The sequence below is a fragment of the Pan troglodytes genome, chromosome 1 (assembly GCF_028858775.2).
Source record: "Pan troglodytes isolate AG18354 chromosome 1, NHGRI_mPanTro3-v2.0_pri, whole genome shotgun sequence".
In the NCBI taxonomy this organism is placed as follows: Eukaryota; Metazoa; Chordata; class Mammalia; order Primates; family Hominidae; genus Pan; species Pan troglodytes.
Genome location: NC_072398.2, coordinates 107,272,055 through 107,326,567, shown reverse-complemented (window position 1 = coordinate 107,326,567; position 54,513 = coordinate 107,272,055). Strand labels below are relative to the sequence as shown.

The following is a 54,513-nucleotide window of genomic DNA, read 5'->3' as shown; positions in this document are numbered from 1 at the left end:
TCTCAGAGGAGTACCCAGCCGTGTGAGGTGTCAGTCTGCCCCTACTGGGGGGTGCCTCCCAGTTAGGCTGCTCGGGGGTCAGGGACCCACTTGAGGAGGCAGTCTGCCCATTCTCAGATCTCCAGCTGTGTGCTGGGAGAACCACTACTCTCTTCAAAGCTGTCAGACAGGGACATTTAAGTCTGCAGAAGTTACTGCTGTCTTTTTGTTTGTCTGTGCCCCGCCCCCAGAGGTGGAGCCTACAGAGGCAGGCAGGCCTCCTTGAGCTGTGTTGGGCTCCATCCAGTTCAAGCTTCCCAGTTGCTTTGTTTACCTAATCAAGCCTGGGCAATGGCAGGTGCCCCTCCCCCAGCCTCATTGCTGCATTGCAGTTTGATCTCAGACTGCTGTGCTAGCAATCAGTGAGACTCTGTGGGTGTAGGACCCTCCGAGCCAGGTGCAGGATACAATCTCCTGGTGTGCCATTTTTTAAGCCCATTGGAAAAGCTCAGTATTATGGTGGGAGTGACCCGATTTTCCAGGTGCCATCTGTCACCCCTTTCTTTGACTAGGAAAGGGATCTCCCTGACCCCTTGCACTTCCCAAATGAGGCAGTGCCTCGCCCTGCTTCGGTTCGTGCACAGTGTGCTGCACCCACTGTCCTACACCCACGGTCTGGCACTCCCTAGTGAGATGAACCCAATACCTCAGATGGAAATGCAGAAATCACCCATCTTCTGCCACGCTCACGCTGGGAGCTGTAAACCAGAGCTGTTCCTATTTGGCTATCTTGGCTCCAGCCTCCGGGAAGCCTATTTTAAGATAGTCCCTATCTCAAACTTGTTTTAAGACTAGTATGCTGATTGAGAAGAGGTAGCCTCATTGTAAAAATTTAACTAGAGCTAGCGTGAACCGAGGTGGTGGAGCTTGCAGTGAGCCTAGATCACACCACTGTACTCCAGCCTGGATGACAGAGTGAGACTCCGTCTCAAAAAAAAAAAAAAAAAATTTAACTAGAGCTGTGGGTGACAGTTGTGAGTTTCAGTACGGGTCTGGGCCCAGGTTTCCCTTGAGCACCAAATGAATATGCTCCTTTGCAGGGATCTTCAAGGTGCTCATTATTTCTATCTCATAGCCTCAAAAAAAGTGATCAGCTAACAGAATTTGTGTACTATCCTGAAGAGAAGTTAGTCTAGAAATAGAGAAGATAAAGAATTTATAAAATAGATTCTACAGTTGTTTAAGACGTAGAAAGCTGCAAGAGACAGTTGTTCCACTCTAATGACAAGAGAAAGCTGTATGGTCTGCAAAATCATATTTGTTTTGATCCCACCAGAGAGGTGAAGTTTGAAGGCCACTAGATCAACTGAAGTCCAAAGCATGAGAACCCCCACCAAAGAAGGACAAACAAATGAAGCAGTTTCCTTCCAGATAATGGAAGAAAAAGATGGCAGCCATAAATGTTGATTGGAGAAAATCACTGAAGTTTTCATCATTTCTTAAAGGTCAAGTGTGAACTATTGTGACAGAATCTATGTGAGTCCCAGATATGTAGCATGTTTTTGCCCATTTGCCAAGTTTTTTCCTCCCACATTTCCTGAGTGCTAACAAGAAACATGTGGCAGGGAAAGAGAATTTCTTTTTTTGTTTTGTTTTGTTTTTTGAAGATAATCTTTTTTTTTTTTTTTTTTTTTGTAAATGGAGAAGAATGGAAAGAGGGAGGGAGAGAAGAACGAAGGAAGGAAGGAAGGGAAAGGAGGAGAGAAGGTAATTGAGAGGGTTTTTAGTTGTCATGTCTTTTTATTTATTTTATTTATTTATTTTCATTATAGAGATACATCCTTTTATTTCTTATTTTAATCAAGCCCCTGTTAAGGATATGTTCATTCTTTCTTTTTTTTCTTTAATTTTTTTAGTATTTATTGATCATTCTTGGGTGTTTCTCAGAGAGGGGGATTTGGCAGGGTCATAGGACAATAGTGGAGGGAAGGTCAGCAGATAAACATGTGAACAAAGGTCTCTGGTTTTCCTAGGCAGAGGGCCCTGCCGCCTTCTGCAGTGTTTGTGTCCCTGGGTACTTGAGATTAGGGAGTGGTGGTGACTCTTAAAGAGTATGCTGCCTTCAAGCATCTGTTTAATAAAGCACATCTTGCACCTCCCTTAATCCATTTACCCCTTAGTGGACACAGCACATGTTTCAGAGAGCATGGGGTTGGGGGTAAGGTTATAGATTAACAGCATCCCAAGGCAGAAGAATTTTTCTTAGTACAGAACAAAATGGAGTCTCCTATGTCTACTTCTTTCTACACAGACACAGTGACAATCTGATCTCTCTTTCTTTTCCCCACATTTCCCCCTTTTCTATTCGACAAAACCGCCATCGTCATCATGGCCCTTTCTCAATGAGCTATTGGGTACACCTCCCAGATGGGGTGGCGGTGGGGCAGAGGGGCTCCTCACTTCCCAGATGGGGCGGCTGGGCAGTGGTGCCCCCCACCTCCCAGACGCCGCAGCTGGCCGGGCGGGGCCTGCCCCCCACCTCCCGGACGGGGCGGCTGGCCGGGTGGGGGCTGCCCCCCACCTCCCGGATGGGGCGGCTGGCAGGGCGGAGACACTCCTCACTTCCCAGATGGGGCAGCTGCCAGGTGGAGGGGCTCCTCACTTCTCAGATGGGGTGGCTGCCGGGCGGAGGGGCTCCTCACTTCTCAGATGGGGCGGCCGGTCAGAGACGCTCCTCACCTCCCAGACGGGGTGGCTGCAGGGCAGAGACACTCCTCAGTTCCCAGATGGGGTTGTGGCCAGGCAGAGGCACTCTTCACATCTCAGACGGGGCGGCAGGGCAGAGGCGCTCCCCACGTCCCAGACGATGGGCGGCCGGGCAGAGACGCTCCTCACTTCCAAGAGGGGATGACAGCTGGGAAGAGGCGCTCCTCACTTCCCAGAGTGGGCAGCCGGGCAGAGGGGCTCCTCACATCCCAGATGATGGGCGGCCAGGCAGAGACGCTCCTGACTTCCTAGACGGGATGGCGGCCGGGCAGAGGCTGCAATCTCGGCACTTTGGGAGGCCAAGGCAGGCGGCTGGGAGGTGGAGGTTGTAGCGAGCCGAGATCACGCCACTGCACTCCAGCCTGGGCACCATTGAGCACTGAGTGAGCGAGACTCCGTCTGCAATCCCGGCAACTCGGGAGGCTGAGGCTGGCAGATCACTCGCGGTCAGGAGCTGGAGACCAGCCCGGCCAACACGGCTAAACCCCGTCTCCACCAAAAAATACAAAAACCAGTCAGGCGTGGCGGTGCGCACCTGCAATCCCAGGCACTCGGCAGGCTGAGGCAGGAGAATCAGGCAGGGAGGTTGCAGTGAGTCGAGATGGCGGCAGTAGTCCAGCCTCAGCTCAGCATCAGAGGGAGACTGTGCAAAGAGGGAGAGGGAGAGGGAGAGAGAGAGAGAGAGGAGAGAGAGAGAGAGAGAGAGAGAGGCAAAAGAGAATTTCTTGAGCTTCCCTCAGTGGTATAGGCATATAGGTCATGATTGGCCACCACCAGAGTACAGGCACAAAACCTGGTTGCTTCTCTCACATGAAACAAAAGGCATCTGCCACTGATGTTGGAGGAAGGAACCCTTCTTACCCTTGGTCCCAGGTATAGGTCACCTGCTGAGTAGAGTTTGACACAAAAGCTACCTATACTAGACAAGGAGAGGAGAGTTGCTCTTTCCCAAGACTTCCCATCATTGAAAGGTAGAGTTCCACCACCCCAAGGGGATGTCACAGGAACACTAGGACTCAGGCACCCATGGCCTGAGGTTTGGTACACATTCAATGCAATCAGTAACTTCAGTTGGTTTGGATCAATCATTTGAATTGGTTGCAGACCCTTTCCTTTAATGAAGAAAAGCTCTGATATGGGTACAAAGTTTCCATGTTCGGGACAGATTGGCCTTGTCCTTTAGGAAATTATATGAATTGGGATTTCTCTCAACCTAGTTGTGTTTACCATTATTAAAATTAAGCAACATTCACTTGGATTAAGTAGTAATAAAAAAAATGATGTGAGACTTTCTAGTGATTTTTGAACCCAAGCCTTGTATCACTGTTAGGCCTTCATGTGTGTACTTGAAAACAAAACATGTACAAATATTGCACTGGTTTGAAGATTTTAGTGGTGAAAGTGACCTAATCCATAATCAGTAGAAACCAATCTTGGAAATATGTGGTTATGCTCTTTTAAAATAGCTGAAAAGAGGGCCTGGTGTGGTGGCTCATGCCTGTAATCTCAGCATTTTGGGAGGCCAAGGTGGGTAGATCACCTGAGGCCAGGAGTTTGAGACCAGCCTGGCCAACACTACCAAACGATGTCTCTACTAAAAATACAAAAATTAGCTGGGGTTGGTGGTGCACGCCTGTAATCCCAGCTACTTGGGAGGCTGAAGCATGAGAATCACTTGAACCTGGTAGGTGGGGGTAGAAGTTGCAGTGAGCCAAGATCCTGCTACTGCACTCCAACCCAGACAACAGAGGGAGACTTTGTCTCAAAATAAATAAATAAATAACATAGCTGAAAAAATTACTGTGTGTTTATTCTCACTTTGTCCTTGTTTTGTTGTATGGTGTTTAAAGAAAAGGAGATTATTTATCCCCATAGTAAATTTCCAAAACTGTTCTTTGCATTTACCATTTTGTTAAATGATAGAGAGAAATGTCAATTGTCTTACTTTGATAAGTTTGGCATAGGCCCTGTCACATTTTTGATGCTTTTGGTCATGGTTCTGTGATTAGAATGCTAGCAATTAGATACATGCAAGGAGTATCCTAACCGCTTTAATACAATGGTTTGAAGTGCTTCAGGCAGTAACTACTGGACACCAAATCACAGTGTTTTCATTTGTGACATGTTAGAGAGAAATAGGACTTCCTGCAGTACCAATGTCCTATTAACTGATCCCTGTGCTTTTAGCTTACAGAGCTTTGACTCCTGGGTCTGAAAAAAGGCACCTACTCTTGCTAAATCTTGAACATTGATGCCAATCAATGCCTCGTCTTCAGAACCTGGAGAAGATGACAACGAAAATGAACTGCTTTCATGAGACACAAAAGCAGAAATTGAAACCATTCAATCCATCTAGGCCCAACAATCCCACATGCACCTCTCTTCTGCCTCATGCCCCCCTCTTCCTCTAGGCAGAAGAGATGGGCACATAAGATTTGTAAGGTCAGAGTTTGAGGAATAAGTTTAGTTCAGAGATTTTCTCTTCTTTAATTTTCTTTTCTTTCTTTCTCTTTCTTTCTTTCTTCTTTCTTTCTTTCTTTCTCTCTCTCTTTCTTTTTGTCTTTTTGGTAGAGACAGGGTTTCACTACACAGCAAAGATGTAAAAGCCAGCCAGGCTCACAATAGTATCAAGAAATATCAACTACATAGAAAACATGTGAAAGCCAGCCAGGCTCAGCTTCACATACCAACACTTTGGAAGGCTGTGGCAGGAGAGTCGCTTGAGCTCAGATGCTTGAAACTAGCCTAGGCAACATAGTGAGCCCTCATCTCTACTGAAAATCAGAAAAATTATCCGGGTGTGGTGGTGTGAGTCTGTAGTCCCAGGAACTCAGTGGATGAGGCTCTAGGATGTCATAGGCCTGAGAATTCCATGCTGCAGTGAGCTGTGATCATGCCACTGTACTCCAGGCTGGGTGAAAGAGTGAGATCCTGCCTAGAAACAAAAGAAAAAAAATGTGTAAGCCTGTATATTGAAGACTACCAAGTATTGCTGAGAGCAGTTAAAGACCTTTGGAATAGAGAATGTTCCTCCTTGCATTTCAAGATTGCTTTTGTTTTGGGGGGACACACTATTTTTTAGGAATATGAAGTTCTTCTTAGCCATTCTTGTAAAAAAGGCCACTTTTTGATAGGATTGTATTGAATCTGTGGATGGCTTTGAGTTGTATTTTTATCTTAACCATGTTACAACTTCCAACCCATGGACACAAGATGTCTTTCCATTTATTTAGGTCCTTCTTAATCTCCATGAGCAATGTTCTGTAGTTGTCTGTGTACAAGTACTGCACCTTCTTGAACAAATTTATTCCCAGGCATATTATTCTTACCAGTGCTATTATAAATGTAATCGTTGTGTCAATTTTCTTCTCAGATTGTTCATTGCTAACACAAGTGATTGTTTGCTGAAAGTTTGCTGAATTAGCTTACTAACTCTAGCAGAGTGTGTGTGTGTGTGTGTGTCTGGTATCTATGTGCATGTATGTGTGTTTGCATTTGTATTATTTGGGATTTTCTATATATAGGATCACATCATCTGCAAATTGAGATAATTTTGTTTTCTTTTCAAAAATATTTTTTCTCATGTTTATTTTTGAAAGATAATTTGGCCAGGTGTAGAATTGTAGGCAACAGTTTTTCTTTTTTTCTTTTTTTTTTTTTTTTGACCATGAAAGTAAATTTTATTAACAGATACTTTTAAAAGATATTAATTTATATGTTTAGAATAAATGACACATTTGTAATAGAATGATGACTACCAGTATGAAAAGGCGTAATATATTCATCATGCACAGTGAACAAAGAAAAGGTTAAAATTGTCATTAGGAATTTCTTTTTGGCAAGGGCTTTATGCTTTCACTCACAACATATACTTTTAGAATGCTATGGGGAACTCGTCAATTTATTCCTAACATTTTAGAATAAAATATTTTAGTGTATTTACAATCTTATTGATGTCTAGTTAAGATGACTCAACAGAGGGATATACTGGGGGCTACTAGGATAAGAAAAGCTAACATTTTACAATTAAACTGAGGGATTCATGGGAAGATCTCTAAATTTTTTAAGAAGCAAATTTTGAAGTAGGAGATTTCAAGATACGATTGTGAAAAGGGTCAATGACAAGATCTCTAGGTAGACACTATCCCCATACAAATATCATAATATTGAAGAGGGGAAGTGAAGAGGAGGAAGAGGAACTATGGCCTCAGAGTCAAGAAGGACTAAAGAGCTAATTTAGTGAAATTATGGACTGGGACAGTAACATTTTTCCTGGAGTTCCAGTTGCTAGCCTGAAAATTGTTTTCTTCAGTCGTTATCAGTCATATCAATTACATAATTCAGATTAGTCAAAACTGCATAGGACTCATATTCTTGCCTCTGTAAAATTATTTTAAGAAATCACCTAATAGAGTGGAACTTGAAATAAAAAGTTTTTCTTTTTTTAATTACTTTAAAACTATTGCAAACTTCTTGTTTGTCAAGTTTCCTATGAGAAATCTTATGCCATCCTTATATTTAGTCCTCCATATGTAACATGTTCTTTCCCCTTTTATTACTTTTAAAACTTCCTCTTTATCACTGGTTTTGATGGATTTGATTAAGATATTCCTTGGTTAAGTTTTCTTCATGTTTCTTGTTCTTAGCATAATCATATTTCTGTAATATTTGAAGTTTATGGTTTCCATGAAGCTCTTTAATCTTTCATCCGGTATGTTTTAAATATTTTTGTCTCTCTTCTCCACTACACACCCTTCAGGGATTCCATTTAGCCCTATACTAGGGTGTTTAAAGTTTTTATGCTGATAGTCCTTTTATGTTTTCCAGTCATTTGTTACTGTGGGTTTCATTTATGTTAGTTTCAACTTCTATTCCTTCTAGCTCAATAATCTTCTCTTCTGCAATGTTTAATCCAGTGCCTTCTTCCATTTCAGACTGTAAATCATAGTTTTTATCTACAGAATCTTATATTTAAAAAATCTTCAACTTCTCCATTTAATTAAAATACAGTTATAACTGCTCTAATGTCCTTTTCTGCTATTTCCAACATGTGTGTCAATTTCAACTAGATTATTAGATTCTTCATTATGTATCATGTTTCCTTGCTTCTTTGGCTGCTTGATATTCTTTTATTTTATTTTATTTTTTGGGATGGAGTTTCGCTCTTGTTGCCCAGGCTGGAGTGCAATGGTGTGATCTCAGCTCACTGCAACCTCCGCCTCCCAGGTACAAGTGATTCTCCAGGTACAAGTGATTCTGTGCCTGGGCAAGTAATTGACTTTCACTGGGATTTTTTTCCCCCACATCTAGAAGCTTAAGTTGGCAATTAACTTTCTCAAAGAAGTTATGTGAGAATTAATGAGACCTAAAAATTGCATCTTTAATATGATAGCTAACCTTTATTAGTTATAGTGTTCATGCTGGGTCAGGTACTGTTTTAAGATCTTAATGGATATTAACTCATTGAATCCCCACAAGTTCATGGGCACATTCTATTATCCCTGTTTTATAGAGGAGGAAACAGATGTCTAAAGCTAAGTAACTTGCCCAAGCTAACATAGCTAATAAGTAGCAGATCCAGTATCAACCTAGGCAGTATAGCTCCTCCGTTTCCTCCACCGTGTGCCGTCGGTTAGTACAGAAATAGAAACCATCACTATGATAGCAAACATAGTGTTTAGTATTCCTTTCAGCTTATCATTTTATGCTTACCCTTATAAAGTTACACTGGGGAGAAAACAAATAAATGAACTGAGTGTCCATTTATCCTCACCTAACATTAATTGTTACATGCCCTGAACAAATAGGAAAAAGACTTATTTCAGAAAACAATATGTATGTAAGTGGCCACTAAAGACAGTTTTCTGTATTGTTTGTATTCATTCCTGGGACATGTATTTAGAGACTTCTGTGTTCCAGGCTTGTGCTAGATCTGGTAAAACAAAAATGAGTAAAACATGATACTTATTCTCAAGTATCTCACACTCCTTCTTCTATGATAGATTCTTATAAGCCCTTTGATATTTAGTAGAGGCAGTTCTTTCCTCCAGAAATTTACAGTGTCCTTTCTGCATTAGGATCTTAGTGCAACATTGCTCTGCAAACTTGAACCAGGGCAGAGTGAGATAGCAGAGGAGCTGTGCCAGCGTCTACAGCGAAAGGAAAGGATGCTGCAGGACCTTCTAAGTGATCAAAACAAAGAAGTGGTAGAAGATGAAATGGAGATTCAAGGCCTGCTTTGGTCTATGCACACCAGGGAGCAGGAAAGCCAAGTAAGGATTAATGCACAGATCAGAAAAGTATCACATAGTGCATTTATAGTCTGCAAATAGGAAGCATTTGCAGACTATAGATGCATGTATATTTATATATTTTACAGTCAACTCTGTTAGTTTCTTTCCTTCTATTTGTTACCTAGACCACAGTTTTATTTATTTATTTATTTAGAGGTGGGGGTCTCGCTGTGTTGCGCAGGCTGGTCTCGAACTCCTGGGCTCAAGCAATCATCCTGCCTTGGCTTCCCAAAGTGCTGGGATTATAGGTGTGAGCTGTTGCACCTGGCCTTAGACCACAGTTTTACATTAATCATCAAAGTATGAAACATTTCTTGAAAACCTTGCATTTGGAAGGGTGCCTATACAATACATGTATCCATTAACTTCATTACATACATTTTCTTTTCCTTAATAATCTGATCATTTTGAGAGAAAGGAGTAGGGGTTGTGAGTGTTTTGGTTTTGATTCTAAATTATTAAGACTTGAGTGAGATTTTGCATTTCCAGTCAAGGTATGGGAAAACTTACACTCAACATGTTTACTCTTAGTTTTTGTAAAATCTGAGTTATCTTAAGAGGGAAAAAATATTGCATTTTTCAGAGGTCATGGTGAGAGTAAACAATCTCATAATAGTATGGGGTATATTAATTTCACAATATTTAAGAAGTAAATTCTTTTTTTTTTTTCGAGAAGAGAGAATATGGTGCAAGCCTTAATGGAAAGAAATTCAGAATTACAGGCCCTGCACCAATATTTAGGAGGGAGAGGCTCCCTAATGTCCCAAGCACCCATCTCTAACCAGCAAGCTGAAGTTACCTCCATTGGCCCCCACTCTTGGAGAACAGACTGATCAAGTAAGAACTATGGACTTAGATAATTCATGCAGATTCCATTTTCTTTTTACATTTGAGGTGTAAGTTTGATAATTTTAATACCAAATTCTGAGAATATTCTCAGTAGTGTCATTGTGGTCATAGTTCCTGCATCTTCCTAAGTCCCCCGACTTTTCCAATTTTTTAGGGTTCAATGCAGATACCTTCCAGAGATGATAGCACTTCATCGACTGCCAAAGAGGATGCCAGCATACCCAGATCCACATTAGATAAGTATCAAATTTCATTTCATTAAGGGACTTTGTTTTTCTCTTGTTTTTCCTTCTAGTAATCTCCGTATTAATAGGTTTGGCCAAGACTCTTTTCTCTTCCTACCTTAATGGAACAAACAAGTTTGGAATTCCTCTGAAAGGCTGAAGAACTGTCCTTACCTTACGTTGAGTTGAGGTTATTGCTCTGGGTTCACAATTTGGCCAGAGAAACTCTATCATTATTCTCCTTTTCAGATAGCTTTCCAGGGATTCAGAAATGCAGGAGGTTCCAATCCTGCACAGCAGAGCCATGAGCTGACACCTTTTTCCGGGTATCTTTCAAGTCTGGGGCCACTCACTGTAACTTGACGTCACCTACATTAAACCGTTAGGAAGGGTAGGCAATGTACATTGAGTTATTTGCCAAGCCTAGCCCCATTCAGGGAACGGTTTAGAAAAGCCTTACAAGTAGTCATTCTCTAGCAAGAAAGCTTTACACTAATCAAAGAGTAAAAGAATGTTGAATTTGTTTTATTTATTCTTTATTTGCCTTTTTAAAAAAGTATACTTTTCCCTAAAGTTTTTGATTTTGGAAATTTCAAACCTACAGGAAAGTGGCAAAAATAGTATAGTGAATACTCATATACATTTTTATTCAGACTTACCAGTTATTAACATTCTGCCACATTTGCCTTTTTTCTTTCTGTTACACACACATATGTAGTTGTAATGTATTTTCTGAACCACTGGGGAATTTCTTACAGAAATCATGACATTTTATTCCTGAATACTTGAGTAAGTATTGCCTAAGAAGAAGGGCATTCTCCTACATAGCTACAATATAATTATCACACTCAGAAAATTTAACCTTGATATAGGCTTCGTATCTAATATACAGTCCACATTCAGAGTTCCTGTTGTCCCCATAATGTTCTGTATAGCTACTTTGGTTTCCCCCAACCCAGGGGTTATGCATTGTGCTTAGTTGTCATGTCTCTTAGTCTCTAATCTAGAACAATTGTCTAGCTTTTTTTTTCTTTAGTGAGATTTGCATTTTTTTTCTTGTTAGCTGGATATATTTCTTTTCTTTCTTTTTTTTTTTTGTCACAGAACACTGTTTGCAGTAGAGGAAACTGGCATTGCAGTCTGGTGGTATAATGGCTTATTCACATAAAACAGTACATGTTCATCCTTTAGCACAAAAAGTCCTAATGGCGCATACCCTATTAAAATTCAGGACATCTCCAATATTATCTCTGTCTGTTTTTCTTTGTCATCTTTTTTTTTTTTAAATAAACATTTTCAAGGTTTGTCCAAAAGAAGGCCATATAGGTTCTTGGCTAGCAGAAGACAATTCAGAACAGCTGTTGCACACTTGGACTGTCACCTTCTCCAGGCTGGCAGTTGACATCTTATTTTTTTTCCAACTAATTTTTATTTAAAAAAAATTAAAAATGCTCCAACTATCAGTTTTACAAAATCTCTAAGGGAAACACAAGAGCAAGGTGCTGAGGTAAAAAACACCTGAGGCAGCTTTTTCTGTGTGTTTTTCCCATTAAAAAAATCTGTAAATTTAATGCCCTGGGCCAGCAACCTTGGTAAATTTCTACTTTCCTCCACATTTTTTTTAAAGAAAGAAATCATTTTGCTGAATATTGATGGCTTATACACCCAAATGCAAAAAAGACAAAACACCTTCTTTCATTGTGGAATTTTTTCTTTGTTTGGTTGATTGGTTGGTTTGATGGGTTCCTGTTTTCCTCTTCCAAAACGCTAGGACATGTACCATTGACTCTTGTTCTTTTGAGTAACCAAGTGTAAATTGAGGTTGGTTTGTGTGTTTCACTTTTGTTCCTTTCGTGTGATGCGATACTCAGAGCACTGCTTTCCCTGTGAGGGAGTGAGGTGCATAGATACGGGATTGAGATGGAGGGATGAGGGAATTCAAAAGAATGGAGATGAAGAAGAAGGGGAGGGGAGGGAGGGGAGAGATAAACAGAGAGAGATGGAGAATTATATAGCAGTATGCAAAAATCCAGTTTAAAACCTGTGAAGCAAAGAGAAATGGATGTAAGAGCTAGACAGGCATGAGGAGTGACAGAGTTTCTTCTTCAAGGAGATGGTATCCCTTCTGTTGACATGCACAGGTGATCCAGAATTGCTGTGAGTGTCCTTCCTTTGAGATTTCCCTCTGGGTGAATTTTGTGTGGGTGGCCTCAAAGCTCCTGTCTATACTGTGAGACCTCCCAAAGAAAGACTATTCTTTTAAAGTCTAGAAAAGCCTGCTTTCTCTTTAAAAAGAAAAAAAATTAATGATTGATTAAAAATTGTAGATGAGTTATTTGATATATTATTTCTAAAATATATTACTGCTGCAGGCACCCTGTGTAACCCACAGGCCACATATCTTAACATCTTTCCCTTCTAATATGTATACACATGCACAGAGATGACTTGTCACAAAAAAAGGGTGTGCATTTTGCTTGGCTTTGAACGCATCACTATGCTAGTTCAACTAAAAGGGATAGCGTCGTGGGAGTTAAGGAGAGATCCGCATGGATGGTGAAGTGGATGGCTGAAGCCTGCAGAAGCCCTGATGGGGGTGAGAAGCGGGCCCAGTGGTTCTGGCAAACCTGGCTGACCTTCCCCAACCCTCCTCGGCCCCTGGAATTCTCAGGGCCTCTTCAGAGTCCGTGGCAGCCTCCGCAGACTTCTCATTCCTCAGATGGTCTTTGGTTTGCTCCCGATCTGGCTGGCTGTGTTTGGTCTCATTCTGTCAGGTGTTGGAAGGGCTCCATTCATCTGTTGTTTTGCTGGTGCCTGTGGGAGCCTCACTTGCTACGCTGTGAGGCGACTCCCTGAGGGTATTTCTGCTCTTGCTGCTTCACCTGTTGTACAGTTTCCCTGATCTTGTGCTGTGCAGTTGGGGTAGCAAAGAAGTGTCCAATAATTCTGACGATCATTTCCTCATTTTCATCTGGCGTTTGGTCACGAGGCACGATGACTTCTGCACTGGTTAAGTTCTGCAGTTCATTCACGGTCTTGACACCTTTGCCAATCACCCGGCCAGCTGTGGAAGAGGGCACTCTGATACGGGCTTCCAGCTTCACTTCTTCTTTGGGGTTAAAGAAGTTTTCTTCTTTCAGTTTCCCAAAGATCCGTCCATGGGCCTTGAACTGGGCTTCCGGTGGCTGGGTGATGATGACCATCCTTTCGTTGACGTCTGGGCCTTCCGCAAGGGCGATCTTGATGGAGGCTGTGGCGAATCTCACCAGCTGTTTGATGTGTGCTCCCTTCTTCCCGATAATGGCGCCCACAGCCTGGGTTGGGATGAAGAGATTCACAACCTCCTGCTCTGGATAAGAGTGATGATGCGGGAACTGGCCAACCTGGTGATGGGGGTACAAGCTGGAGAAGTATCCGGAGTGCGTATTAACAGCCAACATATAATTTTCAAAGGTCTCACGCAGCTTCTTCATAATCTCTATCTCAGCACTGGCACAGGCCTCAAACTGTGCCCTTCACAGTGATGATTCTTTCCTGGTTATTTATGCTCAAATCCTGCAAAGATGAGATTGCTATCTTGGTCCCTGTTTCATGTTCAATTTTCTTCAAATTTCTGCCTTCTTTTCCAACCAAGCCATTGTGGGCCAAGATTTTCAGAGGAATCTCTTTGGCTAGTTTGGTCTCATATGCCTCTTTCTGCATGATTTCAAGAATCATGAGGCATGCTTCAGAAGTCCCCCCTGGGGTGGCATGGATGGTGACAGGCTTCTCTGCAGCTCCAGAGTTCTGTTTTCTATGGATATCTATCCGGGACTGGGTCTGCTTAGTGATGTTCTTTATGGTCAAGCCCTTCTTTCTGATGATGGCACCAACAAACTGCAAACTGTAGGGGACCAGGACCTGCAGCAGGAAATCAATCTGTCTGGCCTAAGAAGTGCCCCCAGGTCGTGGCCTTGCTCCCCAGGAAGAGTGGTCCCCACGCTGGGCTCGCTGAGGGGGCGAAGGGGAGCTCACCTCTTCATCCGGGATGTAGGAAATCTTGAAGGACTAGTTCTCAAACTGATGCCCGCTTAGCCTCTCCATGTCTATTTTCTTCTCTTGTTGCATATGTGACGTTGACAACAGTGGTTTCTGTGTCTGTGTTGACTTGTTGTTCCACATTCTCCACTGTTCCATATTGAGCCAAAAGTCCATCCAACACCTCCCACTGGAGGTGAGGAGGGATGTTTCGAATCTGAATTTTTCTCCTCCTTAGCTTTTTAGAGACTGAGTAATCAACTTCCATGATTTTCCCATGCAATTCCACTTTACCCGAGAGGGTCTCGATGGCGCGGATGGCCCAGTTCTTGTAGGGGTAGTCCACGAAGGCGTAGCCGGACTTGAGCAGGACCTGTCCGGTGGGGGGCAGCTTCCTGTCCCCAAAGAGCTGCCAGAGGTCGTCGGCGGTGACCGCAGGGCTCAGGTTCCCGATGTAAAGCTTGTTCATCATCCGTCTCTTCCCCGGGAGCCCGCGCCTCCCCCGGCCTGGTACCCGGCGCTCCTCGCCTCCTCCGCTGCCCTCCTCTCCTCCACTGCCCTCCCCGCCCACCGCCCGCCGGCCACCCACCCCCACCCTCAGCCTGGCTCCCCCGACCACTGCCGCCCGGCCCGCCCGGGGGCAGAGGCTGAGATTGGCATTTTGAAGAATCCAGGCCAGATAATATTCCTCAATTTAGCTGTGATTGTTTCCTCATGGTTAGATTCGAGTTAAACATTTTTGGCAGGAATACCATATGGGTGGGTGACTTCCTTCCTTCCTTCCTTCCTTCCTTCCTTCCTTCCTTCCTTCCTCCCTCCCTTCCTTCCTTCCTCCCTCCCTTCCTTCCTTCCTTCCGTCCTGCCTGGCTGCCTGCCTGCCTCTCGGTTTCAAGCAATCTTCCCACCTCAGCCTCCCAAGTAGCTGGGACTACAGGCATTCGCCACCATGCCTGGCTAGTTTTTTTGTATTTTTTCTTAGAGACAGGGTTTTGCCATGTTGGCCAGGCTGGTCTGGAACTCCTAGCCTCAAGTGATCCACCTACCTCAGCCTTCTAAAGTGCTGGCATTACAAGAGTGAGCCACCGCGCATGGCCTGGATGACATCTTTTTTGGTGCCACACGTCATTGCATGATAATCAGTTTGTGTCATCCTTGGTGATATTAAATTTAGTCATTTAGTTAAGGTTGTAGCTGCCAAATCTCTCCATTGTAAAAGGTTTATTTCCCCTTTAGTATATAAGTGATCTGCTGGCTGAATTTAAACTACGTTGGTAGTTTAAAAATAGTGATTTTCAGGGTTGGGCGCGGTGGCTCATGCCTATATCCCAGCACTTTGGGAGGCTGAGGCGGGTAGATCACTTGAGCTCAGGAGTTTGAGACCAGCCTGGCCAACATGGTGAAACCCTGTCTCTACTATAAAATACAAAAATTAGTCGGGCTTGATGGTGCATGCCTGTAATCCCAGCTACTCAGGAGGCTGAGGCAGGAGAATCGCTTGAACCTGGAAAGAGGAGAGATTGCCCCACTGCACTCCAGCCTGGAGGACAGAGCAAGACTCAGTCTCAAAAAAAAAAAAAAAAAAAAAAAAAGAAATTATGATTTTCTGTTTGTAAAATTTCTTCTTTGTTTATTTGTGGGTATTATTTATAAAGAAGAGCTGTCCTTTCCTTATCTCTATACCCCATTTGTTTTTATCAATATGGAGTTTTAAAAATCATTATATTATTGATTTTGGTCATTATTTCCTTTAATGCTCAAATTAACCCATATTTGGTCAGTGGGAGCCTCATCAAGCTGTTTCTCTGAGCCTTTGCCATATCCCCATCAGTTTTTTTTTTTTAGCATAGTTTGATAGTTTCTGGCACAATAAGATGTTCTGTGATTACCTTTTACTTTACCTGCCTCAGTCCCAGAATCAGCCATTATCCTGAAGAGCTCCCTGGTTCCTTTTGGTGGGTAATGGCATTCAGAAACTATGATCTGGACACAAGATGTGTCCATTGCTACATGAATGCCTTTTGCTTCTAGGACCTTTTAAGAGAACAGAGCTAGCAATGAATATTTTTAAGTATGTTTGTGCGTATTTGTATACATAATGAAGACTTGATACTGATTTCTGTAATTCCAATTTAACAATATAGGTTCTTTTTTCCCTCATTTCATATTTGTATCTCCTTGAGAGCCCTGGTTACTTATAGCATCAATATGTTTCAAAATATTTACACATTTGCAGAATACTATAGTATGCAAAGGTAGTTTCAGAATTGCTACATAAATACCACCATCAACAATAAATGTATTAAGTAATATTTAAGATTTTTTTGTAATTCTTTTTATCCTTAGGATATTTTGCACTGACAGTGTTCAGTTAGAGTAGTGAGTTCAAAAATTATTTGGATTAATTTTTTTATTATCTTCTGGGTAGTTTCATTATCTATTTGCTATATAGCTTTATTTATTTATATTAGTATTCAATTCTAGACATTTTCTCTCCCATTCATTGTCAAGCTGACTTACACTTAAAAATTAAACATTTACACAGTTCAAAACTCCAGTATATAAAACAATATACTCAGATGTCCCATATTTCCCTATCCCTTCTCTCCTGTTTCCACTCATCTCCTTCAGGTAATCAGTTTCATTTCTGGGTTATTCTTCCTGTATATCTTTTTGCAAAAATAAGCAAATGAATCATCTGTGTATATGTGATGTATATATATATATTCTTATTTCCCCTTTTTCCTAATATAAAACCTACTACCTTAGATGTATTCTTAAGCACATAGCTTGTTTTACTTAACATATTCTTAGAATCTCAAAATCAGTCCACAAAAGTTCATAAAGATCATCCTTATTCTTTTTTTACAGCAGTATATAGTGCCATCTGTGAATATACTATAGTTTATTCAATCTTTTCTTTATAGCATCTAGGATGATTGCAGTATTTTGCTATGATAAATAATGCTACAAAGAACAATCTGTGTATGTTTTCTTTTTTCTTATTATTGGAATGTGTCCTCTATAAATTACTCAAAGGAGGCAGCAAATATCACATTATGTTAATAGCAATGAAAACTAGTGCTATATTTTCATTTTAGGAGACTTGGACACAGTTGTAGGGCTGGAAAAAGAACTGAGTAATGCCAAAGTGGAACTTGAACTCATGGCTAACAAAGAAAGAGAAAGTCAGGTGAGTTTTCTAGTCAAGTCTTAATTTCTAAATCCCTATTATTTTTTCTTTCAAAATAGTTTATATTTAAAAGCATATAATTCTCCAAGTATAATATCTGAGTCCAAATGCCAGGTATGACTTTTTTCTTTTTGGAGATAAGTTATTTTATATATACATTATCTCAAAAAGATGCTCCCGTTTTTAGATTGGGACCATTAAAACTTATTAAGTGCTGGAAAAACGTAACCCTCTCTCCCCATTGCTAACTGGAATAAAATAATTGTAAAGGCCGGGTGCAGTGGCTCATGCCTGTAATCACAGCACTTTGGGAGGCCGAGGTGGGCGGATCACTTGAGGTCAGGAGTTCAAGACCAGCCTGGCCAATATGACGAAACCCCGTCTCTACTAAAAATACAAAAATTAGCCAGGTGTAGTGGCGGGTACCTGTAATCCCAGCTACTTGGGAGCCTCAGGCAGGAGAATCGCTTGAACCTGGGAGGTGGAGGTTGCAGTGAGCTGAGATCGTGCCATCACACTCCAGCCTGGGCAACAAGAGCAAAACTCCGCCTCCAAGATAATAATAATAACAGTAATTGTAAAGCACTAGTGAAAAAAGGAAGTGTTGTGTGATTGCTGCTTAGAGTTATGACATTAGACCCATGAAATCAGTTTTAGAAACATTAAACAAGAGAAATTTGAGTATAATCAATGTTTATTGAGTACTCATGTGCAATGTACTGTGCTAGGTATTTAAATTAGCACTAATGCTCACAACTCTACACAAAGTAAGTGGTGTCGGCCCAATTATTATAGACGAAGAAGCTGAAACACTGATTTCTCTTTTAAAATGGGAGTGGAAAATAGTCATGTAACTAATAAATGCCAGAGTTATGATTCAAACTCAAGCCTTTTGTGACTTCACATACTTCCTAAGAAGATTCATTTCCTAGAGCACATTTTTCCCACCTTATGCTTTAACTCTCTCTAGCATAGAGTTCTCTTCAATTTTTTTAGAAGAGACCTTTAAACCTTAGAGATTCCCTTCCCCCTGCCTTTCCTCCACAGCTAGTTGCATATTCAACTATGATGTTGAAGAAATACTAGGACCACAGCGCAGAGTTACAGACTGAAACTAAAAGCTTGTTTGTTACTATGTTGGCATCTCTTTTAGAAGATCAGTCAGTGTCATGGCTTCCTAAACTCAGTTTAGCTAGCTAGTCCAAATAGCTCTTAGTTTTTTTTTTTACCTTTTGCCATAGCTAGATCTGTAATATAAAACCTGTGTTTCTATTTGTGATGGAATTATCATATTTTATCTTTTGATTTCATTACCATATTTCTGCTTACTAACAGACTCATGTTTTTCAACTCAATTAGTTTTCAGGATATGAGAATGTGTGGCATTTAAGAAATACCAGTTTTAAAAATCCCCTAGTCTCCCTTCCTTTTTGTGGTTCTACCTTAGCCGTTATCTGAGTATTCATATCAGATATTTTAGTTTCTACATCCTCTTCCTGTTTTTGTCGCATTTATCAAATCCAGAGTAATGTTACTTTTTGATTCTGTCCTGTTTTCAGGATCATGAAATTGTAATGCCTATGAATAGATATTTTGAGTGAGTGATATTTAGCTATGGCTAAATTCCTTTAAAGGGTTTATTTAAAATAATTTGTCCTTACCGTAAAGATTGTATGGATATGTGGTATCTACAGGAAAGACATTATAACCTAGTGGCTCTGAGTCAGCTTCCCTGAGTTCACATTCTGGATTTACCACTTACTAGCCAGCCCTGTGATTTTTGAACAAGCTCCTTAATTTCCCTCAGACTCAATCACCTTGTCTGTAAATTGAAGAGTAGAAGAAATCACCTTATGTATAAATCAAAGAGTAGTTATCTCATAGGATTTTTGTGAGGATTCACTCATTCATTCATTAGCTATATGGGGACCTTCTCTAAGCTTGGGCTAGTGCTGGGGATGAGGTAGTGAATGAAATCAGTAAGGTCTCTGGCTGTATGTAGTTAATTTCTCCTGGGGAGATACAGACAATAAATAAACATTATAATTATAGAGTATAGTAAGTGATATGAGGGAAATGGTAGAAAGCAACATGGATGGAGACCATCTTAAATAGGGTGGCCAAAGAAGGCTTCTCTGAGCAGACGACATGTAAGCTGGGACCTGAGGATGAAAAGGAGGCAGCCCTGGGAAAGATATTTCAGGCAAAGGGAGTAGTAGTTGTAAAGGCCGAGTCAAGAGAAAGTCTGGTGTTCCTGGAACAGAAAAAGTCTAGTGTGCCTACAGAGTCATGAGTGAGCAGTAAAATGGCAGATATCAAAGTAGGAAAAGTAGGCAGGAGCCAGATCACTAGGTTTGTTAAAAGGATTAAATATACACAAAACATTTATTAGAGCACCCGGGGCATAGTAAATGTTAGCAGCTATGGTTATTATCAAGATTTTTTTTTTTTTTTTTTTTGAGACGGAGTCTTGCTCTGTTGCCAGGCTGGAGTGCAGTGGCGTGATCTTGGCTCACTGCAACCTCCGCCTCCCGGGTTCAAGTGATTCTCTTGCCTCAGCCTCCTGAGTAGCTAGGATTACAGACACACACCAACACACCTGGCTAATTTTTGTATTTTTAGTAGAGATGGGTTTCGCCATGTTGGTCAGGCTGGTCTCGAACTCCTGACCTCGTGATCTGCCCACCTCAGTCTCCCAAAGTGCTGGCATTACAGGCATGAGCCACCGCGCCCTGCCTATTATCATGATTTTTAATGAACTTTGTCATAACCAAGTACTTGTCATTTTCTGGTGAGAACACTGAAAGTTTAGGGCATGTAGTGCCAGCTTTTGGCAATATTTCTTCATAGGTGGTGGCGTGTTCTTCCATCAGGAGGCATGTAATGTTTGGTGATCTCTCATGATGTTAGCAGCTGTTGCTGTTTGATGCCTTATCCATTAATTCATTAAGAGTTGCAAAATGGAGATATCCTAATGCTATCATTGTTTTCATTTGTTAGGTGAAATACATAAAAACTTCATCTCTTCTTGCTTCTGCTAATGGTGACCATTCTTTTTCAGTATCATAATAAGCTTGTTAAATGAATTTGATGTGTTTTACAGTGCCAGCTAAAGTGGAAGACATCATTAAGAACGACTATGACATCTTCCCATAAAACATCCTTTGTTACCATACTGCATGGATTATTGATTTGATGCTGTAGAGCCCTATTCATGTTCTCGTTTTCTTTTCCATTACTGGCTGATAGTGATAGATATGCAAAAGCATTTGCCTCAGTGTTAAAATGTAAACATGGCAGACATTGTTTCCTCTTTTCACAGATGGAACTTTCTGCTCTACAGTCCATGATGGCTGTGCAGGAGGAAGAGCCACAGGTGCAGGCTGCTGATATGGAAAGATCTCATAAAGGTCTTTCAAAACTTTTTAAAGACCACTGGAAATGTTCACAGCTCAGAATACTTGTAGGGCCTCTTCAGACAATATTTGCACACATCGAATCCCTTGGCCAGTGATTATCAATATCCCACTTGAAAGTATAGGCAGAATATTTCAAGAACATTTGTTCCCATGCTCCCCTCTGCTGAATAATCCTTTTATTACTATTTTCACATCCACACTTATTTTTTGACTTCTAGGACCTGCAAATGCAACTGGTTGATCCTGAAGACATAAGAGCTATGAAACGCCTGACCCAGGAAGTCTTACTTCTTTGGGAAAAAGTTGCTTCAGTAGAATCCCAGGGTCAAGAAATTTCAGGAAACCAAAGACAACAGGTAAGTTATTGGAATATAAACCTTATTTATTTATTTACTTTTTTTGTATTCTTTTTTTTTTTTAGTAGAGATGGAGTTTCACCATGTTGATCAGGCTAGTCTTGAACTCCTGACTGCAAGTGAGCTGTCCTCCTCAGCCCCTCAAAGTGCTGGAATTACATACAGGCATGAGTCACCACATTGAGACACGGTCTCACTGTGTCACCCAGGCTGGAGTGCAGTGGTACGATCATAGCTTACTGCAGCCTCAAACTCTGGGGCTCAAGGAATCTTTCTGCCTCAGCCTCCTGAGTAGCTGGAGCTGCAGGTGCACACCACCATGCCTGGCTCAAACTAAATTTTTCTACTGTGAAATAAACCATGGTAAAGCTGTCAATCTCAGCTATTTGTGGAGGGTTAGTTGATGGTATTTCATAGAGAAACTGTGCTCTGACGTTTCTTACTTTGGTCGGTAGCAGCTATAGATGCCCCTTTCTGACATTTGTAGTTCTGAAAAGAGCAGCAGTTCTTTTGGACACATACCAATAGTTATCCCTCACACTCATACCTAAGTCACCTCCCTCTCAACTGAATCTTTCTCTTTTATCTGCATTTAACCATGTTCAAATCTCTCCCAGTCAAAAAAAAAAGAAAGAGAAAGAAACCCCTACATTTGCCCCAAATTTCTTTGTAGCTACAGCCCCGTTTAACTTTTCTTCAATGCCAGACTTTTCCAAAAGACTCATCTCTCTCACTAACTACTCACCCCACTCCATTCTGGCTTTTAACTCTACCTTAAACAACTCTGGTTATACATTATCATAGCTCATTATCTTTATAGCACTTATTACACTCACAATGACACGCATCTATGATTAATGAATGTCTTTTTCCTCCCCTAGATAGTAAGCTTCCCCCTAGAACCTAGAACAGGGTCTGTCCCATAGAAGGTGCTCAGTAAATATTAATTGAATGAATGAAGAATACTAGTAAGTCCTATTATATACATTTCCCTCTTGCCTGTCCTGTTTCCCTCTTACTCTTTTCTCTTGGCTGCTTTCCTGTGCTTCTAGCTTCTCTCCTTTTTCTTCTTTTTGCTCCCATGTTTGAATTCCACCTTACAGGTTTTAAAGATTAAAAAAAAGATAATATGACACTGATTCGAAAACCATAAAATAGTATCAAAAGCTTAAGTACTAAGATAGTGGGCTTTTTAAGTCATAGTACATGCTAATGCATTTTCTTGTTTCTCAGGATTAACTGTGGTTTCATGTCTCACTGTGCCATTTGCGTATTGCTTCCTCTCTCTTCTTTTCTCAGTTGCTGCTGATGCTAGAAGGACTAGTAGATGAACGGAGTCAGCTCAATGAGGCCTTACAAGCAGAGAGACAGCTCTATAGCAGTCTGGTGAAGTTCCATGCCCATCCAGAGAGGTAAGAGAGTGGCTGTTTTTCTTTTATTCTTTATTGAAATTTTTATTTCTTTTACTATTGTATTCTTTTTATGCCTTTTATTCTTCATTAAGTGCAGATGCTTATGATACTGAAGAGGGGAGAAAAAACAGGGACAATTACCAGGGCCACCCACTTTGTCATTTGTTTTATGGATTGCTCTGAGCCTCAGTGTCAAAATCTTAAGTCGGGAATAGCGCCTGTTTCATACAGCTATTGCAGAGATTAAATAAGAAGACATCTTTGGTGTCTAAAACAATGCCTTGTATATACTAAGCACTCAATGTATGTTCATTTCTTTTCTGTGATCCATGTCCTGTTAAAGGCTGTTCTATTACAAACATAAGGCTATACCCTGTCTCTACTAAAAATAGAAAAATTAGCTGGGTGAGGTAGTGCACACCTGTAGTCCCAGCTACTCGGGAGGCTGAGGCAGGAGACTCACTTGAACCTGGGAGGCAGAGGTTGCAGTGAGCCGAGATCGCACCACTGCACTCCATTCTGGGTGACAGAGAAAGACTCTGTCTCAAAAAAAAAAAAAAAAAAAAAAAAGTAAGGCTATAATGGGCTCTGATATTCATTTAATATCATCAAAGAAAATATATTAATTGGGATGGCTAATATCATCCTGGGACCACCGATAACTATCATGATGAATACATTTTCTTCTACCTCTTGATTTGTGGTCACATATATGATACCTCTCTGGATCATTTTCTATACTCTTCATTTTTTTTTTCTCATTTTGCCTCCCCTACTAGCCCCTTTTCCTCTTTTTCAATTATTATTATTATTATTATTTGCTATTCAGTTTCTTGTAATTTATTGTTGGGCTTTAAAAATGTTTTCTTTCTACCAGGAAAATGAAGGCAGAGGAAAGGTATGATAGGACCAGTTGATTGTGTTACTTTTTAAAGAACCTCTGGAGCTTTAGTTTTTATGAACCAGATTCCTTTTCAGCACACCATCCCACCGTCAAGTTTGGTAACAAATGAGAAAACAAATATCTTCAGTAGTGGTTCTACTTGGCTCAGTCTTGCTCCAGTTTATATTTAGTTTGTCCTGGGTTTTAGTTTTTCAGAAACAAAAGCTTTTAGTCAAATAATGAAATTTCTCTTGTTTGGGCTATAGGGGTGTGAAATAAGTCTTAGGAGCTAAAATTTTATGTGAAATTGGCCCAGAATCTAGCATAAGGGGTAAGCTTTTAAAAAAAGCAATGGTCCTTACTAATCTATCAACAGTGAACACAAATGCCACACAAAGACTACATTCATTTATTGTGTCCTGGAGAACAATTACTTTACAAAGTCGTGTGGCTCAAAGTGGTATTGATGGTTCTTTGGAAACAAATGTGGACTCACTACAGTTGATAGCTAATCCATTTTCCTTCCATGTGGCATGTTTAATCAGCTCTGAGAGAGACCGCACTCTGCAGGTGGAACTGGAAGGGCTCAGGTGTTACGCAGTCGGCTAGAAGAAGTTCTTGGAAGAAGCTTGGAGCGCTTAAACAGGCTGGAGACCCTGGCCGCCATTGGAGGTGGGGAACTGGAAAGTGTTTGAATTCATCACAAGCTTGCCTACTGAGCACTGGCGGGTCAGACTGCAGCCCAGGATGGAAAACCTTGTTTGCACTAACCAGAAAGATCCTTGTCTGACTTTGGCAGAATTAAATGGTGACTTACTAATGATAGAACTGGTACAAGTAGCATCAACTACAAAGTGAAACTCACTTTAGCCTACATGGATCTCATTGTACATATATATCAATTCCTAAATTGAATGGTGGAGGTTGCAAAGTGTATTTGCACATTTTAAATCATTCTGTTTTAGTTTTTCCATTTTCATTCATTCTTATCCCTAGCTCTTCTCATTCCCTCATCCCTTCTGTGGGCCAATAAAGTTTATTCTTCCCCCACTTTCACAATCCATTTCATGTGTCCCATATCATATCATAAATGCATGTGTGTGTAGTATTTTTGCCATTCAGTCAACTTCTCTTTGAGTGAGAGCATTTTTTAAATCAAAGGAATACAAGTTTTAAGATGAGAGAGTGGGAAAGAGATTGAGTCTATAAGAATGACTTCGCAAAAGTGATATAATCCTTATCAGAAGGTAATCAAAACCAGGAGAGTAGTCTTGTAATAGTAGACTGCAAGTATTGGGAAGGCCAAGTTAAAGAACAGAGGCAAGAACTATGAAAGTGATCATAGTCAACTTTTATCTCCAATACTGTCTCAGAGTTGACTGTTGTACACAAGTGAAATTAGATTAGGTACAGGTTAAATTCTACTTAAAATTTGTTCTTTACTGATTCCTTTACGTTTCTTTAAGCCAAGGTCATGCTATTTAGTCAGAACATGACTTCTAGAATGGCCTTCCAGAGTCAGAATTCTCTGTTTACAAAGATAATTTCAAATGTAGTATCTCTCTTTACATTCAGTGTTTCACCAAATAACTCATTACAGCCAGAAGAGGGTATTGCTTCTTCCATTTGTGGCACTAGATAGGATCCTATGTTTTTCACTATTTAGTATGCATACATTTCTCCATATAAAAATAAGTAATAGGCTTCAGGCTTTGAAGTGCTTGAATAGTTTAAAAAGAAATGTTACAGATGTATGTTTATAGTTTTAATCGTCTCAATGCTTTCTTGTGGCAACATGACAGGTATAAGGAGAGGGGCACTGGAGATTGTATTTCTGATGTCTCGAATGTCAGGAGTGTGAAAAGTAACCAAGATTGCTTTGCAGCTTTGTGGGTTCAACATCATGAATTTGTTTTTATTTCCTCTGGTTTTAAGTTTCCTAGGTTAGAAGCTGAGGTTTCAGTTACTTTAAACATGGAATTTGGGAACAGGGATTGAGGATTTCTAGCACAATAAATGTGACTGAATACCCTTTTTAAACTAAGTGGGGCACAATGATTTTTTTCCTTCCTTTTTTTTTTACATGACGCTTTATTTCTTTCACATGTTGACATGGCTTGTATTACACTCTAAATTTCATCTGTTTCTGTAACTTTAGCTGTGTCTATAACAGATAGAGCATCAGTCAAACTAGAGTGGACAGGGAGAAAATGTTCTACTGGGGAAGCACTCTGGAATCTTCTGATTAAGTCATTTGCAAAAGATTGATAGCCATAAGCCTTACTCTTAATGGATCTGCCATTTCAGTTTCAATGGCTTTTGAGGAAAAAGGAGTCATTTAAGGAAGGAGATAGGAAGTGTAGGCTGATCCATCCACTTTTCTTAGTCTTCTAATTTTAAGAGACCCTTTCTTGCACAAAATTTTTTGTAACTTTCCAGAAGTAAAGAGGAAGGTAATGGAGCTATAGAAATGTCAACCCATCAAAGACTAGTTTGTTGTGTCATTACAACAAGGCATTTAGGGAACATCTTTCCTTAATTTTACTAACAGACCAGAGAAGCCTTCTGAGTCCGCTAGTAAGATTCAGCTCCGGGTGATTCTTGGTTTCTAATGGCTCATAGTGATTACAGTTTATGTTAATAATCACTCCTACTTCTGTCAACCTGCAGCAAGAGTAGATTGATAGCAGGATAAATTAAAAGTCTGATCTTAATGTCATAAATGTGACTAAAATATGGTACTAACTTTCTGGTCTAGATAGCTGGAATGAGGCTTGCAAACAGTGTTGTCTGGAGAGAGCTTGCTGGTCTAACAACTTTGTGTGATAATTTGGCATCTGACTAGAGAGCATGAGTCTGATAAATTTTATAATCCACACATAGATCATGCTGTGGTTGGACACATCATTTAATAATATTTAGCGTGATATAATATTACATTTTCTCTTCAGGAGCACAGACTCTTTCTCATACTGGATTATTCTACCTTTCACAGTCATTTTTCAACATGACAGTAATTTTAGATAAAGCATCCTGTGCTTATAGAACCTTGTGCTTGAGTAAAAATAATCTTCAAATAAAAATAATGAAGTAAATTTTTACTTAGGCCGTGCTTAATTGGAAGCATAGAACTTAAATTCAGAAAAAAATCCATATGATAAATTTTGTTTTTCTCATGTTTCCTTTTTGAATAATAGCAAATAATGCAGAGTAATGGTTGTAAGAGTTCAGGGTAGATGAAATCTGTAGGTTTTAGAACTATAGAGTTGAAAAGAACCTCCAAGAGGACTTATTTAATGAGTGAAATAAATGTCCTTAGGTAGATATTTTCCCAAACTCTTTTCTATTGAAAGTTTATAGTATGGAAAATTTGATGACTATTAGTACCTAGTATAAATCAACATTCATCTGATGTTCTCTTTTTAGATAACCAAGTTATAACTTTTTTGAAAAGACATTATTGGACTAAGTTAGTAGGTCAGCCTTTTTCTTTGGTAGTGTGTACTCTTATCTGCCACCGAATCTTCTCCACACCCTCTTCTCTTCATTCAGCTGTGGACAGCAGTAATATTTTCAGGACCTTTGCTTCTTAGAGGAAATACATTTTTCCTTATTTATATTTTTAAAAGATGTTTCTATTACATTATATATAGCAAGAGATCTATTAAGGATCCAGAAAATCTTAACCTGTAGAGGATATGAGTTCCTAACCATAAGAATTAGTTTCCTTGAGGGTTCTTTAGTATATTCTTTTTACACGGTTTATGCATAAGTAAACTCTGTGGCCAATGTACATAAAAAACCTATCACTTTTATGCTCATTCATCCTCCTAATTCCGTGTCTGGGTCATGAGATGTTTGGCTCATAGCTTCAAAAACAGTTCAGGAAAACTGATTTCAGTTCTCTCTATGTTGATCTTCCAGTTGGATCTGGAGTCTTCTGATTGTGGAAAGGAGTAGCAGATCACATTATACTGAAAATTGTCCTTTTCATTGAGAAATAAAGGTTGACTGAGCTACCTAAAGTCACTTTCCTTTGGACTGTAAGCCTTAGAGAGAACAATAATACCTTTGCTTTTCTTGAGGTAGTATTAGAAAACTCTAGTTCCCATTGATAGGATAAACTTGTTTTCTCATTTCATGGTCTTTTTATATAAAACAGTCACAAAATCTTGACATTTGGCATCCCTGAAAAGCTCAAGTGGCCTTTTCAAATAGGGTATTATGTAGTATTCTGCAGGTTTACAGTCAGTATCCTGCAAGGAAACATGACAAACTTCCTGTGAGGTTAGGAAGAAATATTAGTAACACACACACTTAAAGTCCATTTTCCATTTTACTGTGTAGAAATTGTACTAGAGATAGAACAAATGAAATTAGATTTCTTTTCCAGATATATCCTGTGAGATACCAGCACAGAGTATTTTCTCTCAGTTCTCTCAGGGTTAAAGCTCAGTTAGCTTTTCTTTTCTCTTTGGTAGTGTGGAACCATTTGTACCATAGAAAGAATAGCTGGAAATATGGAACTCCAATGTGGCAATACAGTAATAAACAGAAGGAATGAGTCAGTAGGATAATATATTGGAGTGATTTCTGTAGGGTAATGATTTCAGTTATAATGTGTTTTAGAATGTGGATTTAAGCCACCTTCTCACCCTTTGCACCAGTAGCTTTGTTAAAACATTTTATTATGATCAAATAACAAGCCTGTTGCTTTTAAGTAGTCTAAGTGTTAACAGAAGGTAAGTCTTCAACTTCTCCATGTTCTCATCTGGGCCAAGATGAATTTTCTAAATAAAAAATAGCATCGTAATTTGCCTCCAACAAAGAATGGGAAACGGAAATAAACACAAAACTGTGGTCCTGACAATACTAATTCTACCAGGTTTCAAATAAGAATAATTAAACTTATAAAGTGACATACTGATTATTTTTGTGTTACTCTCCCTTTTTGTTGTTTAAAATCAAATTCCAGAAGTAAAAATCTTTATCATATTGTTTTGCTCTTACTTAAACTGGAAGGGTAAAATAGAAAGTTCAGCAACATCAGAAAATGTTGTATTTAAAATAATATGGAGAATAGGGGTTTTAAGTACATAAACCAAATTGGCTTCCTTGCAGGTTTACTTTTAGTGTATAACATGAATATGTAGTGTTTCTTTTTACAATAATCAAAGTCATAGCTCCAAGATAGTGACCTCACTCTCAATCTATAACCTTTGGAGGCATGTGCATATATCAGCACATTTTATAAATTATGAGTTTCTATCTTTGTCCATGAAGTCTTGTTAGTTTTCACTTAAAATTTTGTAGGTTGTTGAGAAGAATTAAAGTGATTCATAACTTCATGCTTGAACCTGGGAGGTGGAGGTTGCAGTGAGCCGAGATCATGCCATTGCACTGCAGCCTAGGCAACAAGAGTGAAACTCCGTCTTAAATAAATAAATAAATAAAGTGGTTCATAACATCAGATGAAGAAGGAGGTGAGTGATATATTAAATGATCAGAAACTTGGCATTACATTATTTCCAGGACCATTTCCCCACCAAAATAAGCTGTATATTTTTCATTTCTTCATGGCACTGTGCTGTTAATTTGTGTTAACATTTGTGCTAAAATGGAGTGTAATTTTTACATATAAGTGTTAGAATTTTAGCTATCTTAGTTGAGACACAAAAAATTGTTACTGATCCAATAAGCTTATCAAAGGCCAATAGAAACTATTTGGTTTTATTCTTAAAATATTTATTAAAAAAAGAAGTAGAGAAAGCTTGTATCTTTTTTTTCCTTATAGGAGAATCAATCTATTGATTATTTACTAAATTCCAAGTCAAAGCAAGGCTTGTAGAATGAGTATTTATTTAACTAAAGGAAGGAAGAAGAAACCCAAATTTTTCTCCTCTTGAAGAAATGAAAAGTGTAACACTAAAGAAACAGTGTTACACTTTCCCCAGAAATGGGACATAGGCTAATTTACCTTAAAAACCCTTCCTTGCTTTCTTTGCTGTAGGAGAATAGCAGAAAGCACGACAGACGTTTGAGGAGCCAACTGTGGTGGGTAGTGCTGTCTCTAAACATTCCTAGAAAAGCCTGTTTCTCGTGTTCTTTGAAGAAAAAAAGAGACCATTGCTTCCACCCACCATCAGTGAAGATGTAACTAGCATGTTACAAGAGTGAATAATCTGGACTTCAGAGATTAAGTCACCAATAGTGATCCCACAAGCACTCACTGGAACTCCTATAATGTCTCCACTTTGTCCATGCCATTTAGCCATCTCATCTCCTAGATGGACTGTGCCTATGTTTCTTAAGGAGAAAGTGAATCATTGGTAGATATCCCACACAAGCAGCTGGACTTTCCAGTGATAGCTTTCTTGGGGCTATTAGGAAAACTAAACAAGAAATGAGGCTTTCTGGGTCTGCCTGTATGTCTTCTGCATAAGAAAAAGAAGAGACATCAAATCAACCAATAAGAAAAGCCCAAGTAAGCGTCCTCAAATCTTTTGGGATTTGGCACTTGGGGACATGAGTAGTTGTCTGGGATACGTCATGTTCTCAACAGTTTCTTTATAGTAGTAGGATCACCTTCTTATAATAGGATCACCTTCTTGTTGCTATAGCTGTATCCGACCTTCCCTTCTCCCTTGAGTGCTTGCATGAGCTCCACTTTTCCTTTTGCTTGAACAGCTTCTCCTGAGTCCTCCTTACTGATGGTTGTGACTTTATATACATCTCTCTCCCTCCAGAGAGATCCCTCTGTCCTCACTCTCTGATTTCATTGAGGATCTTGGGTGAGAGAGAGGGACCTGCAGGATGAAAAAATGTCTACTCTAAGACAGCTAGATTGGCAGGTTGGCTGGTCACTGATGGTTATAATGACTGCGGGACAAGATTAACTTCAGAATAAATGAACAGGAGACACAGATATGAAGACAGTCAGATTCTGATTGATATGTTCTGAAGTACTCCAGGTACTGCAAGTCATTTGCTCTAATTCTGAACTGTAGGCAAACTGCTTTGTAAAGTTGCTTCTTCTTCAGCCTTCTTTCCTGTAGCCTAGCATGGAGAATCTGACCAGACCCCATTTTGAGGAGGTCAGCCCACCCTGGAATGTACTTTTTACATTAGGGCATTAGTATTTCCATCACAATACTTGCCATATTACTTGGCATAGGAGAGATGCTTAGTGTAATTGTGAGTTAACAAGCCTTTGGATCAGGGCTTGACTCATGATAGACAAAGTATATGCCTGCTGGATGGAAGAATCTCTTGGGTAAGCATCATTTTTCTTTCTATCACCTTTCCTTGAAAATACATCTTCAGCTTTGGGTAGGAGGAATCTTGGTGTATGAAATCATTGCAAATTTACTTCATCTTTTCTGGAGTTTGAGGTTGTGACTCTCCTGCTACCAACTAAATAAAGCTTACTTTACCATAACTGTTTTGTGTCCAGATTCTCAAAATTTGTTTGCTTGTTTCCAGGGAAGTGGTCCCTTAAGATAGATTTTGAGCTTCTCCTTGTTATGTCCTTGGAAGGTAAACTTTTGCTTGACACAAAGCTCCCTTCCTACTCCAAGCATTCATACACTTTCACTAACAGACACATCCAACCTTGTCTTTCTTCCAAGGTGAGAATCACCTTTTGGCCAATGCAACTTGCTTCCTCCTTATTTTTTGGACTCAGCCACCTCAGGAAGCCTCAAGTCTGGCATGATAGTAATTTTCCCTAGATTTTCTCCCACAAAATTCTATTCTCAAGCAGATGTAAGATCTATAATAAATACCTATGAAATTGCTGTGAAAGAAACTAATCAACCATTGCATTTTTTAATGTGAACTTTTGTAATGGAGAAAAAGTTAATTAAGAATAAAGATTCAAGCCCAGGTAGTGTGCATCTATAGTTGCAGCTACTCAGGAGGCTGAGGCAAGAGAATCTCTTGAGCCCAGGAGTTCAGGGCCAGCCTGGGCAACATAATGAGACCCCCACCTCTTGAAGAAAAAAAATCAAGATTCAAATACAAAGAACAGACATTAGTAGTCAAAGTGTGATAAACTTCAAAAAGGCTATTTAAAAAATTAGTTATTTTTGATTGACAAATCATAATTATATACATTTATAGGGTATGATATGATTATATGTATACACACACACATATATATACAAACAAACAATATGGAACGATTAAACCAAGCCAATTACATATTCATCAACTTGCCTACCTATCATTTTTGGTGGTGAGACACTGGAAATTTACTCTTATTTTGAAATATACATTATTATTGGCTATAGTCACCCTGCTATGCAATATACCTTAAGACCTATTCTTTTTGTCGATACCTTCGATCAACAATTCTCCCTCCTCTCCCTCCCCACTCCACCAGCCTCTAGTAACCACCATTCTACTCTCTGCTTCTATGAGTTCAACTTTATTAGATTCCACATATAGGTGAGATTATGTGGTAGGTGTCTCTCTGTGCCTGGCTTTTTTCACTAAGCATAATGACCTTCAGATTCATTCATGTTGTCACAAATGACAGGACCTATCCCCCAACATTTTAAGGTTAAATAGTATTCCATTGTGTATTATCTGCAACATTTTCTTTACCCATTTATCTACTGATGGACCTAGGTTTGTCCTACATCTTGACTATTATGAATAATGCTGTAATGAACACAAGAGTGCAGATATACATTTAACATATTCATTTCAGTTCCCTTGGATATATATCCAGAAATGGGATTACTGGATCATAGGGTAGATTCTATTTTCAGTTTTTTGAGGAAACTCCATACTGTTTTCCACACCAGCTGTACTAATTTACATACCTATTCACAATGTGTGTTCCATTTTCTCTGCATTATCTCTAACACATCATTCACCTTTTTGATAAATGCCACTCTAACAGGTGTGAGATGATATTCATTATGGTCTTAATTTGCATTTCCCTAATGATTAGTGATGCTGAGCATTTGAGAAAAGCTAATTTTTAATGCCTTAATGTTGAGAACTGACTTAACATTGTGACAGATATGAAGCAATAGGGTAAAAACAAAACAATGTCATTCAAACAGGACATCAGATTTGCACAGAGGCCCAAAATGAACAATAACAAAGTCTAAAAGTTAACAAATTCCCATTTGAGGAAAAGCCATAAGATCTGCTTTAATTAAAACTTTGATGAGTAACTTCAAGGGTGTCTTTGAGAAATAGGTGCTGGGCAATTGTTCCTGCCTCTGTTTCTTCCATATGCTGAGATTTGTAGAGAGAGTTTGTCTGGCAGCATAAGCACAAGGATAATTACCAAAAAGTGAGGTTGGCTGCTTGGCAGGGTGGCTTCACCTCCACCTTCCAGTAGCTGCAGAGTTGGCTGCTTGGCAGGGTTTCTGTAGAGGCCACTCCCTCTCCTCTCAGCTCCTGCTCATAAGTTCTTGAATCATAGAATATCAATTTTAATCATCTCTGGTGCTTTAGTAATTTTACAGAAATCACAGATAGCTCATTCATTGGTTAGATTGGCCACTCTGTCTTTGATGGCTTTTTGTCAAAAGATACTTGGAGAACATGCTGATACTGTAGGGCTGATCCATTTATTCATTCACTCCCAGGACTATCATCATCACTGCCTGTTTAAAGTTCAGCTGTACAACTTCTAAATCATGCCCTGTTGTTTCCCTGCATATTACATACCACTTAAACTTCCCTGAATAATGTTAGCACTTTAAAAAGGGCCTACACATCTAGCCTCATGTCCTTGTTTCATAGCTGAGGAAACTCAGGCCTAGAAAGTTTCAAGTGACTTTCTCAAGGTTGCATAATAGTCTGTGGCTCCCAATTTCTAACATCTAAACCTTGCTTCTATACTACATACTTTGTCAAACAATTTTTTAAAAATTCTTGTGATTGTTCTAAGTGCTGATTCTTTTGCCCTGAATTATCATAATAAATTTTTCCTTAAGTTCTACTTAAAGCATATTATTTTACTTAAATTTTTGCATATGTAAACGTAATTGAGTTGTCATGGGTAAGAACAGTACATCTCTTTTGATTCTATTGTTGAACCTACAATCAAACCCTCTGTAGATATCCCTGTGGATTATTTTCCTTTGTCCTCAGAGTTACTAACCAGAAACTCTGATTTGTTCAACCCTCCACCCAACCTACAGAATCACTGATACTGTAGAAGGTAGAATCTAATGCATTGTTCTTCCTTTCAAGAAAGTTTTGTTGAATTTTTCTTTTATTTGTTTGTATTTAGAAACATCAGTTTTTTTTAAACATAAAGTTAGAACATAATATTAAATATCCTTTTCCATATACACATGTGCCCTCTTTATCCCCCATTCACATCCCAGTTTTGGTAAAATGCCTATCCCCTTTTTCTTTATTGAGAAACTATCTCATAGATTGTCTGTCTGTATGCTATGTCCTATTTTCCTCCCGGAAACACACCAGACAAGCTCTGCTCTAGGTTCCAAGACTCCTGGATTCTGAGAAATCCAATCTATGTGCATAGGCCACTACTGATCCTTCAAGTTGTGAATTACCCATTTCCTGTGCATCCTCTAGCTCAGGGGTTCTCAGTTTAGCATGCTTAAGAATCACCCGTGGGCCGGGCGTTGTGGCTCATGCCTGTAATCCCAACACTTCGGGACGCCAAGGCGGGCGGATCACCTGAGGTCAGGAGTTTGAGACCAGCCTGGCCAACATGGTGAAAGCCCATCTCTACTAAAAATACAAAAATTAGCTGGGCATGGTGGTGCGTGCCTGTAGTCCCAGCTACTCGGGAGGCTGAGGCAGCAGAATTGCTTGAACCCAGGAGCTGGAGGTTGCAGTGAGCCGAGATCTTGCCACTGCACTCGAGCCTGGCAACAGAGTGAGACTCTGTCTCAAAAAAGAAAAAAAAAGAATCACCTGTGGAACTTAAGTAAAATGTGGATTCATAGGCCTTAGCTCTACAGCTTTTTTAACAAGCACCTTATGGGATTCTGCTGTTGGTATTTCTCAGGTCTGCAGCTAGTACAGCAGGCATTGAATGACTTCCCTGTTAGACCCTGAGCTAGCCATACCATATATGCAATTTCATTTAAGCATCTGCTAACTCCACTAGGTAAGTGTTATCATCCTTATTTTATATAAAAGGAAACTGAGGCTCAAAGAAGTTAAGTGAATAGACTTGTTACAGCCATGTTTGCTTCCACTCAACCCCAGTATGAGTTTGTTGTTGTGGAAAGAATTTATCTGGAATGTCTTGGTGAAAATTAGTCCTCAGTGGTGACGGCTAGGTGTGCATGTGCTTCACATGCAGGGTGTTCCAGGGCTCCTGAAAACTGTGGTTGCCTTTACTCCCTAGATTCAGCTGTGTCCCCTCCAGTCCGGGATGTTGGTATGAATTCCCAAGCTCTGGTCCTCCCCAGCTCTGCTTCCGGCTCAGAAACAGCCATAATCAACAGAACAAATGGTAAATATGGCAATTACAGGGCCCAGGGACTGATGATGGAAAGAGATTAATGCAAACAACCTTTGGTTGTCTCTAAACATATTATCTGTATTTAGAGAGTTTTCTCTGCATGCTCCAAGTCCTTTAGCCCTACTCCCTGCACCTTCTGTGGCTGCCTTTCTTGCCATTGTTCATCCTCCTGTAGTTTTCCTACTGCTGTTTTTGCTTCATTGCACCGTAATCTCTCCATTCTTGAAAATGCTCTCTGTATCCAGCTTGATTTAATTGTCTGTGTCTTCTCTACCCAGAAACTTATTATTTATTGTGATTTGTCCTATTTCATTATCCAATAATGAAAAAGTTGTCTCCTGGCAAATTTATCATTAAGAGATAATGTAAGAAAGATTATAAAAATATAGAAGCCAGAAGATCTCTATGGACTTTGCCCCACCCTTGTACATTCCCAGGCTTCCTTTCTTGTTCCCAGCCTCGTCCTTTTCTTGTTTCCTACCTCTTTTGAGTTGGAGCAAACTGAGGATATCATTATGAATAACAGAAGATTCTGTTGTGCTGTCATTTTCTTTTTTAGGCTTGGGTTTTGATACTTCTCCAGTAATGAAGACCCCTCCCAAGCTGGAGGGTGATGCTACTGATGGCTCCTTTGCCAGTAAGCATGGCCGCCATGTCATTGGCCACATTGATGACTACAGTGCCCTAAGACAGCAGATTGCAGAGGGTAAGCTGCTGGTCAAAAAGATAGTGTCTCTTGTGAGATCAGCGCGCAGCTTCCCTGGCCTTGAAGCCCAAGGCACAGGGGTAATCACATCTGTAGCTTTAGGTGCACTCTTTCCTTGTGCCCTTTCTTCCTTTGATGTTAACTCCTTCTCCCACCATTTTTGTTTTTTTCATGCTTTGCATCTCTCCAGAGCTGAGGCTTCCTCTTCCATGTATAGCAGCCAGGCCCTTTCTTCTCTATCTCCTATTTTCACTGTGAGTTCTGCTCTGTTCCATATGTAGCTGACTGGATATTTCCCCTCAAACCCACAGAAACATGTGGCATTGCCTAGCAGCCTTTGGTAGCTTATTATCTACCACAGTCATGCAGGCACATGAACCATCTGTGGGCAGAGTAGACTCAATGGGATGGACAGAAACCGAAGGATTTGCAGGTGTATGACCCCCACGTGTGGAAGGGGTGAGAAGCCTGGCAGCCAAGGCATTTCCTTGTGCAGACTGCATAGAGGGAGGGAAGGCAGTCAGCAAACCTTCTCAGAGCATCTTGCCAGTGAGAGAGACCAGGAACCTGTGGCTGTGCTGTCTGAGCTGCTGGAGACCTATGGGTGCGTAGGGACAGCCCTGCCTCCATGGAGCCCCCACACTGGAATGCAAGACACACACTCAAGTAGATAAGCACAGTAAGGGGCTACAGGCACAGTATGAGAAGTCATCCTCTGTGCTGTGAGAGCACCAATGCAAATGTGGTCATTTATCTCAGGCAAGGAAGGTAACAGGTTCATAGAGGACATAGCAAGGGGGGTGAGTTTTGAAAGCCTTGTGGGTTCTGCAGGTGGAGGAAGGCATTCCTGGTAAAGGGAGCAACACCTTAGTTCTGAGAGCTGCAAATGGTTGTGTGAGGGCTTCACAGGTTCAAGCAGGCCCATGTTCTGTGCCTCACTCACAAAGGAACTTGAGCCCATGCAAGGGGAAGAAAGTAATCTCTCCGCTCCTGTGGTGTTACCTTTCCCCAGGTGCTAGGCAGCAAAGGCATTCATGAGCTTCGGAGCAGCACCAGTGCCCTGCACCATGCCCTAGAGGAGTCGGCTTCCCTCCTCACCACGTTCTGGAGAGCAGCCCTGCCAAGCACCCACATCCCTGTGCTGCCTGGCAAAGTGGTAAGATACCAGTGTCCTTTCTTGGTTCAAACCCAGTTCTCCTGCCCTCCAATACTGTTCTGTCTCCTCAATGTCACAGCTTTTCCAGAAAATCAGGAGCCACATAGTGAATTGGGATAGACACGAACTTAGAGGAGTGTCCCTGGAGGGACATCTCTGACCCACAGTCACTGTTTTCATTGCAGCTCTAAATACATCCCATTCCCCACCAGCCCCCTGGCCCCTGGATAAGAAACCAAAGAAGAAGAGGAAGGAGTGTGGAGAAGGCGGAGACATCAGAACCCTGGCAATCCATAAATGTTCAGTTTCTTTACCTCTCTGAAGTTTGGATGAGCTGAAATTCAGTTAAAGCTTTAGCACCCATCTCCTAACCCTCAGGTCCCATAGTCAAATTATCACAGAATGCCCCCATGAAACTGAGCCTTTTTAGCCACTGCCTGGAATCCCAGCATATCACTTAAACTGGCATCTCTGGACCAGGCCTGGGGAAAGTCAGCCTCCCCTCAGGATCTGCTCAGAGCTCAGGCTAACTCTGATTGGCAGACCCTTGTGTAGGTAGGTTTCAGGATCCCCTCCCCAGGGATTCTAGCTCCAGGTCAATGTCACCAATACCTTTTGGATCCAACTATGCTAATTCCAGGGAGAGGGTGTTTTGCTATCTTCATATTGGCACAAATATTTACAAACTTGCATACTTGCCTGAGTCCAGATCTCTCTCCCCAACAGAACATTTCTGAACTCTCAATCTTACCTGTGAAGGGAGAGTGACAGAACTGATATCAGGACTAAAGCAAGGTCCTCTTCAGAACTGGGATTTTTATACCAGCCTGAGGCGAGGTTCTCTTAAGCTACAGGTGTGTAGGCCTGTGCTAGTCTGCATGGGGAATTCCAGAGTCTCATTATTCCTGCCTAATGGCCTCATCCTAAACTGTCCTCAGCTGGAGGTATTCGAGGCTGTGAAGGAGGAAATCCAGTTCAGGAGGGTTGAGAAGATTGTAGAATCCTTCTTTGAACTGGAAAGAGCCACAAAGCACAGGGTGCTTTAGGCCTTCTGCCTGGTCAGTAAGAGTCTGTTCCTCTTATCCAGGGAGAATCAACAGAAACGGAACTTCTGGAACTGAGAACCAAAGTATCCAAACAGGAGCGGCTCCTTCAGAGCACAGCTGAGCGTCTGAAGACCACCAACCAACAGAAGGAGAGCATGGAGCAGTTCATCGTCAGCCAGCGTAGGTTCCCTGAGAGGGAATGGGGGAAGAAACAGGCGGTCTTCCCGATGCCCCACTTGTGCTGCTGATGAGCAGTGACTGGGGGGTTTGGGGATGTTGGGAGTGGAGGCTGATTTGATGTCCCCAAACCTCCTGTACCCCGAGCAGTTGTGGATGCAGAGGGAGGGGAGGACAGGGGGTGGATAGCAGGAAACTCCAAGCTGAATGGCCAGAGAGAAATAAATGCTTTAGGATTCTCATGCTAAGCAAGTAGGGTTAATTTCTGCTGACGATTTCTACTCTGTGGTGCTCTTTTGTTGTTTCAGTAACCAGAACACATGATGTTTTAAAGAAGGCAAGGACTAACCTAGAGTTAAGGAAACTACTGCACCAGTCAGAGGCACCAAGCCTGTCCCCAACCCATCACCATCTGTTAGCAGATCTTGTAGGTGACGCTTGGCCTGCTTTCGCCTTCCAGGAGAAGATTTCCAGTCCACTTGTAAGATCACAGGTCCTCAGTGGGCTTCCTGCTAGTTTCTGTTCCCATCACCCTCCCACCCCGTCAGCTCCTACCCCTGTATCTTGGTTCACTCTCACATTGTTAGCATCTCTCCTTTTTACTCCAATTTTTCTTCTTTGATACCAAGTCAGGAGACTGGAGAAATGCAATTCAGCTCACTCTTGAAGTCATTAGACATTTGGGAGTCTGCCTCTGAATGAGCTTTTGGTAGAGGGATCTTGAGGCCAGTTATGTGTTCTACTCTTCATGAAAAACTAAAAGCAATTTGCAACCTAATAAACTGATTTCACTGCACACTCCTGGGTTAAGAACGCAATTTGATTTTGATATTTCTTTAAGTAACACGACAAAAGAGATCTGTTGGGTCTCATTCGTCTAAAAGAGAATTTGTTAAATAACAACTGAACCTTCACGGGAAAAATGTTATATATATATCAGACATTATCTACATTTACTTAAAACACTAAGTGTTTAATCATTCCCTAGGAATTGCTTTGAAGAAAAACTTGAGGTATATGAAATGGTTTAAAAATCAGAAACTAAACCTTTTAACGTGGACTTCAAAGCTTTGCCATAAGCAATTCAGCATATTCCTAGAAATGTTTCTAAACCATAACCTGAGAGAATGTTGATCTCCATAGTATGAAAATGACTTGGGCCAGTTTAACTTGCACTTTTTTTTTTCTAAACGAATTCCGTTTTGTTTTTCTCTGATAATTCTTCTCTTTCCTGAGCCTCTTTAGAGCAGCACTTACAGGATTGCCTCTGTAAAGCCTTATTCCTGTCCCAGAAAAGGTAACCCAAAAAGTCTCTAGTATCCACTGAAAGGTAACCCAAATGTCTCTAGTATCCACTGGCTTTCTCCAGTGTGGAAGCTTTCCCCTCCACCTCCCACAGATCACTGGAAAGGACCCGAGGCCTCGGTTCTAATCCCAGGCTTATCACTAACTGCTGTGTGGCTTTGGCTTGTCCCTTAGTCTCTGTGAGACTGCTGCACCCTCACCTGTCAAAGATGGAACTGGACTTAGTTGAGCTCTGAGGTCCCTGTGGACTTGGCCCCTCCACACCCTCATTATGGCGACTGGACATAAACTTAACAGAGGACTTCCCTGCAGAGTGTCCTCTTCTTCCTACAACAGGCTGTTTCTCTATGTGCATGTTTCACGCTAAGCACTTCTTTCTTGGGTGGAGATGGCAAAGGCCTCTTTCTGCTGAGACAAAGTGATTTGGAGAGTCACCTGGCCCCTGAAGAGGGAGTGGTAGGATCCAGCCACCCAGTGTGCAGTGAATTGGAGCAGGGATCTCAGCACACAGGGAGGTGGGAGGCTCCCCCTAACCTCGGGCACCTGTTGCTCCTCCAGACTGCAGCGCATGCTCTTAGCTCATCCTCTTAACTGGCTCTCACTGTGCTCCTGGCTTTGGTCACCCCATAGTTCTCACTCCAGCTTTGGGTAGCCATCAGTAGGGCCTGGCAATATACACTGATTTGGTTTGTTTTATGTTTGTCTGCAGGTGAAATCCCTAAGGGCTCTGCCGTGTACTCCAGCCTTGTGACCCTTGCCTTCCAGGAACCATGCAAGAAGCGCAGCCACCGGAAGTCCTTAAAACATCAGGAAAGGTTGGCCTGTCCCCCTTTTGTGCAGCTACCTATCTGCTGAGGGGCATCTGGGCCTCATTCCTCCAAGTCCACTGGAGGGTCCAGAAGAGGGAGTCAGAGTTGTATCCTGGTGGAGCTGGGAGAAAGGCAGAAAGCCTTTCTGACAGCTATGGAATACGATTAGCCAAGGTCCACTTGGCCCAGCACTAAGAAAAAGATGCATAGTTTGCACAGAAGGTTTTGTGATACTGCCTCTCAACAGCCCCAGCAGCTTGGGAACTAGCAAGAGCACATTTCTTGCCTCATCAGCTGTCCTGAGATGGAAATCTCAGTGGATATAGGACCCTGATTCCGATGAATGGGGCACGTGGTCCCAATGCTGGAGCTCCTCTGGCGGGTTCTAAAAGCACACTACTGAGCAGCGGTGCCCTGCTGGACACTGCTGGCGGGGGCTCAGTGAGCACTACTCACAGATCCACACCTGACCCTGTTGGGTCAAGTCAGGCTGGGCTTTGGTCTGCACTGTAGCACCTGTGTTCTTTCAGTTCACATCCTGAATGTGGTGACTTCCCAGATACCATCTCAGGCTTAACCTAGCACATCCTATTTCTTTTCTTCTATGATATCCAAATTGGACTGACCTCACTTCAAATATCTTGTCCCATTTTGTCGTCCTATCTTACCTCAGGGAAATTGGGACTGATGGCCAGACCAATTCTGTTGAAATTCTTGCATAGAGCAAACCTGTGCTCATTTTTAAGTGGCATGGGAGAGGCCCCCAGCCATAGTAAAGCCTAGTCTGTGTCTTCACAGTTTTGAATAGAATGTGCTTGTGTGTATAAATGTATGATACAGATTTATTTATGTTGCTATCGCCATATATTGAAGGCCAACATAACTGGTGGACAGGGTGGGTGACAGAAAATGAAAGCCTTTTTGGTGATTATTAAAGCAAAATGTGTGTAAAGAAATAAATAGTTGTTCTTTCACTGCTTTGTTTCCCATTTCTGCCCCAATTCCTTGACAGTATAAAGAACTGGAAAGAGAAAATGGGAAAGACAAACTGTGTTTAAGAAGTGCACAGTCTAATGGTTGAACTCTAACTTTAAAAGGTTAAGGTTTTCCTTCTTTGTCATTTTGTAAGAATCCCCAGTCTGAAAATATGAAAGAATGGTTCTTAAACTTGGTGTACCTTAGAAGCAGCTGTGGAGATTATAGGAACTACCTCCTGGTCTCCAATCCCAGGAGATTTAGTTGGTGTGAGCCCTAGAATCTGCATTTTTTAAATATAAGCACCCCAGGTGATTCCATTACATGTGGGCTGCAGATCACAGTTTAAAAAAACAGTGTTCTATAACATTGAATCAAAACTAAAACTACATTTAAGAACCTTGAATCAAAAAGTATGTCATTCCATAAACATTGATATAAAAATTTTAAAATATTCCTTGGGAAAAGTTCTTAGCTACATGCTTTTGATCCCCAAGATTAAAATAAAGGTATCACTTCACAATTATTTACTAGAAACATTTAAAAAATAAACAGGTAGAAGGTGGAGTAAGATGGTAGAATAGAATTCTCCAGCAATGGTCTCCCTGAAGGAACATCAAATTAAACAACCATCTATGTAAGAAAACACTTTCACAAGGGCTAACCAGGTGAGAGATCATAGCACCCGCTTTTAACATGCTAACAAGAAAAGATGCATTGAAGAAGGGAGGAAGGACAGTCTTGCATTGCCTATGACACCTCTCCCCCAACCACAGGAAATGCATCTCCGAGAGAGAATCTAATGGCTTGGGGACAAGGGGGAAAGTGTGGGACTTTATGAAACTTAGTACCTGTCTTGCCATAGTGACACACGGCACTGGACAGAACCCCACAGCACTTGATTCCAGGCTGGTGTCCACAAAAGAAGCATTTAGACCCACCCTGGGCCACAGGGGAATCAGCTGCCCCAGGAGGAAGAACCCAGCAAAGTTCTGGCCAGCTTTATCACTGGAAATTTATTGGGCTACAAATAAATTTCAGTGGCAGGCAGGCTGTAGTAACCGCAGTCCTTGGGCAAGCCCTGATGCTGCATAGGTCTGGAAGACCCTGGACTTGAGGTGTGAGCCAGTATGATGGCAGCAGCTGCAGCGGCTATGGAAATGCCTGTATCACACCTCCCCACACTCCAGGCAGTGCAGCCTGAAGAGAGGTTCCTCTTGCTTGGGGGAAAGAGAGGGAAGTAAGCTAGGGGCTTTACATGGGAATGCAGAGAACAATCCCTGATCTTCCCCAAGTCCACAGGGCTGGGGACCTAGGAATCTGTAAGAATTGCAGTGTACCTGGGCCTAGGGTGCCCTGTAGTACAAAAATGGCTGCAGTGATCACTGGCTTAGGGAACTCGTCAGCCCACTTTGAATTCCTGGAAGGTCCTCTGAAGGACAGGTACAAACAAGACCTGACTGCAAAAGCTGGAATAAATACCTTATCCTTCAATGCCCAGATATTGACAAACATCAACAGTATCAGTAACATTGAAGCCAATATGACCTCAACAAATGGACCAAGTAAGGCACTCAGTGACCAACCCTGGAGAGATGGAGATGTGTAACCTCTCAGGGAATTCAGAATAGCTATTTTGAGAAAGCTCAATGAACTTCAAGAAAACACAGAGAAACAATTCAGAAATATATCAGAAATTTAACAAGATTACTGAAGTAAGAGAAAAAAATCAAATGCTGGAGCTGGAAAATGCATTAGTGGGTCTCAGTAGAATTGATCAAGCAGAAGAAAGAATTAGTGAGCATGCAAACAAGCTATTTGAAAATACAGTCAGAGGAGAAAAAAGAAAAGAAGAATGAGAAGGAACACAGAATGCTTAAGAGATCTAGAAGAGGGCCTGAAAAGAGAAAATCAAAGATTCATTGGCCTTAAAGAGGGAGTTGAGAAGGAGCAAAGAGTAGAACGCTTATTCAAAGAAATAATCTTTTTTTTAAAAAAATACTTTAAGTTCTAGGGTATATGTGCACAACGTGCAGGTTTGTTATATAGGTGTACGTGTGCCATGTTGGTTTGCTGCACCCATCAACTCATCATTTACATTAGGTATTTCTCCTAACGCTATCCCTCCCCCAGCCTGCTACCCCACAACAGGCCCCGGTGTGTGATGTTCCCCTCCCTGTGTCCATGTGTTCTCATTGGTCAACTCCCACTTAAGAGTGAGAACATGCGGAGTTTGGTTTTCTGTCCTTGTGATATTTTGCTGAGAATCACGATTTCTAACTTCATCCATGTCCCTGCAAAAGACATGAACTCATCCTTTTTTATGGCTGCATAGTATTCTTTGGTGTATATGTGCCACATTTTCTTTATCTAGTCTATTATTGATGGACATTTGGGTTAGTTCCAAGTCTTTGCTATTGTGAATAGTGCCTCAATAAACATAGGTGAGCACATGTCTTTATAGTAGCATGATTTATAATCCTTTGGGTATTCACCCAGTAATGAGATTCCTGGGTCAAATGGTATTTCTAGTTCTAGATCCTTGAGGAATTGCCATGCTGTCTTCCACAATGTTTGAACTAATTTATACTCCCACCAACGGTGTAAAAGCGTTCCTATTTCTCCACATCCTCTACAGCATCTGTTGTTTCCTGACTTTTTAATGATCATCATTCTAACTGGCATGAGTGGTATCTCATTGTGGTTTTGATTTGCATTTCTCTGATGACCAGTGATGATGAGCATTTTTTCATATGTCTGTTGGCTGCATAAATGTCTTCTTTTGAGAAGTGTCTGTTCATATCCTTTGCCCTCTTTTTGATGGGGTTGTTTTTTTTCTTGTAAATTTGTTGAAGTTCTTTGTAGATTCTGGATATTAGCCCTTTGTCAGATGGATAGATTGCAAAAATTTTCTCCCATTCTGTCGGTTGCCTGTTCTCTCTGATGATAGTTTCTTTTGCTGTGCAGAAGCTCTTTAGTTTAATTAGATCCCATTTGTCAATTTTGGCTTTTGTTGCCATTGCTTTTGGTGTTTTGATCATGAAGTCTTTGCCCATGCCTATGTCCTGAATGGTATTACCTAGGTTTTCTTCTAGGGTTTTCATGGTGTTATGACTTACATTTAAGTCTTTAATCCATCTTGAGTTAATTTTTGTGTAAGGTGTAAGGAATGGATCCAGTTTCAGCTTTCTACGTATGGCTAGCCAGTTTTCCCAGCACTATTTATTAAATAGGGAATCCTTTCCCTATTGCTTGTTTTTGTCATTTTGTCAAAGATCAGATGGTTGTAGATGTGTGGTGTTATTTCTGAGGCCTCTGTTCTGTTCCATTGATCTATATCTCTGTTTTGGTACCAGTACCATGCTGTTTTGTTTACTGTAGCCTTGTAGTATAGTTTGAAGTCAGGTAGCATGATGCCTCCAGCTTTGTTCTTTTTGCTTAGGATTATGTTGGCTATGAGGGCCCTTTTTTGGTTCCATATGAAGTTTAAAGTAGTTTTTTTTCCTGTTCTGTGAAGAAAGTCAGTGGTAGCTTGATGGGGATGGCATTGAATCTATAAATTACCTTGGGCAGTATGGCCATTTTCATGATATTGATTCTTCCTATCCATGAGCATGGAATGTTCTTCCATTTGTTTGTGTCCTCTTTTATTTCACTGAACAGTGGTTTGTAGTTCTCCTTGCAGAGGTCTTTCACATCCTTTGTAAGTTGGATTCCTAGATATTTTATTCTCTTTGAAGCAATTGTGAATGGGAGTTCACTCATGATTTGGATCTCTGTTTGTCTGTTCTTGGTGTACAGGAATGCTTCTAATTTTTGCACATTGATTTTGTATCCTGAGATTTTGCTGAAGTTGCTTATCAGCTTAAGGAGATTTGGGGCTGAGACGATGGGGTTTTCTAAATATACAATCATGTCATCTGCAAACAGGGACAATTTGACTTCCTCTTTTCCTAATTGAGGAAAAGGCTCTATTTCTTTCTCCTGCCTGATTGCCCTGGCCAGGACTTCCAACACTATGTTGAATAGGAGTGGTGGGAGAGGGCATCCCTGTCTTGTGCCAGTTTTCAAAGGGAATGCTTCCAGTTTTTGTCCATTCAGTATGATATTGGCTGTGGGTTTGTCATAAATAGCTCTCATTATTTTTAGATACGTCCCATCAATACCTAATTTATTGAGAGTTTTTAGCATGAAGGGCTGTTGAATTTTTTCGAAGGCCTTTTCGGCCTTCATTGAAATACTCATGGTTTTTGTCGTTGGTTCTGTTTATATGCCGGATTACGTTTATTGATTTGTGTATGTTGAACCAGCCTTGCATCCCAGGGATGAAGCCCACTTGATCATGGTGGATAAGCTTTTTGATGTGTTGCTGGATTCGGTTTGCCAGTATTTTATTGAGGATTTTTGCATCGATGTTCATCAGGGATATTGGTCTAAAATTCTCCTTTTTTGTTTTGTCTCTGCCAGGCTTTGGTATCAGGATGATGCTGGCCTCATAAAATGAGTTAGGGAGAATTGTCTCTTTTTCTATTGATTGGAATAGTTTCAGAAGGAATGATATCAGCTCTCCTTGTACCTCTGATAGAATTCGGCTGTGAATCCATCTGGTCCTGGACTTTTTTTGGTTGGTAAGCTATTAATTATTGCCTGAATTTCAGAGCCTGTTATTGGTCTATTCAGAGATTCAACTTCTTCCTGGTTTAGTCTTGTGAGGGTGTATGTGTCAAGGAATTTATCCATTTCTTCTAGATTTTCTTGTTTATTTTCATAGAGGTGTTTATAGTATTCTCTGAAGGTAGTTCGTATTTCTGTGGGATCAGTGGTGATATCCCCTTTATCATTTTTTATTGCATCTATGTGATTCTGCTCTCTTTTCTTCTTTATTAGTCTTGCTAGCAGTCTATAAATTTTGTTGTTGATCTTTTCAAAATACCAGCTCCTGGATTCATTGATTTTTTGAAGGGATTTTTGTGTCTCTATATCCTTCAGCTCTGCTCTGATCTTAGTTATTTCTTGCTTTCTGCTAGCTTTTGAATGTGTTTTCAATTGCTTCTCTACTTCTTTTAATGGTGATGTTAGGGTGTCAATTTTAGATCTTTCATGCTTTCTCTTGTGGGCATTTATTGCTATAAATTTCCCTCTAAACACTACTTTAAATGTGTCCCAGAGATTCTGGTTTGTTGTGTCTTTGTTCCCGTGGGTTCCAAAGAACCTCTTTATTTCTGCCTTCATTTCATTATTTACCCAGTAGTCATTCAGGAGCAGGTTGTTCAGTTTCCATGTAGTTGAGTGGTTTTGATTGAATTTCTTAATCCTGAGTTCTAGTTTGATTGCACTGTGGTCTGAGAGACAGTTTGTTATAATTTCTGTTCTTTTACATTTTCTGAGGAGTGCTTTTCTTCCAAGTATGTGGTCAATTTTGGAATAGGTGCAGTGTGGTGCTGAGAAGAATGTATATTCTGTTGATTTGTGGTGGAGAGTTCTGTAGATGTCTATTAGGTCCACTTGGTACAGAGCTGAATTCAATTCCTGGATATCCTTGTTAACTTTCTGTCTTGTTGATCTGTCTAATGTTGACAGTGGGGTGTTAAAGTCTCCCATTATTATTGTGTGGGAGTCTAAGCCTCTTTGTAGGTCTCTAAGGACTTGCATTATGAATCTGGGTGCTCCTGTATTGGGTGCATATATATTTAGGATAGTTAACTCTTCTTGTTGAATTGATCCCTTTACCATTACGTAGTGGCCTTCTTTGTCTCTTTTGATCTTTGTTGGTTTAAAGTCTGTTTTTTCAGAGACTAGGATTGCAACCCCTGCCTTTTTTTGTTTTCCATTTGCTTGGTAGATCTTCCTCCATCCCTTTATTTTGAGCCTGTGTGTTTCTCTGCATGTGAGATGGGTTTCCTGAATACAGCACACTGATGGGTCTTGACTCTTTATCCAATATGCCAGTCTGTGTCTTTTAATTGGAGCATTTAGTCCATTTACATTTAAGGTTAATATTGTTATGTGTGAATTTGATCCTGTCATTATGATGTTAGCTGGTTATTTTGTTCATTAGTTGATGCAGTTTCTTCCTAGCATCGATGGTCTTTACAATTTGGCATGTTTTTGCAGTGGCTGGTACTAGTTGTTCCTTTCCATATTTAGTGCTTCCTTCAGGAGCTCTTTTAGGGCAGGCCTGGTGGTGACAAAATTTCTCAGCATTTGCTTGTCTGTAAAGTATTTTATTTCTCCTTCACTTATGAAGCTTCATTTGGCTGGATATGAAATTGTGTGTTGAAAATTCTTTTCTTTAAGATTGTCGAATATTAGCCCCCACTCCCTCCTGGCTTGTAGAGTTTCTGCCAAGAGATCAGCTGTTAGTCTGATGGGCTTCCCTTTGTGGGTATCCCGACCTTTCTCTCTGGCTGCCCTTAACATTTTTTCCTTCATTTCAACTTTGGTGAATCTGACAATTATGTGTCTTGGAGTTGCTCTTTTTGGGGAGTATCTTTGTGGCGTTCTCTGTATTTCCTGAGTTTGAATGTTGGCCTGCCTTGCTAGATTGGGGAAGTTCTCCTGGATAATATCCTGCAGAGCATTTTCCAACTTGGTTCCATTCTCTCTGTCACTTTCAGGTACAGCTATCAAATGTAGATTTGGTCTTTTTACATAGTCCCATATTTATTGGAGTCTTTGTTCATTTCTTTTTACTCTTTTTTCTCTAATCTTGTCTTCTCGCTTTATTTCATTAATTTGATCTTCAATCACTGATATTCTTTAGTATGCTTGATTGAATTGGCTATTGAATCTTGTTTATGCTTCACGAGGTTCTCATACTGTGGTTTTCAGCTCCTTCAGGTCACTTAAGCTCTTCTCTACACTGTTTATTCTAGTTAGCCATTCATCTAACCTTTTTTCAAGGTTTTCAGCTTCCTTGTGATGGGTTAGAACATGCTCCTTTAGCCTGGAGAAGTTTGTTGTTACCGACCTTCTGAAGCCTGCTTCTGTCATCTCATCAAACTAATTCTCCATCCAGTTTTGTTCCCTTGCTGGTGAGGAGTTGTGTTCCTTTGGAGGAGAAGAGGTGTTCTGGTTTTTGGAATTTTCAGCCTTTCTGCTCTGGTTTCTCCCCATCTTTGTGGTTTTATGTACTACTTTGGTCTTTGATGTTGGTGACCTACAGATGGGGTTTTAGTGTGGATGTCCTTTTTGTTGATGTTGATGCTATTCCTTTCTGTTTGTTAATCCTTCTAACCAGGCAGGTCTCTCAGCTGCAGGTCTGTTGGAATTTGCTGGAGGTCCACTCCAGACCCTGTTTGCCCGGGTATCACCAGCAGAGGCTGCAGAATAGCAAATATTGCTGCCTGATCCTTCCTCTGGAAGCTTTGTCCCAGAGGGGCACCCACCTGTATGAGGTGTCTGTCGGCCCCTACTGGGAGGTGTCTCCCAGTTAGGCTACATGGTGGTCAGAGACCCACTTGAGGAGGCTGTCTGTCCATTATCAGAGCTCAAATGCCATGCTGGGAGAACTACTGCTGTCTTTAGGGCTGTGAGGCAGGGACGTTTAAGTCTGCAGAAGCTGTCTGCTGCCTTTTATTCAGATATGCCCTGCCCCCAGAGATGGAATCTAGAGGCAGTAGGCCTTGCTGAGCTGCAGTGGGCTCTACCCAGTTCGAGCTTCCCTACCACTTTATTTACACTGTGACCATAGAACCACATACTCAAGCCTCAGCAGTGGCAGAACCCCCTCCCCCTGCCATGCTCCAGTGTCACAGGTTGATCTCAGATTGCTGTGCTAGCAGCAGGCAAGGCTCCATGGGCATGGGACCTGCCAAGCCAGGCACAAGAGGGAATCTCCTGGTCTGTCGGTTGCAAAGACAGTGGAAAAAAAGCACAGTATTTGGGCAGGAGTGTACTGCTCCTCGAGGTACAGTCACTCACAGCTTCCCTTGGCTAGGAAAAAGAAATCCCCCAACCCCTTGCACTTCCCGGGTGAGGTGACACCCCACCCTGCTTTGGCTCATCCTCCATGGGCTGCATCCACTCTCCATCGAGTCCCAGTGAGATGAACCAGGTACCTCAGTTGGAAATGCAGAAATCACCTGTCTTCTGCGTCTATCTCACTTGAAGCTGTAGACCGGAGCTGTTCCTATTCAGCCATCTTGGAAGCAACCCTCTTTTTCTTTTTGTATTTTGGTAGAGACAGGGTTTCACCATATTGCCCAGGCTGGTTTCAAACTCCTGAGGTCAAGCCATTCTATAAAACAAACTTATATTTGTTTTATCTGAGTTCCTTCCTCAGGAAAGGACTCTCAGGCCTCTCAAAAAGCATCAGAGACCTGAAACTCAGCCAATCACAGCATCCAGACAATGAGATGCCAGTCCCCTCGCTCATCACGAGTGCTTCCTCACCCCTCCCTAGTTCCTCTTTTCCCACACACAGTTAACTTTTCTTCTGCGCTATATAAACCCCTAACTTTAGTCAATCAGGGAGATAGATTTGAGACTCATCTCCTGTCTACTCAGCTGCAGCACCTGATTAAAGCCTTCTTCCTCAGCAATACTCAATGTCTCAATGATTGTCTTTCTGTGTGCTGAGAACACTGAAGCCCTGGGGTTTTGGTAAAAATACATGTACACTTTTAAAAACCGCAATTAATAGGTTGTGGTATATTGAGAAATTGGAGTGGCATCAACTTGGCCAATTCTGAGGAAACACACTGTGCTTAAGTGTCAGGGCCCTGCCTCCTGACCTCGACAGTTTATGGTTGATTTTGAGGCACAGCAGGGGAGTATGGCCTGGTTTGAGTGTTTTATAGAAATGTAAAACATGGCTGATTACTTTTTATTTTAAATCCAACAAATCTCCATTTCTGGTGAGAAAATCTTGCCAAAACCAACCAAACAAATGGGTAGAAGTATATGAAGAAGAAAATGAAAGATTCCCTGCCTCCCAATCCCACTTGCTTGGTGTCAGCCATTATTTATCACATGGAGGATGGGGGCAAGACACCCAGGAAGTCCCAAGTCCTGTTCTCACAATTATCTGGCCTACCTGGGCAAAGGGAAAAGAGGGAAGGCAAAAAGAATATAACACTACTGTTTGTGGAAATTTCCCCTTGGTACAGGAAACTCTGGTAAACTGAGAGAGTATGTTTTCCAGAGGGAGGCCTCAAGGGCTCTTCTCTGGCCCTAAGCCCAAACTGGATTTTGCCTCATTTTCTGAGGTGCAAATGAAATGATAAAAGTTGATCAAAGGAGAGGGCAGAGAGAAAGAAAGAAAGAGGATGACTCCTCTCTCGCAGGTCCACCTTCTTTGGTGTTGCTTGAGGGATCAGAAGAAATGCCTTAACGTAGGTGTGTGGGAACTATGGCTGCTAAGTATGAACTCAGTTACCTCGAGTTATAAGCTAGTGTGAGGTTCCATGGTGTAATGGTGAGCACTTTGGACTCTGAATACAGTGATCAGAGTTCAAGTCTCACTGGAACCTTTCTGTATAATTCCAGTGAGGTTCCTCTCTATTGCTCCATAAGCAGAATGGGGGAAATTGCCCAATCATGGTCACAGACCCTCCATGCCACTGGCTGTGTGCAATTGGAGTCCCGGACCCAGTGACCAGCAAGACCCCTCCCCTGTCGGGGTGACCCTGGGCCTCCAGGTCACAGGTCTCCACTAAAAAGGCTGCCTCCCCTCAATCCTAGACCCCGAGTTTTCTTTTGTTCACGTCATTGGGCCATTGCCCTATGTCTCTTTGGAAGAAATGACCTATATGAAATACTTTACTTCCAGGATTCCCTAATTCCTTCATCCCCTAGGACAGTGCAGTTTTTCATCTCCTGATCTTGGGTCCAGTACTAATGCGCGAATTTCATCTTGTTTTCATGGGATCCCCTCCAACCAGCTACCAGTGGATTCCTGTCCTTGGGGTCTCTGTGGATGGTAACTAGATGCTGCTCTTGTCCCAAATCCTGACACCTCCCTCCAGGGAATTGCCTCCCTTAGCCTCTTAAATCAGCCAATATTTAGATTTGAGCCTGGAATCCCAGCATCTGTGGAGAACAGAGGTTCCTGATCCCTGGCCAGCCTCCTGCAGTGAAGGGGAGAGGAGCAGAGCAGCTGGGAGGGGCAAGTCCAGGGCCCTGGGCAACCCCCTTCTTCCTGCCCAGACTCTGCTCCAAGGAGAAGTTGCCTTAGGACCAGATCAGATGGAAACTCTTGTTCTCTTATCAGCAGAAAAATTTAGGCAAGAGCTCTGGAGGACCTTCCTAGCTCATAAAAATGCTGTGGTCAAGTCTCTCCAGTTTTGGAAATGTCCAAGGTTACCAAGTGTTTTGAGGGCTCACTTTGGAGCCTCTGAAAAGGAGGGGTCAGGGCCCATGGAAGGTACCTGAGGGATTCAGGAGAGAGAGGGGAAAGAGCAGACAGGAGGAGAGAAGGAGGGAGGGGGAGAAAGGGTATGTGAGGGCCAGGAGCCAGGATTCACCCTGACAGTTCAGTGACTGCTCCCTGACCCCAAGGTTCCCACTGTGGCACCTTCCAGCAGGTGGTTTCCATCTCTTATTGATGTCCTGAGAACTTGGCTCTACAGAATGGTCCCACCCTATTTGTCTGGCATGAGTCCTGCAAAGTTTCTTTTCATCATTTGGGGGATGAGATAGGGGTATATAGGTTTGCAAGTGACTAGGAGCTAAGTCAGGACCTTGTGGAGCCGCTCAGAGTTAACTGTCAAGTAGCCTCCTTTCCCCCTTCCCTTGCAGGATGATTGCCTGCAAGACAGGGCCTGGAGGAGGCCAGGGCATCCAAGGTCACAGAAATGCCCAGGGATGAGTCCCGGCTGGAGATGCCTTGGCTAAGCTGACTGTGCACTTCCAGGGCTCACAGGGGTCTGGCCAGGAGACTGAGCAAGGGGACCAGGGAGGTTGTGTAGCAGGCTTCTGCACAGCAAGGCAGACATTCTTCTTGGAGCCCCCAACCCAAATCAGGTCTTCCACCTCCTCTTTCTAAAGACCCTTTACTGCTGTCATTCTTTTACTGAACTACAAGTTTAGAGGACATGGATTTCAGTGCCCTCATCTGGCCAACCATCTTCAGCTGCCAATGGGCAAGGTAACCTCCCTCCCTGCCAAGACCTGACTCAGGACCTTTCCTTAAGGAGATGTCCTGTTCTTTCTTTCCCACCAGAACTGCCCTGGCCCAGACCCCATTTCTGTCTGGTGACCAGGACAGTCCCCTCACCAGTCTCCCAGGTTGGGGAGGGCAGATCCTCCTCAGCTCCCTGCCCCTGAGAGACCCCAACCGTCTTGTGTGGCTCCAGCCCACAGAGTGATATCCATGGCCCATATCTCTCAAAACTCTCCCCTCCCACTCTGAATCCACCCTCTACTGCATGCTCCCCTCACAGAACAGACTAATTTTTGTGTGTGTGTCCTTGTTTTGCCTACCTGTACCCCAGACAGACTTTTCTGTCTTAGAACTACCTGTCCCTCTTTGGACAGTGTCTTCCTGGTACTGCACATGAAGATGTCCCGCTCTTCCCTGCTCAAGGAGAGAGTGCCTGACCTGAGCTGGGCCCATCAGATCCAGTACTTACCTGGAATAGGAAAAAGATGGGGAGAGTGACCAAAGATTACAAAAATCTCTGAAGCTTATCTACTTGAGAGAGAGTCCCTGAAGATACTGGCCTCTCATTCCTGCTATGTATATCCAATGTGACTGAACTCTGAATAAAATATACAAGTTATAACAATGTAGCAATTGACCCAGCAAACGAGGACACAAACGTGTTGGAGGGTAAGGTGGTGAGAGGCATGTTTGGGGGTGGTGGTGATGAGCAAGTATGTGAAGGAGAGGTAGTGCCTAAACTTGAAAATCAAAAAGTAATAATATCTATTTAGACATAAGGAGATAAATAACGAAATAATTGCTTCTATGTGATGAAACTCTGGGAGTACACAAGGGGAATGCTATTTTACTAAACAAATTTTCAAGTATGTATAACTTTGATAAAGTATCCAAATAAAATAATTCCTTTCCCATATAAGTATGTGTGTATATATGTATTCATTGAATTTTGAAGATAAATTTTTACACAGTCATGTTAATCGCTTTCATTTAAGGATTTGAGTTTGATGTCATGCATATAATGTGATCCCACTGTATGACTACACAAATGTTGGCAAAAGTAAGTTCAGAGGAAATGGTAGGCAAGTACTTCCCAGTTTTGACCAGAAGATGGAGAAAAAAAGAATTCTCAAAAAATGTTAAAAGTATGAAATGTTATATTTTCTTTTCACAGTAATTTAGACAGAAATTAGCAAAATCAAACATGTATAAATACTTTGGTCTGACAATTCCATCTCCAGGTGTCTACGGAGAAATAGACAAGAGATGCACGACAGATACATGTGTCAGTCTGGTCCCTGCAGTTGTATTTGTAATAATACACATTGGAGCAATTTCATGGCCATCGGTTAGAGAATATTTGAGGAATGATCCTTTCATATCAAGAAGGACATTTCAAAGATCAAAACCTGATGGAAATGCTGGAGACCATGGCGCTGACAGGAGATCATGCGTGTTGACAAATTACTACGTGACAGGCATTGGCTCCACGCTTTTCCTGCACTGCTCATTTAAACACTGGACAACCTAAGTGTTCTGATTTAGCCCATTGGACAGATAGAAATGGAGGCACAGAAGATTAATGTGTTTAACTTCAAACCCTGGCAGATTAGGTTTTTCATCCAGAGCCTGTGGCTTCACCATAGGTGTGATTCACGTTCTGTCATTCTCCACTTTAGGAATTTCCAGTATTCCAAATATGAGAAGCTGAGAAAACAAACTCAAAACCCTAAAAGCCAGGATACGTAAGGGTAGATGTTTGTTGGGTGTGGATTTAAAATGGACTTTTTTTTGCCCCAAGCAACAAAGAGGCACCTTAGAAAATAGACAAGAGACAAGAAGAAGAGAAGCTTTAAGAGATATTTGGTCCAAGGAAGAGACTCTTCAGATGGAAGGTCATGTCAGCTAGAAACATTAATATGACTGGATGGGCTCAAACCACTGACTTTTCAGTCAACATCCGACAGCACTAACCCAGTGTTCCAGAGACACTGCTTGTTAAACAGTGAAAGCTGTTGCTCAATTGTGTCATCCATAATTGTCAAATATTGCCATTTAGTAGCACAAGGAAGTATTCTCCGTTGCCAAGCTAGAGTACCCATAACTCTTCTGTTTTGTTGAACATTCTTCCCCACCACAAACCCTCTTTAGAAGACAGGGGGCTCCTAAAACATTGAGGCTGAGAGTCCTGTCCTTGTGCATGTTTGGGCATTGACCCAGGGCCAAGTCAGTGGGAGACTCCTCCACGCCTACGCCAGGTCCCCAGGTGACAACTGCAGTCTCTGGATCTGAAGTCATCCACTTTCCCATTCCTAGCTCACCTCACCCATTGTGAAGCCTGGTTACTATTGCCAGAGACCCGAGTGGGCAGATGCCC

General features: G+C 41.5%; 2 protein-coding genes and 1 pseudogene across 2 annotated transcripts; 2 read left to right on the top strand and 1 right to left on the bottom strand.

Annotated features, from left to right (window-relative positions):
* Positions 1 to 12,936: 12,936 nt before the first annotated feature.
* Positions 12,937 to 14,651, bottom strand: LOC104002006 (insulin-like growth factor 2 mRNA-binding protein 2; annotated as a pseudogene).
* LOC745074 (myomegalin) lies at positions 13,303 to 24,451 on the top strand. The gene is given in 6 exon segments (XM_054670156.2): positions 13,303 to 13,530; positions 17,227 to 17,318; positions 20,956 to 21,093; positions 22,393 to 22,505; positions 23,934 to 23,971; positions 23,974 to 24,451. Coding segments are annotated over 5 exon segments (426 nt in total). The 5' UTR covers positions 13,303 to 13,530; positions 17,227 to 17,291; the 3' UTR covers positions 24,084 to 24,451.
* An 8,957-nt stretch (positions 24,452 to 33,408) lies between these two features.
* On the top strand, positions 33,409 to 40,328 carry LOC129138875 (myomegalin-like). The gene is made up of 6 exons (XM_054677087.1): positions 33,409 to 33,412; positions 34,742 to 34,849; positions 35,418 to 35,644; positions 36,577 to 36,720; positions 37,808 to 37,946; positions 39,958 to 40,328. Exons 1-6 carry the CDS (start codon positions 33,409 to 33,411, stop codon positions 40,101 to 40,103), a joined length of 768 nt encoding a protein of 255 aa, XP_054533062.1. The 3' UTR covers positions 40,104 to 40,328.
* The last annotated feature ends 14,185 nt before the right edge of the window (positions 40,329 to 54,513 follow it).

Excerpts from the sequence above, each read along its gene's own strand:
- LOC129138875 (XM_054677087.1), top strand. Across the intron at positions 36,721-37,807 it reads CTGTGCTGCCTGGCAAAGTG|GGAGAATCAACAGAAACGGA; the intron begins GTAAGATACCAG and ends CCTCTTATCCAG. Across the intron at positions 37,947-39,957 it reads GCAGTTCATCGTCAGCCAGC|GTGAAATCCCTAAGGGCTCT; the intron begins GTAGGTTCCCTG and ends GTTTGTCTGCAG.